Below are 54,345 nucleotides of genomic sequence, written 5' to 3'. Positions count from 1 at the left end.
AAACAATCACATAGGGCTGGTGCACACCGAGCAGGTTTTTTGGCGTTTTTACAGCCGCTTGCGGCTGCGGATACGCTTGGTCAATGTATCTCAATGGGGTGGTTCACACCACAGCGGGAGGCGTTTTGCTGAAACGCATACTCCCGGGGTGAGGCATTTTTTGGATTGCGGAGGCGTTTCTGCCTCCAATGTAAAGTATAGGAAAAACGCAAATCGCTCTGAAAAACGGCAGTTCAGAGCGGTTTTGCCGGCGTTTTTGTTACAGAAGCTGTTCAGTAACAGCTTTACTGCAACAATATATGCAATCTACTACACCAAAAACGCTTCCCAAAACCGCAAAATGCTAGGTGAAACGCTACAGAAAAATAAGAAAAAGCGTTTCAAAATCTGCTAGCATTTTGCGGATTTGCTAGCGGGTTTTGGTGTGCCCCAGGCCTCAAAGTAAAGGGGCCCATACACTCAGCCGATCAATCGAAATCGATCGCAAATCGATTGCCCGATTTGCGGCCAATTTCAATCGATCTGACATGATGGAAAATCGATTGCCCAATCGATCGATTTGCGGACGATTTCGATCGATTTTAATCGAGCTGACATGATGGAAAATCTAGGTGGATCTGTTGAGATAGCTTATCATTTTGCATTGGACCTAATGGAAATCTGATGGCAAACAAATGCCATCAGATCAATTTTCAATAGATTTCATACTGAAATCTATTGGAAATCTGTTCCTAGTAAAAAATGTTCCTAAACACATCAGATAGATCAGAGATCTATCTGATGATCTATCTGCTGCTAATCTAACGAGTGTATGGCCACCTTAAGGGCCCTTTTCCACCAGCGCGTTTGCGCTGGCTGAATCGCAAAACCGCAAACCGCTAGCGATTTTACAATCGCTACGGTTTGCTTTTTAACATAGGAATCGCGGTAGGTCATTTCCACTACCGCGATTCGCTTTTGTCGGGAACGCGAACGCGCGGCGGAGCGATAATTGCCGCGATTTTGCTATGCAGTGCATAGCATAGCAAAATCGCGGCCGCAAACGTCGGGGGAATCGCCGGTTTTGCGATTCAGCAATCGCTAGCGTTCAGCGTGAACGCTAGCGATTGCAGGTGGAAAAGGGCCCTAAAGGAGAACTGTAGTGAGAGGTATAGGAAGGCTGCCATATTTATTTCCTTTTTAGGGCCACCATATAATGAAGAAATGTTTATGGTATTTAAAATCTGTTAACCGTAGTACTTGCTTTGTCACAAACAAACAAACACAGAACATTTATTTTTCTCCTGGCGGACTCAAAGCGCCAGAGCTGCAGCCACTAGGACATGCTCAATAGGCAGTAGCAGTGTTAGGCCTCTTGCACACTGCAAGCAATTCAGATTCAGATTCCGCTTTTTAATCAGTGTTTACCTCCGATTCAGATTCAGATTTGCAGTGTGCAAGGAGCAAACTGCAAATCTGAATCTGAATCGGAAGTAAAAACAGATTAACCTCCCTGGCGGTTTATTTATTTTGCCAGGGAGGCTGAAATGGGTTTTTTTTTAAATAAAAAAAAAAAAAATTTCATGCAGCCAACTGAAAGTTGGCTGCATGAAAGCCCACTAGAGGGCGCTCCGGAAGCGTACTTTCGATCGCCTCCGGCAATCGAAAGTAACAAGATAGGCCGCAATGAGCGGCCTATCTTGTTTCGCTTTCCTCGTCGCCATGGCGACGAGCGGAGTGACGTCATGGACGTCAGTCGACGTCCTGACGTCAGAGCCGCCCGATCCAGCCCCTAGCGCCGGCCGGAACTGTTTGTTCCGGCTGCGCTGGGCTCGGGCGGCTGGGGGGACCCTCTTTCGCCGCGGCGGCGACCGGGCAGCACACGCGGCTGGCAAAGTGCCGGCTGCGTGTGCTGCTTTTTGCAGAATGCAAATCGGCCCAGCAGGGCCTGAGCGGCGACCTCCGGCGGCATACCCCGAGCTGAGCTCGGGATTACCGCCAAGGAGGTTAAAAAGCGGAATCTGAATCTGAATTGCTTGCAGTGTGCAAGAGGCCTTAGGGAGACTTGCCCAAGGTCTCCTACTGAATAAGTGCAGGCTTACTGAACAGGCAGAGCTGAGATTTGAACCCAGGTTTCCTGTGCCAGAGGCAGAACCCTTATCCATTACACCCTTATCCAGCCACCAAGTCACAGAGTTCATTTAATGCAAATTGCATGCAATTTAGAATTGTGTCAATCACAACTGTCATGAAGTGTATGTAACTGGCAGGCTGATTGCTTGCTGATGCACAAAGGAGTATCGGGGGGGGGGGGGGGGCAGATCTCTGCATACAACTTGGGGAGACTGTACACACACTTAATTCTTGGGATAACTGGCCCTGACTGGCTGCCTTGGCCAAGAACAATGCAGAGCCTGTACAAGGCGTTATAAGGCTTTATTCCTAAGCAAAGGTCTGGTTCAGCTCACGTGAATTGTGGTTTAGCTCTATAGAACACTCACTGCCTGTAGAAAAGCGGATGGGAAATGAGGAATCGCTGATGGAAGCTCAAGTTCCTCTCTCTTTCTCAATCACCCTCCCACAGAGACAAACCCTTATCTCCTGACACAGGCAAAAAGCCGGCAAGACAACCTCACTCTCATGCAAGATTGCAGGACTTCCCTAGGGCAGCCCCCACTCTCTGGAACTCGGCTCGCTCCTCCCAGCCATCAGACTTCCCCCCACCTTCAAAACGAGCCCTCAAGACTCACCTATTCATGCCAGGGGCATAACTAGAAAGCACGGGGCCCCCCTGAGAAAATTTGGATCCCCCGTTCCGGGCCCACTCAAGTCTGTTTTGGGGGGCAGGAGAGGTCGCAGCATGAGGGGAGACCATGGCCACCTACATCGCTGGGGAGGTAGCCACTCCCCGCTCTCACCACAGGCTCTCCCCTCAGCGCTCCTCCTCCTCCAGCATCAATCATTGGCAGCAGCAGCTGGCAGGAACACATACCTCCATGCATTCCCCCGCAGAGGTCCAATTTCTAAGTGCCTCACGCTACTTCCTGATAAACAAGAAGTAGCATTAGACACTAATTAGAGAGCTTAACCTCCTGCTCATGGACCACATGGAGGTATGTGTTCCTGCCCGCCGCTGCTACTCCCCACTCCCTGCCGATGTAGGTGGCCATGCTCCCCCCTCATGCTGCGACCCCTCCTGCCTCCCAAAACGGCCCTGGGCGGGTCCCAGACGGGCCCCGGCCCCCCCTGCAGGGACTGCAGCCGCTATTGTTACGCCACTGATTCATGCTCGCCTACCCCCACCATATCAGCACCATAATACGTTCTGCTGGGCACCCTCTCAACAGACGCACCTACTGTCTCCACCCCCACCCTTTAAATTGTAAACGCACTGGCAGGGCCCTCCTCCCTAGTGTTTCCGGCTTGATTTTGCAATCTCACTGTCTGATGCCCCTCTAGCAGACTAGAACAGTCTATTTTGAACAGACACTAAACTACTGTTATCAATGGCATCTGCATGATCTTGTTTTGTTGTGAGTTTCCTGTATGTCCTACCTTGTATGTTAACCCATTTATCTATTGTGCAGCGCTGCGTAATATGTTGGCGCTTTATAAATACAATAAATAATAATAATAATGAGAGAACCTGTCACGTTATTATCCTGCATTTATACCGCACTGACATTATCCACATCTCAGTACATGAACTGTTCCTATGGCTGAAGCCAGGTACTACTAGGGAGAGCAGATTGGTTCAGCTAAAAAGTAGGACAAAAATGACCAATATATTTCCCAGCTCCCCAGTTACCATACACAAGAGATTATGTTTGTTTGCATGAACACGCAGATATTTTGTCTTGGAAGACTTGCATTCTCTCTTTTAGGCTGCTTACACACAGGGACGTTACATGCACACGTTAGTGCGCCTGTAACGCTCCCCCAACGCACAGCAATGTAACACAAGTGGGCTGTTCACACAGCCCACGTTGCGTTACATGTAACGCTGCACGTTGTTCGGAAAGTGCAGCATGCTACGGCGTTAGAGCGGCTATAGCCGCGTTAGACTGTTTGCACATGCTCAGTGGGGGGCGGATAGGAGATGCCGCTACAGTAGCCGCGCACATGGCTACTTAATATGCACTGCACTGGCGGCCGCTGATTGGCCGGCGGGACCACGTGAAGTGTCTCAATCCGCATCACGTGGTCCCGCCGGCCAATCAGCGCCGCCCTGGGAGACCTTATGCAGATAGAGCCACCTAACGCGGCTCACTCTACCGTCCTCTCCCGCACCACCATACGTTGCATTAGGTGCACGTTTTGCTACCTTAACGTAGCACCTAACGCAACGTCTTAGTGTGTAAGTAGCCTTAGACTTTTCTCTTTCTTTTGAATTTGAGAATTTTGCAAAATCGTATTAGTAACCACTTTTTTCCGTCCGTCGCTCTGACGGGCGGAACTAGAAAGTAAAATAGTGTTGCCACGCTGATTACTTGATGTTATAATTACCATCATTCCCTTTCTTAATGGAACTTGCAGTTGGCTATAAAAAATCCATAAAGAATAGCTCTGTGGTGCCCCCTCCTACAGCTGTCATTCCAAGCAACTGCCTAGGTTGCCAATGCCAAAAAACGGCCCTGATTACAATGGATATTGAAAATGCAGTGGATTACACAACGTGCACTCTGCATGCTATAACGTGCACGTATTTGTTCATAGCATGAAGACTGCCGTGGTAATGTGCTTGTTCACATACGTCTTTGAGAAGCGCACTGTAGAAAGTGCATTAGGATAACTTGGTCCGTCGCAAAGCAGAGACATGAACACGCCTGTCCGATTGTATGGAAAATGATGTGTGTACATTACTTGATTTTTTGGCCCGGCCAACCTTTCATTCCGATAAAACAAGGGCTCCATCAGATGTGCAGATGATGGCGTTTGAATTCCTGACCATCGATGGACCAGCGGCTGGCTCCCTCCTAACCATCCCCCATACCCCCCCCCCCCCCCCCCCCCCCGTCTTCCCTTGCCTCCTCCTGTGTCCTGGCATCTTTTTCAATCGTCACTTGGGGCGCCTGAACCATGTGACACCGCCACAAGTACTTACATCACTACACGCTCCGGTGTCACATGGTATGAGCGCTCGGGGTGACACTGGACACAGGAGGAGACCAGGAGTCACGCCAGCAGACAGGTGAGCGTTCAATCCTCACCATGGCCACTAGGGGGAGGCACAATTCATGGCGGGCCTGGCAGGCAGAGGCGCCAAGACGATTTCCAATAGATTTCATGCTGAAATCTATGTAAAATTGCTGTACAGTGTGTGGCCAGGCAATAGATCCCTCTCTGATCTGATTCGCTCTGATGGTTGATCTGGTGGTCAGTGTCGTATGGGAATGTGGAAGTCAGCCAGATGCTAATAAATCTGACTTGTATGCAGATTACTCCAAATTGCATGGCAGGAAGTGGATTTAATTGGCCCAATTTCAAGCTGCCTGCTGTAGTGTGCATTGTATCTGCATACTCCCGACTCCCCCCTTTCATTGTTTACTTTGCAGAGCCCTGTGGATTGGGCTCCTGCTGGCATTATGCTCCTCTCCCTGTGCTGGCTTTGTGTGCCTGTGCCTATTATCTTTATGTACTCAGTAGTGCATTCCCATGGAGTGAGGAGAATAGTCAGAGCTCTGCCCCTCCCTGGGCCAGCAATGCCTCCATCCTATTGTCCTTGTTCATGGCCCTCTGAATTGTAGCTGAGCTGCCCTCAGGCCTGTGCTGCTGCTGTCGGCTTCTCTGTCTTATAATATCAATAAGAGAAACTTGACTTTCCTGAACTGATGGCAACAAACACATCCTGACGGTCTCATGTTCCCACCCCGAGGGGCTGATACTGACTCTGACATTAGACTGTGTTACTAATGTAACTACCATATCATTATTATGTATTTATATAGCGCTGACATCTTCTGCAGCACTTTGCAGAGTACATAGTCATGTCACTGACTGTCCTCAGAGAAGCTCACAGTCTAATCACTACTAGGGATGCTCAAATCTGAATCCGGGTGAAACCCGGATAGTTGCTATCCGGATATCTCCCAGTAAACCTGTGGGGGGTGTCATGCTTACCTGTCTGATGTCTTCTTCGTTCGTCCCTCGGTGCCTCCCACGATGCGGTCCATGTGCATCACGTGACTACAAACACTTCCTCCTTCAACCCGGAAGGAGGATATCCTACTGAGGTTTCCCTCCAACCAGCCCCTGCCCCCCCCCCCCACACACACACACACGGGTTTGTGGCCTCTCTCCACTTCAGGGTCGCGCAGCTCTTCTTCCTGGTGCAGAGTCACGCAGTAGCCACGTGCGCCCGCCCATGCACAGTCCTACAGGCTCCGGCTTACTGCGCACGTGCGGACGGGCTAGGTCGGCTATTGCATGGCCATGCTCGAACAGGAAGTGCTGCACGGCCTTGTTAGGATTAGCGACAATGCATTGTTGCTCATCTTCTGGGGGGCTGCGCTCAGTAATGGGGGCCAACACAGCAGGGTGGGTAGCCTCAGTAGGAACCCCTCTTTAGATAAGTATTTATTGTGTATTATTTATTGTATTTATAAAGCTCCAACATATTACGCAGCAAGCTCAGGTACTCTTTAAGAGAGAGTGTTTTAGTCACCCTTGGAGTGAGCTGGCTGCAGTTGGTTGCTGAGGATCTAAGAGGAGCAACATGTTGTTTATACATTTGTTTTGCAGTCCTCACCATGGATAGCTAGCATAGAACAAGCAGTGTTGTTGCTGTCTGTGCCCAGGGCCTCGCTTCAGGCAAAGCACAGTAAGTATATCTCAGGAGACAGACAGCAATAAGAACCTGACAGAGATTCTCACCACCACAGGGGATGTGCTGTTATTGGCTGAAGAGAAAGCTCCATATCTCCCAACTTTTTGTGATGAGAAAGAGGGACACTTAAGCCACACCCCCTGATCACGCCCCCATCACAACCCTAGTCATGCATACCATAAAGATTTCATTAGAAAAATAAGGTTTTTTTACAATTCAAACCACACTGGTCCTTTCTATCCTGGTTCATTTTCCTTCATATTAACATTTCAAAATTAGTAATATATCAATTTAAAGGAAGGGAATAAAGTTTAGAGTCCATCAAACACATTTTTAGTAGAGAAATATATATATATATATATATATATATATATATATATATATATATATATATATATATATATATATATATATATATATATATATATATATATAGAAAGAGGGACAAATGAGGACAGAGGGACAGGGCTCCCAAAGAGGGACTGTCCCTGCAAAAGAGACTGTTAGGAGCTATGCAGCTTCCCCCCGCGTGGCCCAGAGTCCCCCTTTATACAGTATATCGCGTTAGATTCCCGCTATCGCCTCTTGTATAATGTCGCCCTCTACCGGCGGCCGGCTGCACAGCCTCATTAATGATTACTGGCCGCCAGGAGAGGAGGGACGGTGGTCACGTGTTTATAGAGGTGGCCGGCGCAGGCGCGCTCCCGCCATGCTGTCAGTGTCTCGGGTGACTTCGCGGCAAGTCTCGGCACCCCTCGTCTTTCTCCTCAGGGCTCCCATCATGTCCCGCTCGCCACCCACCGCCCCGCCCCCTCCGGTGCCCCCGCGGCCTCGCACTGTGCTGGGCACCATGGAGTTCGGGCGGCGCATGGACGCGCGGCAGAGCGGGGACGCGGTGCGCGAGTTCCTGAGGCGCGGGCACGACGAGCTGGACACCGCTCACATGTACGCGGACGGCGAGACCGAACGCGTGCTGGGGGGGCTCGGCCTTGGCGCGGGAGGTAAGTGCCTTGTCCAATCAGGAGCTCTGGGCGAGTGGGCGGGAGTTTTTACAGCCAATGAGGGACTTGGTAGGAGGGGCTCTTGACCGAGAATGTTACGTAACGCCCTTGCCGAACGTCACATGGTCTTGGAAACGAAGGCTGTTGCCAATGGCAACGAACAGCGCTTTATCATTGGTGCAGATTTATCAGGGCAGTTGTTGTAAAGAAAAAAAAACAGGATCTGATGTTGACTACTTGCTAAGAATAACCAATCAGAATGCTTATTAGTAGGGAAAATTAATGAGATGCAAATAATTCTTAGTTGATGCAGGCTTATACAAAGTTATGCAGTTTGATAATTAATCGGACGAATTTCATCATGATGGGATTTGATTGTTTCAGTTTCAAGCTGCAAAACTTTAGATACATAATTTGCATAATTCTGCATTTACTACAAATTTGCGTCTAATTGACTATCTCTACCTACAAGTGAGGCCTTGTTCACATTGCGTCCGCGTTGGGCTGTTTTTGAAGCGTCTTTTTTTTCCGATTTCCGACGCTCGGGTGGGCGAATCGGTTTTGTTCTTAGCTGTTTTCTAAGCGTTTTTTTCTGAGCGGTTTTGTCATTCACTTGCTGACGCAAGTCAGGAAATGAACCATTTGAACCGGAAAATAATAAATACAATGTATTTTTTCTTAAAAGCGCAAATGCAATTGCTACACAAAGCGACTTTGTGAGCGTTTTGCGTTTCTCCTATGTTTTCCATTGAGGCGGAATGGCCTCAAAAATGTTCTACGCACCGCTTTACTGAACGGACAGCGCACGACCCGCACTGATATGAATCTTCTCATAGACATTCGTTGCACAATCGTTTGGCGGGCAATTTTAAAAATCACCCTTGTAAAAAAAAAACGAAAACGCCTACGGTGTGAACGAAGCCTGGTTGGTTGCTTTAGGCGCCTTCTCTACTTTTCCTTGCTCCTTTTTTGATAAATGAGTCCAGTTTTTCCTGTTCAGTCTGGTTGCTTTAGGTTTTTCTGCTCCATTCTTGACTGTGAATCCAGAATAAGCACTTCCAGGGTCCTATATCCAGTGTGGGACTGGGAGGTGGAAAAGCTGAGGAAATCCACCTGCTGGCCAAGCAGCAGTAACCCTGTGTTATCACTCCCAATAGAGACCTGCAGCAAGTCTTCACTGCGAGCAGCAACACCTGATTACTGCTGCTTGGCCAGCAAGTGGATTTCCTCAGATTTCCCACATCCCAGTCCGACACTGCCTATATCTATGGTCAGTGTAATGTCTCTATCTTCAGCTGTGTTTATATAACTAGGATAAACCATATTGGAGTGAGAGAAGTTATTGTGTGCTCAGAAAATTACAGTATCTGTGTATCCAGAATAAGCATTGCCAGACCTATATCAATGTGGCTGTTGCGTACTTTGCCTGCAGCTCTGTTTTATGTGTCTAGGATAATCCATGTTATTGTGTGCTCAGCTTATTATAGTATCTGTGTATGCAGTATAAGCAGCTGAGTTTCTGTATCCAATAGACTCCATATTATAGAGAGAGATGTTATTGTATGCTTAGGATTCTGTTGTTTCTGCGTATCTAGAAAAAGCATTGTCAGTGATCGCAGGGCCGCCATCATCAGGCTTGGAACCCCCCCCCTCCCTTGGCCCACCCACTGGTTGCTGTGCCCGCCCACTAGCCATCCCATGTCCATGTGCAAAGTGCACTGCGTTGAAAAATGTGCATGGCTCCAACACTGAAAAAATCGGTATGCACAGCGTGATGTGGCTAAAAAGTGGGCGTGACCATGGCATGTTGTGGGTGGCGCCAAATACTAGCAAAATACAGGTAGTCCCCGGTTGAGATAGGGACTTGTAGGTCCGTTCTTATCATTTATCCGCTCTCGTTTGTCCCCCTCTTTTCTTTTTGTGCCTCTTTTTTTCCCACTCTGTCTCACCTCAGTTTGTGCCTCTTTTGTGTCCTTCTGTGTGACCTCAAGTTCCCATTTCATCTCTTTTCTCCCTGTGCCTCTTTTGTCTGCCTCTGTTCCCCCTGTGCCTGTTTTATTCCCCTGTGTTACCTCTTGTCCCCTTCTGTCTCAGCTCGTCCCCCTGCCCTAGCCAGGTATAGGTGCATCAAGTATTAATATCCAGGCATAGGTGCCTACAGTATAGGTAGCCAGCTATAGGTGTTGCCCCAGTATAGGTAGCCTGGTGTAAATGCCCCCAGTATAGGTAGCCTGGTATAGCTGGTGCCCCAGTATAGGCCAGCAAGATACAGGTGCCCCCAGTATAGGTATTAAACTATAGGTGGTGCCCCGGTATAGGTAGCCTGGTACAGTTGCCCCAGTATAGGTAGCCTGGTATGGGTGGTGCACCAGTATAGGTTAGCCAGGTATATGTTCCCCCAGTATAGGTAGCAAGCTATAGGTGCCCCAGTATAAGTAGCCAGGTACAGGTGGTGCCCTCAGTAAAGGTAGCCAAGTATAGGTGGTGCCCCAGTATAGGTAGCCAAGTATAGGTAGTGCCCCAGTATAGGTAGCCAGGTATAGGTGGTTCCAGCCCCAGTATAGGTAGCCAGGTATAGGTGGTGGCCCAGTATAGGTAGCCTGTAGCCAAATATAGGTGGTACCCCAGTATAGAAAGTCCGCTGTAGCGGGCTCACTCATCTGCTCCCCACGTTCAAGCGCTGATCTCACTCTTCTCTCAGTGCTGGAACGCGGTGTGCTGGTTAATGAGCCACAGGCCCACAGCCAGCACATGCGGCCCTTCTAGCGCTTTGGGGGGGGGGGAGGGGCAAGGCGCCCAGAAGCCCTGGGCCCCTCACTGCAGTGTCAGTCATCGTCTTCCCATTCCCCCCCCCCCCCCTCCCGATGGCTGCCCTGCGAGGTGTATAACCGTGGCTGTAAGACAGAGGAATAATATGTATATATCTAAAGAATATTATCTATGTATCCAGAGTAAGGTCAATGTAGGTCTATGTATCCAGAATAAGAAGTGCCAGGAGGCGACAGGATAGTGTGAATGCTTCAGAATCAGAATTCAGTTTATTCTGCAAGTACAGGGGGGTTTTACATGGAGTTATTTTTTGGTACAGACAAGCTCAATAGAAGTACAGCAAAGAAAAAACAGACAACAGTCAATAGGGGTGTTTTTAATGAAGTCAATGATCAGTTCTGCGTTTTTTAGCCGTGTTTAGGACAAGTTTGTTTGCCTTACACCAGTTGCAGATATTCTCGATCTCTAGGCGATATGCTTGTTCGTCGCATTCAGTATTTGTGTATCCAGAGTAAGGCATAATATCTATGTATCCAGAAGTGGTGCCAGGGCTGTGTTCTGCAAGCCATGCGATTGCCCTGTTAGTAATGTCATTGCACACTATCCCGTCAGCAGGCAAAGGACATGACAGTTGCACCACCCATCCATGTCACACCGTTCGCTCTGCTAGGAAAAGCTTCCGCTGTGAACTCTGTACTACGAGCCTGTGACTTTGTGCTATAATTACACAGGCTGAGAGCGAAGTTTAACCCAGTTATTTATTTTCCTGGCCTTTAGCATACACTTGTGTGTGTTCGGTATAGTGCTGTCTCATTTGTTTGTTTATTGAAGTGTAAAATTAGCGTTTTAATTATAGCGCCATCATCTTCTGTGGAGTTGTACAGTGAAACACATGTAGGGAATGTATGATAAAATACAGCGGACTGGCACAGCGTGTACATTTTGCGAGATCGAACATCGGCTCTTGGTTGGATGAGCTGCTAGCAGGTGATTTTGAACAGATTCAGATCCACAGATTCAGATCCCCCTCAACACGCTACACCCAGCCCTGAATTAGCAGAGGAACTAAGCAGATTCTAGCACAGGTTTGAAAGGCAGGCTGAGCCTGGGGGGAATCCTCCACCTCCTCCCCCCCCAGCCCCCGCGCACAGCGACCCAAGTGTGGACTCACTCTCTCTGGAAGTGGGGGAGGCAGACGTTCGGCACCTCCTGTCCACACTAAATGCCAGGAAAGCCTCGGGACCCGACGGCGTGTCCCCAGCCTGCCTAAAATCCTGTTCGGAGCAACTTGCCCCCATCCTCTCCGCCATCTTCAGCAGGTCACTGACAGAGGGCAGAGTCCCTGCGTGCTTCAAGAGGTCCACCATCATTCCTGTTCCCAAGAAACAAGGCATCTCCGACCTCAACAACTACGGGCCTGTGGCCCTGACGTCCGTCATCATAAAGTCCCTAGAGAGAGTGGTCTTATCCACCCTCAAGCTATCCACCTTGCCCCTACTTGACCCACTCCAGTTTGCCTACAGGGCAAACAGGTCCACTGATGACGCTCTAAACATCTCTCTGGAATACATCCACAACCATCTAGACAGGAAGGATGCGTATGCCAGAGTACTGCTATTAGACTTCAGCTCGGCGTTTAACACTATATGCCCACGCACCCTCCAGAATGTTCTGGCCACACTTGGGGTCCACCCCACCCTACGTCTATGGATCGTTGACTTTCTCTCCAACAGATCCCAAGTTGTCAGGCTGGGGGACATCTACTCACGAGAAGTGACGACCAACACAGGGGCACCCCAGGGATGCGTCCTGTCCCCGCTGCTCTTTTCCCTTTACACAAACGATTGCAGATCCACGGTAGACTCTGTCAAAGTCATAAAATTTGCGGACGACACCACTATCGTCGGCCTCGTCACCAAAGACAACATCCAGGATTACCAGCAGCAGGTGGAAAGACTATGCCACTGGTGCAAGGAGAACAGCCTGGTGCTCAACACGGCCAAAACCGTCGAACTTATAATTGACTTTAGGAAGTCAGCTCCTTCCCCGCCTCCCATCTACATCGATGGCACAGAGGTGGCCAGAGTGCCCTGCACTCGCCTGCTGCGCACCACCATCTCTAGTGATCTCAGTTGGAGAGTCAACATCACTCAACCCAACGGAAAGCCCAGCAGAGACTCTACTTCCTCCGCCAATTGCGAAAGTTCGGCATGGCGCAGGAGATTCTAACATGCTTTTACACTGCCACCATTGAATCTATCCTCTGCTTCGCCATCTTGGTCTGGTATGCGGGAGCCACCGTCAGTGACAGGAACAAATTACAGAGGATCATTAGGTCGGCGGAGAGGATCATTGGGAGACCTCTGCCCCCACTTGACCACCTGTACAACACAAGACTGCGAGCCAGGGCACTGAGGATTGCAAGTGACCTCTCTCACCCAGGCCACTGTTTTTTCACCCCACTTCCAGTGGGTCGGAGACTCCGGGCCATCCCCACCAAGACCACCAGACACAAGACCTCTTTCTTCCCGATGGCTGTTAGCCTCCTGAACTTCCTTAAAATTCCACCACCCTCTATCAGCACCCTACCACCTGCATAGGAGCGCCCTACCACCTGCATTAGAGGGGTGAACTTCAGCAGTGTACTTTTGAAAGATGGATACTGAGCTATATGTATATCTATATCTAATGCTGATTGTATATTGTGTATGTCTTATATTTGAGTATGATGTATTACTGTCATTCTAACGTTTTTCCTGCCTTTCCTTCTATGTACCGCTCCATTGTGCCAAACCCAATTCCGGGCCTGACCCAGTCATGCTTGGCGAAATAAAATGATTCTGATTCTGATTTGCAGCCATGGGGAGGAAATCAGTGGGAGTATAGTATGGTGACTGTTTGGCTAAACACTGCCATCTGCTGGCCATTCAGCTTGTAGCTATCAGCTGTAATCCTAAACTCTCCTGTGGGTAGCCAGTGTCAGCAGTGGGCCACACATTTGCATCCTCCAAAATTCAGATCAGCCTGCAGGTGGCAGCAGAACTGGCTGACAGGTGCTGCCTTGATCTATATGAATATGGAATATGTTTTATAAGTTTTATTAATACCAGTGTAAAGTAAGTTGAAGCAAAACTGTTGCAGAACTGGAGCAGTTGCTCACACCAACCAATCAGAATGCTTCTCCATTTTTTTTTCATCCTTTTTGATTCAATTCAAGTTTCTTGGCACTGGTTTTGATAAATCTGACTTCTGGGTGGAGCATAGCACCACCCCTATTCCCTCCTCCTCTGACTGATTGCCAGTGGAAACAGAGAAGACAGAGGGGATGATCCACTCTCTAGTGTTACATCATTTGAATAGATCAGTGAGTGCAATGCATCATGGGAGGTGGTTTACTGGGGTTATCTTCTGGTAAATGGGAACTACTTGATGCATGCTTGTTTCTGGTGTGATTCAAACACTACTGCAGCCAAATAGATCAGGAGGATAACCAGGCAACTGGCATGGTCTAAAAGGAAACAAAAAATGGCAGCATCCACATTCTTCTCACTACAGTTGTCCTTTAACTACTTGCTGCATGCCGTGCAGTATATTCACGGCCCTGGAAAAAAGACAGGATGCACCAGGGCCGTGAAAACAAGTCTGCAGCGGCATGCAGCCGCCCGCTCGCTCCCGTTCGCGCGCGCGCACCGCCGTTACCGCCGCATAGAGGGGAAGTTAATGAATGGGACCGCAGGTCCCATTCATAAATCTAAGTCCCCGATTCAATGAATACCAGCGTCTACGAGACGCCGGCATTCATTGTATCTTCCTGTGTTACACAGCCACGGATTACTTCCGATTCACGTGCTTACGTACGTGAATCGGAAATGACGACTGAGGACATCTTGTGGCCAAAAAGTATATTGCACCAAAATTGCTTTTTATTTAATAAAAATCCCCACACTGACTGATATAATTAACTATTTCCCTCCCACACCCTCCCATAATACCCAAACTTTTTTTTTATTTATATAAGGGGGGGGGGGGGGAAATTACATAAAAAAAATATATAAGTAGTTACCTTAGGGACTGAACTTTTTAAAAATTTATGTCAAGGCAGTATATTACTATTAATTTTTAATTTATGGGCCTGTAATTAGTGATGGACGCAAAACTGAAAAAATGCACCTTTATTTCCAAATGAAATATTGGCGCCATACATTGTACTAGGGACATTTTTTGAACGTTGCAATAACCGGGACAAAAGGGCACATAAAATGTGTGGCTTTTATCCACAGTAGAATGTTTTATTTTAACACTATAATGGTCAAAAACTGAAAAAGAATGCATTTTATAATTTTTTTTTCTTATTATTCATGTTAAAATGCATTTAGGATAAAATTATTCTTGGCATACTGTAACTCCCAAAGAAAGCCTAATTGGTGGCAAGAAAAACAAGATATAAATCATTACGCTGTGATTAGTAGTGATTAAGTTATTGGAAAAAGAAAGGGAGGAGCGCTGACAGGTGAAAATTGCTCTGGTCCACAAGAGGAAAAATGCCTCAGGTGTCAAGTGGTTAAGAGCAGTGTTTCCCAACCGCTGTTCCGCGGCACACTAGTGTGCCGCGGAACGTTGCCTGGTGTGCCGTGCTCTTATCTCCCCTCCCGCCCGTCCCCGCGGCCGCCGCTGTTATTAGCATAGCAGCGGCCGCTCTCCCCTCTCCAGACCATGTATATGCTAGCAGCGTATCTCCGGCTGCTCTGTGTGATGCACTGATGCGGAAGGAGGCAGGGCTCGGTTACCATAGTAACGGCGATACATATCGCCGTTACAGGAAGCCGCTGCCCTCCTTTCTTCCGCATCAGTGCATCACACAGAGCAGCCGGAGATACGCTGCTTGAATATACACGCGCCGGAGAGGGGAGAGCGGCCGCTGTTAACAAGTTAATAACAGCGGCGGCCGCGGGGACGGGCGGGAGGCACTAAACTGGCTATACTGGGGTACTATTCTGGGGTACTATACTGGCTATCCTGGGGCACTAAACTGGCTATACTGGGGCACTAAACTGGCTATACTGGGGCACTATTCCTGCTATACTGGGGCACTATTCTGGCTATACTGGGGCACTATACTAGCTATACTGGGGGGCTATACTGGGGCACTATACTGGCTATACTGGGGCACTATACTGGGGCACTAAACTGGCTATACTGGGGCACTATTCTGGGGCACTATACTAGCTATACTGGGGCACAATACTGGCTATACTGGGGGGCTATACTGGGGTACTATACTGGCTATCCTGGGGCACTAAACTGGCTATACTGGGGCACTATTCTAGCTATACTGGGGCACTATTCTGGCTATACTGGGGCACTATACTAGCTATACTGGGGGGCTATACTGGGGCACTATACTGGCTATACTGGGGCACTATACTGGGGCACTAAACTGGCTATACTGGGGCACTATTCTGGGGCACTATACTAGCTATACTGGGGCACAATACTGGCTATACTGGGGGGCTATACTGGGGTACTATACTGGCTATACTGGGGCACTATACTGGCTATACTGGGGCACTATACTAGCTATACTGGGGGGCTATACTGGGGCACTATACTGGCTATACTGGGGCACTATACTGGGGCACTAAACTGGCTATACTGGGGCACTATTCTGGGGCACTATACTAGTTATACTGGGGCACAATACTGGCTATACTGGGGCACTATACTGGGGGGCTATACTGGGGTACTATACTGGCTATACTGGGGCACTATTCTGGCTATACTGGGGCACTATACTGGGGCACTATACTGGCTATACTGGGGCACTATACTGAGGCAACTAAACTCCCTACACTGGGGCAACTATGCCAGCTATGCAGCCGCACCCCAGCCCCCCCCCCCCCCCCCCCATAGCGGCACTGTCCACTAGGTCGCGCAAACAACCGGGGGCCGCATCGCCCCCACCGCGCGCGCGCGCCGTTCCCCGGAGAAAAATTTGGTCAGACAGTGTTCCCCGGGCCGGAAAAGGTTGGGAAACACTGGTTAAGAGAATATCTACCCGGAGAAAAGCTTAAAGGAGTCATCAGGGCAAATATAGTAAAATGAGTGGTACTTACCGGGGGCTTCCTCCAGCCCCAAGCTCCCAGGACCTCCCTCGCCGCAGCTCTGCCCGCAGCCGTTTGCCGAAGCTCTGACCCGGTCCCCGGCGATGACGTCAGAGCGACCTGGAGGTCGCTCTGTACTGCGCCTGCGTGATCGGCTCTTATCAATCACCGCCACGTGGGCCGTAGCGGACTGGGCAGGTGCAGTAGTTCTGCACCTGCTTAGTCCGCTCCGGGCCACGTGGCGGTGATTGACCGCGCAGGCGCAGTACAGAGCGACCTCTAGGTCACTCTGACGTCATCGCCGGAGACCGGGTCAGAGCTTCGGCAAACGGCTGCGGGCAGAGCTGCGGCGTGGGAGGTCCTGGGAGCTTTTGGCTGGAGGAAGCCCCCGGTAAGTACCACTCATTTTACTATATTTGCCCTGATGACTCCTTTAAAAGCACACCTGAAGTGAGAGGGATATGGAGGCTGCAAAGTCAAAGGAGAACTGAAGAGAGAGGTGAATGGAGGCTGCCATATTTATTTCCGTTTAAGCAATACCAGTTGCCTGGCAGCCCTGCTGATCCTCTGTCTCTAATACTTTCAGCCATTGCCCCTGAACAAGCATGCAACAGATCAGGTTTTTCTGACAATTTTGATATGTCAAGATTAGCTGCATGCTTGTTTCTGGTGTGATTCAGCCACTACTGCAGCCAAATAGACCAGCAGGGCTGCTAGGCAACTGGTATTGCTTAAAAGGAAATAAATATGGCAGCCTCCATATCCCTCTCTCTACAGTTCTCCTTTAACCCTTTGCACACTCGCATGCAAATGCTTTCATACAAGTCAGTTATCCAGGAACCACTGCTATTCCTAAAGCTAGCTAGGGTCTATTACAAAATAATACATTCTCTTGTTTGGTCACACCTTGCAGAGGTACCCCAGAATTTAGGGGTATGGAGGGTAACATATTTATTTCCTGTTTAACAATACCGGTTGCCTGGCAGCCCTGCTGATCTCTTTGGCTGCAGTAGTGTCTGAAATTTAAATCACACCTGAAACAAGCATGCAGCTAATCCAGTCAGACTTCAGTCAGAGCACCTGATCTGCATACTTGTTCAGGGTCCATTATTATTATTATTTAGTATTTATATGATACTAACCTATTTCACGTCCCTTTACAGAGTACATAGTTATGTCACTGACTGTCCTCAGAGGAGATCACAATCTATTCCCTACCATATATTCAAATTGCAGTACACAGATCTCAATGGAGTATTAACAGTACTTCTATCCTTATATACACAGTTCTTGGACTAAAAACACCATATGCCTCTGGTGCGCTCCACTGCGATATGTGTTATATTTTAATTAGTCTATGCAGCAGGAAATGACAGGGCTCTATATCAGTCCATGTAAGGAATAGTGAAGAAAACTTCAAATTTTGGTCCCCCCTCCCCCTTGTGTAAAGTGACCAGATGTTGCGGCCAACTGGGCCTGTTATCACCTCTGGGGTATATGGCCACCCCACTGCCTTCTCTGGCAACCACCGTCACCTCCATAACCTAGTTCTCGGTAAAACAAGTCTCAAAACAATCCAGTACAGCCACCAACTCCCCTCTGATCCCCAGATCTGCATTTCCTGTTGCATAGACTATTCCCTACCATAGTGCGTATTGTAGTCTAGGGCCAATTTTAAGGAGAAGCAAATCAGCTTATCTGTATGTTTTTGGGATTTGGGAGGTAACTGGACTGCCCGGAGGAAACCCACACAGAACATTAACCCCCCTGGCGGTATGAAAAATTCCGCCAGGGGGCAGAGCAGCAGTTTTTTTTTTTTTTTTTTTTTTTAAATCATGTAGCGAGCCCAGGGCTCGCTACATGATAGCCGCTGCTCAGCGGCATCCCCCCAGCCCCGCCGATCGCCTCCGGCGATAGGCGATCAGGAAATCCCGTTCAAAGAAGGAGGCCATGGCGACGGGGCGGGATGACGTCATTGGGAGTCCCGAAGAACCCCTCGGCGCTGCCTGGCACTGATTGGCCAGGCAGCGCACGGGGTCTGGGGGGGGGGCGCGCCGCATCAGATAGCGGCGATCGGGCGGGGGCCGGCGGCGATCAGAGTGCTGGCGCAGTTAGCAAAGCTGCGTCCAGCAAAAAAAAATTATGAAAATCGGCCCAGCAGGGCCTGAGCGGCACCCTCCGGCGGCTTACCCTGTGTCCAGCATGGGGTTACCGCTAAGGAGGTTAAAAACTCCTTTGCAGATAGTGGCCTGGCTGGGATTTGAACCAGGGAACAAGTGCTGCGAGGCAAAAGCGCTCTAACCACTACACCATCTGATACCCAGAACTGTCTGTGGCTAAAAGTAGAGGCAGAGGATCAGCAGGGCAGCCAGGTAATTTGCATTGTTTAAAAGGAAATGCTTTAGTCAGCCTCCATATCACTCTCACGTCAGGTGTCCTATAAGTTACCTGTATGTTGTGTGCAATCTTCATCTAGACTAATTCATCCTTTGCAGTGAAACTCGCCACCAAAGCCAACCCCTGGGAGGGCAAGACGCTGAGAGCGGACAGCGTGCGGAAACAGCTGGAGACCTCCCTGCAACGCCTGAAGACCTCCAGCGTCCATCTCTTCTACCTGCATTGTCCTGACCACCAGACCCCCGTGGAGGAGACCCTGGCAGCCTGCCAGCAGCTGTACCTGGAGGTGAGATTTCCACATGAGGATACCCTGTTCACTGCCACACCTCCCCAGCCCCCCGATCCCTCCAGCCCTCTCATTCTGCCTTAGTGCCAGTGCACTCCAAATAGCACTAGCATAAAAACACTCAGCGCTTGTAGAAGTGATTTTCAGAGCAATTCAAGGCATGTGCAGAGCGATTTTTCTAATCACGCCTCGCGATTTTTGGTGTACCACTTTTTATTTTTTGTTACAGTAAAGCTGTAACTGAAAAGCTTCTGTAACAAACATGCTTTTCAGAGCGATTTTCCACTTTCCTATACTTAACATTGAAGCTGAATCGTCTCAGAAATCAGCAAAAATGCTGCAGGACCCGCGGTTGCGTTTGGGAAAAAATCACATTGCTCTGGTGTGCTCCATCCCGTTCAAATACATTAGCCAAGTGCTTTTCAAAGCACTGGCAACTTTAAAAGCGCTCAGAAGTGCTCTCGGTGTGCACCAGCCCTTACTCTGGGGTACACAGGCAATCTTCACTTACTCACCTATGTGATCTCTATGTCCCGTCATCTGTGCCCATAAATAGGTGGGAGGGTGGTGGGTTGGGAGAAGGATGGAATGTCTTATTTGACGTTGTTGTTCTTGATTATGATCAATGTTGTATTATTTCAATGTTATTTTATAAAAAATCTTTATTTATACCTTTATTTATACACTCAAAGGTTTTTCCCAGATGTGGCAAACCAATCGATCACTCTATGATCAGATTTTGATTAAATTGTTTTCCACTCCGCTATTCAATTTTAGCAGGCAATCTATTGAAAATCAATCAAACCGTAGTGTTGCGCTGATGGATGCAGTGCAGTGCTATGACCCATGGACTGACCACCTGCCCCACCGCCAATCAACAGAAAGTTTCCGTCTTGTCTGATCGATAATTCTGATTGTTTTTCGTATTATCTATCAAAATTTGATCGACATGTTGGGCTAATAGATTTCTGGCAGATTCGGAACTGTAGTGAAAATAATGTAATGAATAAAAGTGCCTATTTTTTACAATGTTCATTTATAAATTATTCTGTTTGGGCCTTTTTTCACTTGTCGGTTTTTATGTGCGTCAGTTTTCTTCATGAGTTGCCTGACAGTTTTGCATTGCTGTCAGTTGTTTTTCTGCTTATAAAAAATGCATTCAAGTTTGAACTAGCCCATTGATTAACATTGGTTTCAGTTTTCCTGTGTAGAAAATGCACAGAAAAACTGATGAGTGGAGACAGGCCCTTAGTGTTTATTTCATTTTAAACAATACCAGTTGCCTGGCAGTCCTGCTGATCTCTTTGCCTTCAGCAAACAAGCATGCAGCAAATCGAGTCACACTTCAGTCAGAGCACTTGATCTGCATGCTTGTTCAGGATCTATGGCTAAAAGTATTAGAGGCAGAGGATCAGCAGGACAGCCAGGCAATCTGCATTGTTTAAAAAGGAAATAAATATGACAGCCTCCATATCACACTCACTTCAGGTTCCCTTTAAGGATACCAGAGCCGAAACTATTAGGAGAATCGGGGAGTGCAGGCATGTATGGGAACCTGCTACAATTCTCAACAGAAGAACAAAGAAGCGTGCACCTTCCGTCCTATGATTTATTTCCACATTGTGACATATTGTGATGTATTGACACTGAGGTGCACAAAAAGTATTTTACAGAAACAAAGCCTGCTAGTGGCAGAGTGCAAGGGTATCTTACATGTCCTGGAACAAGTGGGTCACATCATTGGAGGTGGGTGGTGGGCATTAGGGTGGCTTGGCGACGGCCGTTTCGCGTCTCCTGACGCTTGGTCACGCTGCGTACCACGCGGCGTGACCAAGCGTCAGGAGACGCGAAACGGCCGTCGCCAAGCCACCCTAATGCCCACCACCCACCTCCAATGATGTGACCCACTTGTTCCAGGACATGTAAGATACCCTTGCACTCTGCCACTAGCAGGCTTTGTTTCTGTAAAATACTTTTTGTGCACCTCAGTGTCAATACATCACAATATGTCACAATGTGGAAATAAATCATAGGACGGAAGGTGCACGCTTCTTTGTTCTTCTGTTGAAAATTGTAGTACTTTCTTCTCGTTTGGTTATGCGGAGCACACGTCCAGTGACATAGAGGTGTAGAGTGCAAGCAGTGGGTCCACCTTTATTAGCCTGCAACAGCCATCAAGGACAGCCTGTGCAGTTGTGAGATGTGCCACACATATTCTTCTTTCTTTGAATGAAATCATGTATGGGAACCTGTCCTGATGGCCACCGCTCTCCCCGTTCTCCTCTCCCCCCCCCCCCCCCCCCCTTCTTCTTACCTAAAGGCAGCCTCTTTCGGTCGCCGGAGTCTGGTCTTACTGCGCAGGTGCAAGCCTGGCTTGCACGCGTCCCTCAGTGCGCAACCGCAGCCAGGAGCGCTCTGTGCATGTTGTAATCGTGATATAGGTAAGGAGGGGTGCAGAGGAGAAAGGGGTGGCCATCAGGACAGGTCCCCCTACATGCCTGCTCCACCCCATTTCCCCTAATAGTTTCATCCCTGGTATCCTTTAGGGAGTAAACCTGCTAATGTTTGACTTTCTACTAACCAGCTGTTTTGTCTTCCAGGGCAAGTTCAAAGAGTTGGGTCTCTCTAACTTCGCTTCCTGGGAGGTGATGGAGGTCTACTGCATCTGCAAACAGAATAACTGGGTGTTGCCCACTGTCTACCAGGTACCCCTGCATGCTAACCTGTGTGCTGCCCACTGTGTACCAGGTACCCTCATGCTAGCCTGTGTGCTGCCCACTATACCAGGTACCCCCCCATGCTAACCTGTATGCTGTCCACTATGTACCAGGTACCCCCCCATGCTAACCTGTGTGCAGCCTACTGTGTACCAGGTACCCCCATGCTAGCCTGTGTGCTGCCCACTACACCAGGTACCCCCCATGCTAACCTGTATGCTGTCCACTGTGTACCAGGTACCCCCTCATGCTAACCTGTGTGCTGCCCACTGTGTACCAGGTAACCCCCCCCCCCCCCCATGCTAACCTGTGTGCAGCCTACTGTGTACCAGGTACCCCACCCCCCCATGCTAACCAGTGTGCTGCCCACTGTATACCAGGTACCCCCCATGCTAACTTGTGTGCTGTGCTGCCCACTGTGTACCAGGTACCCCCTTCCATTCTGCCCACTGAGTACCAAGCATCCCTCCTCCATGCTGCCCATTAAAGGAGATCTGTAGTGAGAGGTATATGGAGGCTGCCATATTTATTTCCTTTTAAGCAATACCAGTTGCCTGGCAGCCCTGCTGATCTATTTGGCTGAAGTAGTGGCTGAATCACACCAGAAACAAGCATGCAGCTAATCTTGACATACCTGTCAAAATTGTCAGAAAAACCTGATCTGCTGCATGCTTGTTCAGGGGCTATGGCTGAAGGTATTAGAGGCAGAGGATCAGCAGGATAGACAGGCAACTGGTATTGCTTACATGGAAATAAATATGGCAGCCTCCATACACCTCTCTCTACAGTTCTCCTTTAAGTACCTTCCCCCCCCCCCTTCCTCATTTGATGTATGGGCCACTTCAGTTCCTCAAACAGTATAAGAAAATCCTGAGATCTTTGTCTGACCAGCCAGGTCTCTGATGCTTCCTGTCAGGTGACACGTCATGTGATCCTTGGTGGTGGCCTTTGTGTGTCACTAATGGTAATTGTTGTGTTCCCAGGGCATGTACAACGCCACCACGCGACAGGTAGAGACAGAGCTGCTCCCCTGCCTGCGACAGCTCGGGATCCGCTTCTACGCATACAACCCGCTGGCAGGTGAGAGGATCACTGGAGAACTGTGTATTGTCCAGGGACACCAACACTGCTGAGGCTTCTATACATGATAGACTATTATCAGAGGGAAGTGTATCTCAGTGATTGTGTCATCCAGCAGAATGCTGGCAGGCAGTGACAGTTCATGTATGCTCTCAGTCAAGCTGCATGTACTGTGCTGTGGTAAGGAGAGGAGAGGCTGCATGTACTGTCCTATGGAGAGGGGAGGAGATGCAGGAGGCTGCATGTACTGTACTATGGAGAGGGGAGGAGATGCAGGAGGCAGCATGTGTTGTCCTATGGAGAGGGGAGGAGAGGCAGGAGGCTGCATGTACTGCCCTATGGAGAAGGGAGGGTGAGGCAGGAGGCTGCATGTACTATCCTACGGAGAGGGGAGGAGATGCAGGAGGCTGCATGTACTGTCCTATGGAGAGGGTTAGGAGATGCAGGAGGCTGCATGTACTGTCCTATGGAGAGAGGAGGAGAGGCAGGAGGCTGCATGTACTGTCCTATGGAGAGGGGAGGAGAGGCAGGAGGCTGCATGTACTGTCCTATGGAGAGGGGAGGAGAGGCAGGAGGCTGCATGTACTGTCCTATGGAGAGGGGAGGAGAGGCAGGGAGCATGTACTGTACTATGGAGAGGGGAGGCAGCAGGCTGCATGTACTGTACTATGGAGAGGGGAGGAGATGCAGGAGGCTGCATGTACTGTCCTATGGAGAGAGGAGGAGAGGCAGGAGGCTGCATGTACTGTCCTATGGAGAGGGGAGGAGAGGCAGGAGGTTGCATGTACTGTCCTATGGAGAGGGGAGGAGAGGCAGGGAGCATGTACTGTACTATGGAGAGGGGAGGCAGCAGGCTGCATGTACTGTACTATGGAGAGGGGAGGAGATGCAGGAGGCTGCATGTACTGTCCTATGGAGAGGGGAGGAGAGGCAGGGGGCTGCACGTACTGTGCTATGGAGAGGGGAGGAGAAGAGAGGGGTGGCAGGAGGCTGCATGTGTTGTCGTATGGAGAGGGAAGGAGAGGCAGGAGGCTGCATGTGTTGTCCTATGGAGAGGGGAGAGGAGGCAGGAGGCTGCATGTACTGTCCTGTGGAGAGGGGAGGAGATGCAGGAGGCTGCATGTACTGTCCTATGGAGAGGGGAGGCAGGAGGCTGCATGTACTATCCTATGGAGAGGGGAGGAGATGCAGGAGGCTGCATGTACTGTCCTATGGAGAGGGGAGGAGATGCAGGAGGCTGCATGTACTGTCCCATGGAGAGAGGAGGAGAGGCAGTAGGCTGCATGTACTGTCATATGGAGAGGGGAGGAGAGGCAGGAGGCTGCATGTACTACGTCCTGTGGAGAGGGGAGGAGATGCAGGAGGCTGCATGTACTGTACTATGGAGAGGGGAGGAGAGGCAGGAGGCTGCATGTACTGTCCTATGGAGAGGGGAGGAGAGGCAGGAGGCTGCATGTACTAAGCTATGGAGAGGAGAGGAGAGGCCGGAGGCTGCATGTACTGTGCAATGGAGTAGGGAGGAGAGGCAGGAGGCTGCATGTACTACGTCCTGTGGAGAGGGGAGGAGAGGCAGGAGGCTGCATGTACTGTACTATGGAGAGGGGAGGATAGGCAGGAGGCTGCATGTACTGTCCTATGGAGAGGGGAGGAGAGGCAGGAGGCTGCATGTACTGTCCTATGGAGAGGGGAGGGGAGGCAGGAGGCTGCATGTACTGAACGATGGAGAGCGGAGGAGAGGCAGGAGGCTGCATGTACTGTCCTATGGAGAGGGGAGGAGAGGCAGCAGGCTGCATGTACTGTCCTATGGAGAGGGGAGGAGGGGCAGCAGGCTGCATGTACTGTCCTATGGAGAGGGGAGGAGAGGCAGCAGGCTGCATGTACTGTGCTATGGAGAGGGGAGGAGAGGCAGCAGGCTGCATGTACTGTCCTATGGAGAGGGGAGGGAGGAGGCTGCATGTACTGTCCTATGGAGAGGGGAGGAGAGGCAGCATGTGTTGTCCTATGGAGAGGGGAGGAGAGGCAGGAGGCTGTCCTATGGAGAGGGGAGGAGAGGCAGGAGGCTGCATGTACTGTCCTATGGAGAGGGGAGGAGAGGCAGGAGGCAGCATGTGTTGTCCTATTGGGAGCGGAGGAGAGGCGAGGCAACAGGCTGCATGTACTATCCTATGGAGAGGGGAGGAGAGGCAGGAGGCTGCATGTACTGTCCTATTGAGAGGGGAGGAGAGGCAGGAGGCTGTCCTATAGAGAGGGGAGGAGAGGCAGGAGGCTGCATGTACTGTCCTGTGGAGAGAGGAGGAGAGGTAGGAGGCTGCATGTACTGTCCTATGGAGAGGGGGGGGGGATGCAGGAGGCTGCATGTACTGTCCTATGGAGAGAGGAGGAGAGGTAGGAGGCTGCATGTACTGTCCTATGGAGAGGGGAGGAGAGGCAGGAGGCTGCATGTACTGTGCGATGGGGAGGAGAGGCAGGGAGCATGTACTATCCTATGTAGAGGGAAGGAGAGGCTGCATGTACTGCGCTATGGAGAGGGGAGGCAGGAGGCTGCATGTACTGAACTATGGAGAGGGGAGGAGAGGCAGGATGCTGCATGTACTGTCCTATGGAAAGGGGAGGAGAGGTAGGAGGCTGCATGTACTGTCCTATGGAGAGAGGAGGGGAGGCAGGAGGCTGCATGTACTGTCCTATGGAGAGAGGAGGAGAGGTAGGAGGCTGCATGTACTGTCCTATGGAGATGGGAGGAGAGGCAGGAGGCTGCATGTACTGTCCTATGGAGAGAGGAGGAGAGGTAGGAGGCTGCATGTACTGTCCTATGGAGAGAGGAGGGGAGGCAGGAGGCTGCATGTACTGTCCTATGGAGAGAGGAGGGGAGGCAGGAGGCTGCATGTACTGTCCTATGGAGAGAGGAGGAGAGGTAGGAGGCTGCATGTACTGTCCTATGGAGAGAGGAGGAGAGGTAGGAGGCTGCATGTACTGTCCTATGGAGAGAGGAGGAGAGGTAGGAGGCTGCATGTACTGTCCTATGGAGAGGGGAGGAGAGGCAGGAGGCTGCATGTACTGTGCGATGGGGAGGAGAGGCAGGGAGCATGTACTGTCCTATGTAGAGGGAAGGAGAGGCTGCATGTACTGCGCTATGGAGAGGGGAGGAGAGGCTGCATGTAATGCGCTAGGGAGAGGGGAGGAGAGGCCGGAGGCTGCATGTACTGTGCTATGGAGAGGGGAGGAGATGCTGCATGTACTGCCCTATGGAGAGGAGAGGGGAGGAGAGGCAGGGAGCATGTACTATCCTATGGAGAGGGGAGGCAGGAGGCTGCATGTACTGAACTATGGAGAGGGGAGGAGAGGCAGGATGCTGCATGTACTGTCCTATGGAAAGGGGAGGAGAGGCAGGATGCTGCATGTACTGTCCTATGGAGAGGGCAGGAGAGGCAGGAGGCTGCATGTACTGTGCTATGGAGAGGGGAGGGAGAGGCAAGCGGTCCCTTGCAAGCATAGAACTCAGCCGCTGTTAATTGCTTGCCGACTGTGTTTTGATGGGCCCGAAAGATGCGGGATGGCTTTGGGTCTGCATTGAATTTATGAACAGTCTTTCTGCTTGTTTCCAGGGGGTCTTCTGACAGGGAAATACCATTATGAGGACAAGGAGAAGGATCAGGCACCAAGCAGATTCTTTGGGAACAGCTGGGCTGAAGCCTACAGGAACAGGTGATCCGCATCTCCTCTCTGGACTCTCCCCTTGCACAACAGCTTAGAACTTTGTTTTATAGCCAGGAACAATGCTAACAGTTCTCCTCTGTCTGAGCCAATCCTCAACCTCAGAGTTACCCCAGCAAGCAGCAAAGCTGCAGTAATAGTCCCGTCATAGAGGATCTTGTCCCAGTTAAAGTGGCCCTGAACTGAAACAAACAAAAAAAAAGGAACCAGCGCCCTGCAGCTGCCCTGTGCTCGCGCTGTCACTAAGTGTTTCTCCAGTCCCCCACAGCGACCCTCTTCTGGCCAGCCGACTGGCAAGTCAACGGGCCACTGTGCATGTGCTACTCTGGCCATGTGCATCCTCGATCACTCTGTGCTTGCGCAGTAGACCTTTTTCGCACTGCGTATGCGCAGAGTGCTCCCATGCACAGGAGCGTGATCAGGTGGCGCGTGGACCCTGGCCATGCATCAAATCTAAACTACGGAGCTGTGGGGAACCAGAGGACCATTCAGTGACCCCCCCGGGCACAGGACGGCTGCGGGGGGCTAGTAGAAGCAAGGTAAGTGAAACTTGCTTATTTTTTATTGTTTTAGTTTAGGTTCACTTTAAAGCAGACCTAAAATATAAGCAACAGCATAACAACCTTTAAAGAAGAACAGTTCTTTGTTACAGCTAACATAACTCCTACAATAAATTTGCAGTGTGTCTACTTCCTGCTTTCATGGAAGCAAACAAAGGGTTAACATCCTGTGTTTAGATATCAGCTGCTATGCCAAGGACTGTCGAGATTCCGGAGCTGGCACAGCTGAGAGATCGAATTACAGCTTGTGATTAGCCACAGATGGGGAATTAGACAGGGTAAACTCTCTAAATACATACAGGGTGCATTTTTCTCTGTTTTCCTTCTGTCCTGTGCAAGAGTTTAGGTCCACGTTAAGGCTTCTTTCCCACCAGGACGTTGCGTTTAGGGGAAGTTATGGTCGCATAACGTGCCCCTAACGCAATGCCTGGTGGTGTTGGAGCAGGACGCTACCAAGAGCCGCGTTAGAAGCAGCTCTTGGTGCGCCTGTGGGATGCGCTGCGGAGACCACGTGAGCGGAGCTCTCCGCATCACGTGGTCCCGCCAGCCAATCAGCGGCCGCTCCTGGATGTAAACACTGCAAGTGCAGTGAATAATAAGTACCCATTTGCCTGGCTACGTAGCAGCCTCTCCCCGCCTCCTCTCCGCCTTCAAAATAAAAAAAGAAACACCCATACTGAGCATGTGCAAACAGTCTAACGCGGCTTAAGCCGCTAGAACGCACAGCATGCTGCACTTCAAACGAACGTGCAGCGTTACTGTGTAACGCAACGTGGGCACTGTGAACAGCCCATTGATTTTTCATTGCTGTGAGTTGGGCTGCGTTACAGGCTGCTCTAACCTGCGCCTGTATCCTCCCACTGTGAAAGCAGCCTAAAGGCAGGAGGGTGACTCTGTGTTCCTGACGAAGCTGCAGGTCACGCAAAATTCCCTGCACTTAAAGTGAACGCAAGCTGAAGCTTCAGTCAAAAGGGAAATGCCTAAGAAGAGGCAGGCCTCTGGATCCTAGTATAGAGGCTTCCCGAGTCCTCCTCGCTCCTGTCGCCGCTTCCTGGGACTCTCCAGAAGATCTGGGCAGCGTCCGTCTTTAAGTATGAGCGTGGTTGTGCTGCACCTGCTGTGTTCTCCCCAGGCTCTTTTAGCCAGGTGCTCCACCCTGCTAGTTTTGGTGAGCACCCGGCTGTTATCAGCTCACCTCCTCCTCTGCTGTAGGCATAGTTGCTCACAGAAGCACCGGCCCTGCATTCTCTCATCTCGCTCCACCCGGGTACTTTTTCACGTCACCCGGCTGGAAATAATTTTTGGGGAGAACTCTGACCTGTGCGAGTATGGCTCCTGCTTCCTGCATTTTCATGCAGGCGCAATACAGCTGTGCTTATATGTGAATAGGAGTGCTACCCCAGGGCAGGAAGTAAGTCACTGGGATTCCCGTCAGTCTGCACATGCACGCCCCGTCGCACCGCGCTCCCGTCATTCACACTTCCTGCAGCGCCCATTGACTTGCCTTGCTGCATAATCTGTGCGGTAGGCATGGATCATGTGGTAATGCGTTGCAGATTTTGCATTGGGTATTGTAGAAGAAGAATAGCAAGGCACTGGGGTTGCAAAATGAAATGCTTTTAATCCATGGTGTTAGGACACATCAGGCTCTACAGTGGGGGTGAGGGAGGCCTGACAGCTGTTTCACTTTGAAAAAAGCTTCCCCAGAGGCCAATGGATAGATTTTGCATTGGGAATGCAGCAATTTGGATACTTCCGGCGCACAGCGTTCCATCGTGTGCAGTGTGCAAGTCTCTATAGACTTGCATGGCCCATGCAGTGGGGAAGCATAACACGTGGCAACACAGCATACTAGTTTAAAAATGGGCCTCCTTGGAAAGATTGTGTATCTTTCAAAACAAACGAACACAGATTATTTTCTGAACCAATCGCCATGATGGATCAATCTACATAGACGATAATCGTTGTCTTTTACCATTGTTGGAACACTGTATTATGTAAGTGAAGTTCAGCTCAGTTTTTTTTCAAATCCATTATTTTCCATAGCTACTTCTCTCACATATATTGCTTAATTTTATCTAGTACTGATATAACCCTGATTCACCATAGTGCCCCTTTAAGGATTTTAGGCCGTCCCGTTGTTCCTCGTTTGTGTTCGGGCGACTGCGGACAAGTGGGTGTATGGACGGAGTGGGCACACTGACACTGTGCTGCTTTCAGCAGTGCATATCCATGTGCGCTACCCAGGAACATCAGGCAGCCCTGGGTAGTGTTGGTGTTTGATTTCAACATATCCATTTGTGAAAGCCAGAAAACTCCCGACTGCCGCTGTTCAGCACTGAACAAGCGGACAGGGTCAGGAGGACCTATACGGTAGTATATAGGGATTTCCTGCAGGGTATAGGCAGGGATATGAAGCTGTGATCTCACCAAACACTAACGGAGGCAGCATTGCTGTGTCTTTTGTCTTGTGGAACAGATATTGGAAGAAGTATCACTTCGAGGCCATAGACTTGGTACGGCGGTCCCTGGAGGAGATGTACAGCGATGATGTACGGCCTAGCCTGACCTCCGCCGCACTGCGCTGGATGTACCACCACTCCCAGCTGCAGGTGGGTCCCTCCAATAAGATTTCTGTTGTGCGTTTGATCGCGTGCACAAAGTTTTTGTCTATACTACAAGTGCGCTAGCATGGCTACATCATCTATTACAGCGCTATTGACAGACTTTAGTCTCCTTTCACACTATGCAGATTACGTTGCAATGCAATAATGCAGACCTCAATCCAACAAACGATGATTCCCGTAATACCTTTGATGACTAACTGTACACGGTTTACTGCAAGGTTTCGAAATGTTAACTTTCTTCTTCATGCATTCTACAGAATTACAGGTACGGTTCTCATCCAGTTCTGTATACGTTTCTCGACGAAGAAACTTCAAGGACAACTATCGATAAAAACAACTTTTTATTTTAATATTCTGTATTAGGGTTCACATTACCACTAGTGCTCTGGGCACTTTTTTATTCCCACAATTCTGTCTGCTTTAAAATCATCCTTCACTCCTCACACAGCTTACAAATACTTCTACTCTGGCTTCTCTGTGCCGTTATTGGTCGACTCGCGTCAAACGCATGTACACGGCTTTACCACAACCAGAATAAGATTCTTTTAGCTAGGTGATTACTAGACTATACACTGAGGAGTTGATGGCAACCCCCCTGTGCAGAAACACTGTCTGTCCTGCAGAGCTGACACTTTTTGTATCTGTAGACTGTAGGTGTCTGAAGGATGATTTTACAACACAGAGACAGAGCTGTGTGAAGAAAGAAATTGCTCCTACCGGTAGTACTTGTGGTAATGTGTGCCATAAAATACAGCATTAAAAAAAAATAGCTTTATTCAATAGTCATCAAAGGTATTTCTGGAATCGACGTTTGTTGATTTGATGTCTGCATTTCTGCTCCACGTCTAAGGTCCAGTGCACACTAAAAACCGCTAGCCGATCCGCAAATGCTAGCGGTTTTTGAAGCTCTTTTTCAGAGCGATTCTAGGCATGTTTAGAGAGACTTTCTAAGCATGCCTAGCGTTTTTGAGGGTTTTTGTGTAGCAGATTTTATATTTGGTTACAGGAAAGCTGTTACTGAACAGCTTCTGCAGCAAAAAATGCTTGGAATACCGCTCTGATCTAGCATTTTTCAGAGCGGTTTTCCACTTTCCTATACTTTAACATTGAGGCAGAAACGCCTCAGAAATCTACAAAATGCTGCAGTCCCCGAGTTTGCGTTTGGGGAAAAAAACAAACTGCTCTGGTGTGCACCAGCCCATTGCAATACATTAGCCAAGCGCTTTTCAGCTTGCAAGCGTTTTATAAAATGCTCTGAGCCGCTCTTGGTGTGCACCAGCCCTAACAATGGACCATATTTTCACGTTGCAATCCAAAAATTTGCATTAATGGTGCAGTGCGACAATACGGTAAGGCATAAACGCGCACATTGTCCTGTAAACACACTGCATTCCGCTTTTTTATCCCTACTGAACCCGCCACACCGCATTGCAATCAATGTGATAGCCACATAGGAATATCATTGCATCTGCATTTGATGATATTGGGCTCGATTCACAAAGCGGTGAAAACCCAGTTAAAGACTTTAGGCGTGATAACCATTTTTATCATGCCTAAACTCAGTTTAGGCATGATAAGTTTAGGCATGATAAGTTTAGATCGCACGCAAAGTCCCGCACGCAAAGCAGCGCCATTAAACTCTATGCAAAGTGCACCAGACTTTGCTAGCGCAAAACTTTTGATCAGCTGTGCACTGCGGTGCTAGCCCACTTGGTACTTAAACTTATCACGCCTAAACTTATCACGCCTAAACTTATCACGCCTAAACTTATCACACCTAAACTTATCACGCCTAAACTTATCACACCTAAACTTATCATGCCTAAACAGAGTTTAGGCGTGATAAAGGGCTTTTCACCACGGTGCTAGCACCGCTTTGTGAATCAGGCCCATTGTCTGTTGCAATGAACACAGTGTGACCCTTAGTTCTGCATTATACCATTACTGACAGTCTGTTGTTGTGTTAGGGGAGTCGGGGAGACGCCGTGATCCTGGGGATGTCCAGCATGGAGCAGCTTTCAGAGAACATGTCCGGAGCAGAGGCTGGTCCCCTCCTCCCACCCGTGGTCACAGCCTTCAACAATGCCTGGAATCTGGTCGCCCACGACTGCCCCAACTACTTCCGCTAGAACATCCCTCCGTCATTAAGGGGTGGGTCTTTGAGATGGTAATGATTTCAAGATGATGCTAATTTTATGCAGATTGGAAATGGACCAATCAAATTTGCCGGATTAGCATCTCAGTGGCCATCCCTAGATGTAATCTATCAGCCAATGATTATGGTGATCCCTCAGTGACTCTCTGCCTCAGATACCAACGTACAGCCCCAAAACACTGACACTGCCAGTATGTCTTGTCTAGCACATTTCACACTAATCAACTGTTATAAATGATGCTGGCCACACACGCAGCAATCCAATGAGCAATATCACTGACGTGGACTCGTGCAGCATGAGTGCACCCCCTTAAAGGGAACCTAAAGTGTTTTTTGTTTTGCTTTTTTTTAAAAAGGTAAGTTTAACTTACCTGGGGCTTCTGCCGGCCCCCTGCAGCCGTCCTGTGCCCACACAATGCGTGCAAGCTGCATTTATTAGGATGCTATTGACCCTCTCTATGAGCTATGTGGTTAAAGTGGACCCAAATGAAAAATACAAGATTTCAGAAATAAAATCTATTTTATAAATAATAATAAATAAATGTCCTTTTTTTCAGCTGCATGATGACAAATATAAAATATTTTACATTTATTGGTGGAACCCCTCCCTTCCTTTCATATTGCCGGGACAGAATGCGGCAAACTGGTGAAGTAGATGGTGTCCGGCAAAGGAGGAATTGCTAATGGCTGCCCCCTGTATAACCCTAGTTATGGAAAGAGAAGGGTGAAAAGCATGCACTGAAATGCTCATAGGCTTGAAGGAGTGTTAATTTATCTTTGTATGTGTCAGAGAGGTGCAACTAAATATTTAGAATTTAAAAAATGTTTGGTTTGGGTCCGCTTTAAAGGTTGATGCTATATATATTGCGTCAGCAGGGTTTTCGCCACATGTGGACGAGGTAACATTACATCAGCGAGTTGCTGCGTCTTTGGCCGCTATGGGATCGAAAAAAAATTATTCTGACTGGGCAATTTTGACCCAGATTAAAATTGTGATACAATGAAGGAAAAAAGCTGTAATTGCTAAGCAAGCCACTTTATAATTTAATGTTAATAAAAATTTACTTTTAATTAGAATTTACTGCCAATTGTGATTTTTGTAGTATATACTCAAGTATAAGTCTAGAAATTTAGGTCTGATTCGCTTCATAAAAGTATAGGGGTCGACTTATACACGAGTCACTGACGACACTAATCACAGACTAATGTGTGTACTAATAGTGACATTCCCATTTTCAGCAATTTACCCTGTGGTAAGTGATACTTTGAGGAAAGGAAATGCCAAGAAAACACAGGTCTGAAAGTCCTGGCCACAACAATTACCAAGAAAGGGGCAGGGGGGAAATACTGGGCTGCATAAAAGGGAGTGAATAATTTCAGCAGTTGGGGCCCTGGAGGGAGGTATTGGCTGCACTTAAAGGACAGGTGGGGTTAATGGCTGCAATACTGTATGCAGTGCAGTGATTAACCCCAAGTGCAGCCATTAACTTTGCTGGGTAGACTTATACTTGAGTCAATAAAAAATTCCAGCTTAAGAGGATTGAATATTGGAGTCGACTTATATGCGAGGTCGACTTGTATTCGAGTATATACGGTACTACTACTAGTAATTATTTTCTGGCATGCTTGTCTGTAGTGCAGCATGTCCTGCTGGTAGGAGCATGGGTGATACACAGGAGGCTTGTAAGTGCCCTCATGGCTTAAAGCAGTGGTGCTCAACCTTTTTTGGCCCGAGGGCCGAACTTCAAATCAAGAAAAATCTCGAGGGCCGGAACACATGCATACAAAATTTCGATGTAAAACTTTTAACGTTTTTCTAGTAACAGTTAACATGGTGTTGGAAATGGAAAGAAAACGACAATATAAGAAATGTTGTACTCACCATTTGATGTACATTTTCTTAATGAGAAGTTTGCGGCTGTTCAGAAAGCTGTCGGCTCTGTGTGGGCCTGAGGGGGCTGTCGGCTCTGTGTGGGCCTGAGGGGGCTGTCGGCTCTGTGCTGGCTGAGGGGGCTGTCGGCTCTGTGCTGGCTGAGGGGGCTGTCGGCTCTGTGTGGGCCTGAGGGGGCTGTCGGCTCTGTGCTGGCTGAGGGGGCTGTCGGCTCTGTGTGGGCCTGAGGGGGCTGTCGGCTCTGTGCTGGCTGAGGGGGCTGTCGGCTCTGTGTGGGCCTGAGGGGGCTGTCAGCTCTGTGCTGGCTGAGGGGGCTGTCGGCTCTGTGCTGGCTGAGGGGGCTGTCGGCTCTGTGTGGGCCTGAGGGCTCTGTGTGGGCCTGAGGGGGCTGTCAGCTCTGTGCTGGCTGAGGGGGCTGTCGCTTCTGTGCTGGCTGAGGGGGCTGTCGGCTCTGTGCTGGCTGAGGGGGCTGTCAGCTCTGTGCTGGCTGAGGGGGCTGTCGCTTCTGTGCTGGCTGAGGGGGCTGTCGCTTCTGTGCTGGCTGAGGGGGCTGTCGCTTCTGTGCTGGCTGAGGGGGCTGTCGGCTCTGTGTGGGCCTGAGGGGGCTGTCGGCTCTGTGTGGGCCTGAGGGGGCTGTCGGCTCTGTGTGGGCCTGAGGGGGCTGTCAGCTCTGTGCTGGCTGAGGGGGCTGTCGGCTCTGCGTGGGCCTGTAATTATGCTGAGGACGAGGCTGCCCGCGGAGGGAGAGGATCGGGTGGATATAGGCTGAGGACGGAGGGAGAGGATCGGGTGGTATTGGTACAGAGTCTGTACTACAGACCGTTATCCTTGCATCGGCATTCGGCAACTAAGTAGTTGCGCGCATACACCCGAGTGTGCTGCGTATTCAGCCCCGGGTAGCACTGGGATAGTTACAAAGCCTTCCTCATTGGTTATTGCAGGAACCTTCCTCCAATAGGAATCAGCCTGATTCCTATTACCGAATGCCGATGCAAGGATAACGGTCTGTAGTACAGACTCTGTACCAATACCACCCGATCCTCTCCCTCCGTCCTCAGCCTATATCCACCCGATCCTCTCCCTCCGCGGGCAGCCTCATATAACCCCCCGATCCTCTCCCTCCGCGTGCAGCCTCTGTCCTCACCCGATCCTCTCCCTCTGCAGGACACCTCCGCGGGCCACATAAACAGGCCTCGCGGGCCACAAATGGCCCGCGGGCCGTAGGTTGGGCACACCTGGCTTAAAGTGAACTTCCAGACAAAAAAATCTACTCAGCAGCACTGAAAAGGCCTGGTGTTTCACAGCATCAAAACCTTTTCTTACAAATGCCTCATTTTTAGCTGCACAGAAGAAAACTGCCCGGTCATTTTTCCCCTGCTGCTGTACAAAGCATGATGGGATTTCTGATGTTGTTGTTCTCCTTCTGCTGTTTTGGTGCAAAGATGTTTTTTTTTTTAAATGTTGAATTTGAGATTTGAAGCCTACTGCGTGCAGCCGGGAGGGGTGATCAGGACACAGGACAGCCTACTGCGTGCAGCCGGGAGGCGTGATCAGGACACAGGACAGCCTACTGCGTGCAGCCGGGGAGGGGTGATCAGGACACAGGACAGCCTACTGCGTGCAGCCGGGAGGCGTGATCAGGACACAGGACAGCCTACTGCGTGCAGCCGGGGAGGGGTGATCAGGACACAGGACAGCCTACTGCGTGCAGCCGGGAGGCGTGATCAGGACACAGGACAGCCTACTGCGTGCAGCCGGGAGGGGTGATCAGGACACAGGACAGCCTACTGCGTGCAGCCGGGAGGCGTGATCAGGACACAGGACAGCCTACTGCGTGCAGCCGGGGAGGGGTGATCAGGACACAGGACAGCCTACTGCGTGCAGCCGGGGAGGGGTGATCAGGACACAGGACAGTTGGAACTGTGTCTCATGCTCCCTGTCACCTCCTTTCAACCAAAAAGATGGCTGCCCTCATGAAATCACAAACCTTTGCCTGTTCTTTTAAAACAGGGTGGGTAAGAAATATTACCTATTTTAAATATAATAACTAATGTAACTTAATGACAGTATGTTGTTTAGGCTGAAGTTCCTCTTTAAAGAGCACCTGGGCTTTTATGCAATTCACTTTTTCTCCTAAGTTTTCTCCTAGGTGATAATTTTTAACCTCCTCTAAAATAACGTTTTAGCATTTTACAGTAGAAAAAGTACTCTTAACCTCCTGAGCGATAATCCCGAGCTGAGCTCGGGGTATGTCGCGCAGGAGGATTTCTCAGGCCCCGCTGGGCCGATTTGCATAATTTTTTTTTTGTTACACGCAGCTAGCACTTTGCTAGCTGCGTGTAACTTCCGATCGCCGCCGCTCGCCGCCGATCCGCCGCTACCCGCCGTTCCGCGCAGCCCCCCCCCTCCCCAACCCCTTGCGCAGCCTGGCCAATCAGTGCCAGGCAGCGCTGAGGGGTGGATCGGAACTCCCTATGACGTCACGACGTCCATGACGTCGGTGACGTCATCCCGCCCCGTCGCCATGGCGACCAGGGAAGCCCAGCAGGAAATCCCGTTCTGAACGGGATTTCCTGCTTACTCTGATCGCCGAAGGCGATCGGAGTGGGTGGGGGGATGCCGCTGCGCTGCGGCTATCATGTAGCGAGCCCTGGGTTCGCTACATGATTTAAAAAATAAAAAAAATTAAAAAATAGTGCTGCGCCACCTCTTGGGCGATATAATTGTATCGCCCAGAGGGTTAAATCCATTTTGTGCAGTTTGCTTTCTGGGGGTGTGAAAATATGAACTTGAAGAAAACGAAGGAGAAAAAGTGAATTACATACGGGCCCTGGACTCAGAACTTCCTCTGTGCTCTAAAAGATAAGCAACAGCATAATAACATTTAGGCTGCTTTCACATTGGGAAATTACAGGCACACGTTAGAGCAGCCAGTAACGCAGCCCAACTCACAGCAATGACAAATCAATGGGCTGTTCACAGTGCCCACGTTGCGTTACATTGTAACGCTGCATGTTCTGGGAAAGTGCAGCATGCTGTGCTATACTGGCTTTAGCTGCGTTAGACTGCTTGCACATGCTCAGTGACTGGCCACATGGCTAATTAATATTCACTGCACTGTGGTGATGTAACCTGGACTCAGTGTTGTCCGGATCATGAATGAATCGTTCATTTGACCCGGATCTTTTTTGTGAGTCGAATCATCCGGATCATCACAATGAACAATTTGGTTCACAGTGGATGTCAGTCTGGAAGAAACAGGAACATACAGAATGTACAGTGCAGGGAAAGTCCTGTCCTGCTAATCATTTCACCCCCAGTCTGCTTCCCTAGGAAAATGATTCGGTGAAAAGATCCGGATCTTTTCAATGATCCGATTCGAATGATCCGAATCCTTGAAAACATCCGGACTTCACCCATCACTATCCTGGAGCGGCTGTTCTATCAGTATAGATAGAAGGAAAACAGCGGCTCAATCTAACGTCCAACTTCAACACCATGATGCGTTGCGTTAGGGGCACGTTATGCGATCTTAAAGAGAATCTGTATTGTTAAAATCGCACAAAAGTAAACATACCAGTGCGTTAGGGGACATCTCCTATTACCCTCTGTCACAATTTTGCAGCTCCCCGCCGCATTAAGAGTGGTTAAAAACAGTTTTAAAAAGTTTGTTTATAAACAAACAAAATGGCCACCAAAACAGGAAGTAGGTTGATGTACAGTATGTCCACACATAGAAAATACATCCATACACAAGCAGGCTGAATACACCCTTCCTTTTGTATCTCAAGAGATCATTGTGTGTTTCTTTCCCCCTTCTGCTCTCATGCACTGAAGTTTCAGGCTGCTCTTTTCTTCTTGCAAACAGCTTTGCCCTTGTCTGTAATCCTCAGTATGTGAAAGCCCAGCCAGCTCAGAGGACGATTTATCCAGCTTGTAAAAGATAAGAGAGAAGAGAGAAGCTGCTCTAATCTAAATAATACACAGGCAGTGTGCATAGAGGGGCTTGGAAGGGGGAAGCAGAAGCAGAACCACAACACTGAAGAACTTGGCAGCCTTCCAGACACAGGCCGACAAGTCTGACAAGGGAAAGATACATTGATTTATTACAGAGACTGTTATAGTAGAAAATGCTGCAGTAAGCTAGAACACATTAGAATAGCTTTTGGAACTTGTAGGATGATAAAAAAACAGGATGCAATTTTTGTTACGGAGTCTCTTTAACATCCCCTAAAACGCAACGTCTTGGTGTGAAAGAGGCCTTAAAGAAAAAGTTATTTGTTACATCGCATACAAATCCTGCAGTATATCTGCAGTGTCTACTCCAGCTAATGGGCAGCCAGCTGACAGATAAAATTACAATTGTGATTAGTCACAGATGAGGGGGAATTAGATAGTCTAAACTCTCTAAATACATACAGTGTGCATTTTCCTTCTGTCCTGTGCAAGAGTTCAGGTCCACTTAAAGGACAACTGAAGTGAGAGGGATATGGAGGCTGACATATTTGTTTGCTTTTAGACAACACCAGTTGCCTGGCTATCCTGCTGATCCTGTGCCTCTAATACTTTCAGCCATTGGGGAAAGGGGACCTTAAGGGACAACTGTAGGACGCTCTCTGCTTTGTGAAGAGGAGCGAGGACGCGCGCGGTGGCTGGCGACGCTAAAGTTGCCGAATATGGAAGCGAGCCGAGGCGGGGGAGCGGAGGTTTGGTATGACCGGACGTGTACACTGGACAACTGCAGGGGGCCGGTAGAAGCCCCAGGTAGAGCGGCATCTTCTGCGCGAGGCCGTACTTATCCGGAGCTTCCTCCAGCCCCCGGCAGCCAATATGGCCCTCGCCACAGCTCGGTTCCCAGCCGGTGTACCGGGGTCCCCTACGATGCAGACGCCGACTAGCATCTACTGCGCATGTCCTTTTAAGGGGGGATTAGACAGGCTAAACTCTCTAAATACATACAGAGTGGATTTCTCGGTTTCCCTTCTGTCCTGTGCAAGATTTTAGGTCCACTTGAAGGTAACCCACACACCATAATTACCTTAAAGTGCTGATCTGCAGCACCATTACCTCGAATGGACCCTCTAATTTGCTTTAGGCCACCAGATGCAAATTGCAACCTTGTCGCAGCTGCAAATCAGAGGTTCATCCCTTGCAAGCTGTAAAAATTAATCAGCCACAATTGTTTCCCAGCCGTCCTAAAGTGCAGGAACTGCAGATGGCAATAGGGATGCAAGGAATCGGTTTTAAAGTGACTATCCGCTGCAAAATTAACAGTTGTTTTTTTCTCCCCAAATGCCCTATTCAGCTGATCACTGATGAGCACTTAAAGGACACCCGAAGCGAAAATAAACTAATAAAATAAACGATTGTATATATCTTCCTTCTCCTAAAAATGACTTAAGATATTCCATAGTTTTGTTATGTTTAAATCTACTTTTTAAGTTTTGACTTATTGTTTTTGCTCAATGACACATACATTGAAGTATGCCAGAGCTAAAATCTGAACCATTGACCCTTTTTATCTCTTTCCTGCTCTCAGAAGCCATTTTCTGCTAGGAAAGTGTTTTATAGTTGGAATTTCTTATCAGTGAGTGTTACACTGTAGTCACTTCCTGTCTGAGTCAGCCACTTACATACCTGATATTTAACTCTTTCAGGCAGAGAAAGAAAAAAAAAAGGACCACAGCATAGTTATTAGTGTGCTAGGCCAGTGTTTCTCAACATTTTATTGGTATGTACCCCTTTTAAAATCATATACTCACGAAGTACCCCCTAGCATAGTAAACATTATCACAAGTACCCCTTGACAAATATATATTTAATTGTAGTACATTATAATTGGTTTTAATCTAGCCTTCCTTCCACAATGTATGTGGGACACATTCCTTAAAGAGACTCTGTACTGTAAAAAAAAAAACCCTCTGGGGGATACCTACCTCGGGAAGGGGAAGCCTCAGGGTCCCAATGAGGATTTCCCGAACTTTGTACGATCAGGTTCGGCTATTTCTGCCTTAACCCGAATGAAGAGCAGCAAGTGCGCCTGCGCAGGATCGCGGTAGGTAAATTCATTAGTACCCACAGGCTTCCCCCTCCCGAGGTAAGTATCCCCCAGAGGGTTTTTTCTCCATTACAGGTTTTCTTTAACTAGGGTAGCATAGTTTATCTAGCTATGTGTGTGGCCTGCAGCTTTGAGATTGTATAAAGACATTTCATCTGTTATTTACTCACATGTCCCATCTCGTTCCATTCGAGAAAATATACAATATTGCCCTCAGAATCGCTCAAATACGGTCGATTCTTTGAAGTAATATCGAATATCATTTCTCAATCGAAATTAACTACCTGCGGACCACCGCAGTATAAATCTACGGCGGGCAGGGGGCGCTGCGGTTCTGACCGGAGGTAAACTCTACGTCCCATTCACCGCGCACCCCCGCCCGTTCCCGTCGCCGCTCTGTCCCCGCCGCAATGTGCTGCCCTGCCGGCTCTATAACGGCAGAGCGCTGTGAGCCGGGCAGGAGCCGTTTTCATTGGCTTACATTGAGTGACAGGGTCAGGAGCCAATGAAAGCGTCATAGCGACGGCAGAGAGAGCAGCCTGCGGCAGGGACAGAGCGACGTGACTGGCGGGAGCGGTGGATTTTAGCGGCGATTCGTTGGGAAGCGGCGGTTTACTGGACCAGCACCCTCTGGTCCTTAAAGAGAATCTGTATTGTTAAAATCGCACAAAAGTAAACATACCAGTGCGTTAGGGGACATCTCCTATTACCCTCTGTCACAATTTCGCCGCTTCTCGCCGCAATAAAAGTGGTTAATACAGTATTAAAAAGTTTGTTTATAAACAAACAAAATGGCCACCAAAACAGGAAGTAGGTTGATGTACAGTATGTCCACACATAGAAAATACATCCATACACAAGCAGGCTGTATACACCCTTCCTTTTGAATCTCAAGAGATCATTTGTGTGTTTCTTTCCCCCTGCAGTTCTCATGCACTGAAGTTTCAGGCTGCTCGTTTCTTCCTGCAAACAGCTTTGCCCTTGTCTGTAATTCCTTAGTATGTGAAAGCCCAGCCAGCTCAGAGGACGATTTATCCAGCTTGTAAAAGATAAGAGAGAAGAGAGAAGCTGCCCTAATCTAAATAACACACAGGCAGTGTGCATAGAGGGGCCTGGAAGGGGGAGTTCATAGCAGAACCACAACACTGAAGAACTTGGCAGCCTTCCAGACACAGGCCGACAAGTCTGACAGGGGAAACATACATTGATTTATTACAGAGACTGTGATAGCAGAAAGTGCTGCAGTAAACCAGAACACATTAGAATAGCTTTTGGAACTTGTAGGATGATAAAAAACAGGATGCAATTTTTGTTACGGAGTCTCTTTAAGGGGGCAGAGGGTGCTGGTCCCGAAGTGGTTAAAATCGACCCTAAAATTGTATAGTGTATTCCCAGCATTAAAGACAAGTATATTGTTATCTGTAAAAATGGCTTTTGATTACTTCACTGCAGCTTTTATTCTGTGCAATCTTTTGTCCATCAGGAAGGAACAGTGGCACAGGATGTGGCTGCAGCTGCACTGGGGCCCCTAGACCAGAGGGTCCCTCCTTCAGCTGCTCTATTAGTTCTTGTGTATGTGCTTTGCTGTTTATGATCACCTATATATGTGCAGTGAATAGTGGTAATCATAAAAAAACTGTTTCCCTCCCTCGATTTACACCTGTCTGGCAGTGACTGGCACTGCAGCTGTCCTCTGAAGCTTTGGTGCACACTGTAAGGGCTCGTTTCTACTATGGGGAATTCTGTACAATTTTGCGCACACAAATACAGAGTGGGCTGCATCCAAAATCACATGCGGGAGAAAAAACCTAAAGCACTGCTTCAGAACTTCATCTGAATTCCCATAGCCATGTAGCCGTAGCTAGAGAGATTTGGAGGCATTATTGCGCAGCTCAAGTGCCTTACTGATGCCCATATCGCCTTAGCTATGCCAGTGGAAAATAATAAATCTTGCTTTGTGTAACAGCAAAGCAACAGATTACATTAGACACTCCACTTTTACAGGTGGCCGCTTCTAAACGTTTTGCCATATATTGCGATGATGTGCTAGCCGCCCCCCTACACACACACACAGACACACACGCACAGACACACACACACACACACACACACACAGACACACACACACACACACACAGACACACACACACACACACACACACATACCTACACACACACACACACATACCTACACACACACACATACCTACACACACACACACATACCTACACACACACACATACCTACACACACACACACAGACACACACACACAGACACACACACACACACACGACACATTGGGCTGCGCATTGCAGCCACTGGCACTATGCTTACCTCCCTCTGCTTCCCCCAAGCCAGCATCTCCTCCCTGCTGGCCCGCAGCATCCTGGGTCTTATCTCTTGGACGCCGGGTATGTGCTGCACTGGCGCCACATCACCAAGGCCGGTTCTAGACTTTTTGCCGCTTGAGGCACACTTGTGAGGAATGCTGCCGTCCCCCCTCTCCCCAATAGGTAGCCCAGCTGGAGGGGGTAGCAGCCAGGAAGGGGGAGCAGTGGGCACAGCGGTGGGGGGGGGGGGTCAGACCCCTCCTCCTTCACCTGGGTCCCCCTGTCCGCTCTCCCCCTCTAGCAGAGAGAGGGGAAGCAATTACTCACTTACTTCCTTGTGTTCCACTGTACTTTAGAGGGCGGCATTGCAGGAAGTGACATGGCGAGCGGTGGAACGCAAGGAAGTAAGTGAGTTTTGCTTCCCTGCTCGCTGCCAGTTCAGCTCTGAATTTAACGAAAATAGCTGGAGGGGAAGTGTGGACGGGGGAGCCCCAGGTGAGGGGGGGGGGGGGGGGGGTCTGACTCTCCCCACCGCTCTGCCCACTGCTCCCCATCCTGGCTGCTACCCCCGCCAGCTCGTTGCCCCCCCACCCATGGCCAGGTGGGTGCCCCCCCACTTCTGCCGCCTGAGGAACCCACCTCACCCTGCCTCATTGCCGGCCCAGGGCTGCACATCACTCACCCACTCTCAGCAGATTAGCAATAGGATCACCAGCCACACTTGAAGTCCTGCTTCCTCTCTTACCACATGTGACCGGGCACCATGTAACAGGTCACATGAGGCACCGCTGTAGCCATGGATACAGGACGCTGGACAGGCAGATGGAGATCCCATCGCTGGAACGCGCATTTAGGGAGGGGGAGACGGAGTGCGAGGAGGAAGACCTCCTCTTGCGGCCCTGTAACTGTTGCCACCCTGAAGAACGTGATCCAGGTTGCTTCATGGAAAAACTGCCCCTGCACTATCATGTTCTCAGCACCACATGATGCACAGCAGTAACAAAGGTCATGAGACTGGAGTACCAAGGAAGAATATCAGAGAGCAGCCAGAGAGACACAGACCAGCTGCTAAATGCAGCTCATGGCCCACTGAACTGTCGTCTGCTATAATATCACAGCAACATCCACCGCAGCAAAAAATTAAAGCGGAACTGAAGATAAAAAAACCGAAAGAGTTTCACTTACCTGGGACTTCTGCCAGCCCCTTGCAGCTGTCCTGTCCCACGCCGGTCCTTCATGATCCTCCATTCCTCTGCCGCCAGCTAGTTTCGGTTTTGCCGACGGGCCTTCTGGCCACGCATAGCTTTGTTCACGTTCCCATCTGCAATAGCGTCCTGTGCAGACGCAAGACGCTATTGTGTACGGTGAAGCGAACAAGGCTATGCCTGGCAGGGCTGCGCAGGCACAGAGGCCGATCGACTTACAAGTTGGCCAAACCCAAACTAGCTGGCGGCGGGAGAACAGAGGGCCGTGGAGGACCGGTGCAGGACAGGACGGCTGCAAGGGGCTGGCAGAAGCCCCACGTAAGTGAAAATCTTCTTTTTTCTTTTCAGTAACCTAATTGTCAGCAGGAATGCAGTGAGAATGGACATCAGGCAGCAGTCCTTCAATGAACAAAAACCACATAAATTGCACAGAAGATTAAATGATTTATACAAATGATGTTTGTCAAAGTAACATAGATTACAACATAGATTAATAACATTTTTAGGTTAAAAGTAGGTGTGTCTATGGTTCAGGAGCCAGTGAAGAGAGCAGTGCAGCTGTAAGGGTGCGTACACACATTCAACCATGACTGCCCAATGGTTTTACCACTTTCAAGAAAGATGAAATATGAGTGATATATTAAGTAATACATCACTTTTTTCACCAACATTACATAGTTAGTTGGGTTGAAAAAAGACATGCGTCCATTGAGTTCATTCAGAAAACATGGTACAACACTGTCCTGCACCCTCACATATCCCTGTTGACACAGAGGCAGGCCAAAAACCCTTACAAGGCTTGGCCCTCAAAGTGAAAAACTTCCTTCACATGCAGGGACTAACTATAGCTGACTGGGCCCCCCTGCAAAGATCTGGGTGGGAGGGTGCCATGGGCCAGGAGCTAGAGGGTCCCGGTATTGTGCCCAATGTAATAATGCAGAAGCCGGCAGCCTTGTACATGACCTATTCCTCCACTTCCTGGTTAGTTAGCAAGTGCAGTACAGCCAGTCAATAACCATGAGGGGACTGAAGCCACGTGGGCCTCGATTCACTAACTGGCGCTAAGCCGGTTAGGAGGCCTTAACCGTTTGTGGGCCCAAACCACAGCGTTAGGTGGTTAGCGCCCACAGGACCACCCACATCGCGCGCACAGGACCACCCACATCGCACTCGCTGCCCTATAAACGTCGCACCCAGTTTCGGCGCATCGGGTGGCCCCTCAAGCGTTTCGGGGGCAGCGGGTGCGACGTTATCGTCGCACCGCACAATATTACCGGCCAGCCACACTGTGCGCGATGTGGGTGGTCCTGTGCGCAATGTAGCTTTGCGCTGCTGTTAATGCGCGCAAAGCTACATTTCGGGCATTAAGTGGCTTTTCACTCCGGCGCCAACACTTAGCGCCGGTTAGTGAATCAAGCCCATGGTGATTGGTTGGCTGCACAGCACTTGCTAACTGACCAGGAAGTGGAGGAGATGAGCACGCTGGAGCAGGTTCTGCATTATTATATTAGGTACAAGACCAAAGCCGGCACCACCCCCGAGCCCCCCACCACTGCAGTGGTGGTAGGGGCTATTGTTACTCCACTGCCCACATGGCAATAAGATAAAATCCCTGGATGAACACAGCAAGGAATTAACAAGTAATTATAGCCATGGATGTCCTTCAGTGCAAGTAAACAATCCAAGCCCCCTTTAAATGCAGACATAAATATGTTACTTGCTGTGAGTGTAAAGAACCAGAGGCATTACATGCATGTATTCCTAGTGCAGATAGTTTAAAAGGTGACATTTGTCATTTGGAAAGCAGGGGTGCTAAGTGGTTAGCACTCTTGCCTCGCAGCACTACAGTCTGTGGCTGTGACAGATTTAAGGGAACACTATGGCAAAATATATGACATCCAATCAATATTAAAATTACTCACTGATTTAAAATCTTTCTTAATACATTAATACAACAATAATAAACAAAGGGCAATACAAAAGCTAGGCAAATGAGCTTTTTGTCCCTAGGCTTGTACAAAGAACAAGAGGACATTATCTGCGTATGGAGGAAAAAAAGGTTTTTCCATATATTTAGGAAGGGGTTCTTTCAGTAAGAGTTGTTAAAATGTGGAATATTTTACCACAAGATGTAGGTATGGCAAATTCTATATCTGCATTTAAAGGAGGGCTTGGATGCTTTCCTTGCATTGAAGGGCATCCGTGGCTATAATTACTAGTTCATTTCCAGCAGAGTTGTTCCAGGGACTACCACCTGTAGTCAAAAAGGAATTGTTTTTCCCTACAAGAAAACCTGTAATTAAGAAAAAGTCCCCTGGGGGGTACTTACCTTGTGAGGGGGAAGCCTCTGGATCCTGAAGAGGCTTCCCTCGCTCTTCTCTGTCCCTCCGTTGTCCAGCTGCAGCCCCCCAAAGTGCAGCAATGTAAATATTTACCTACCAGGATCCAGCACAGGTGCTCTACTGCGCAGGCGCCAGTCCTTTTGCACCTGCGCTGTAAAGCAGATACGTTCGGGTTCGGCTATTTCCGCCTTACCCAAAGGAAGAGTCGCTGCTGCGCCTGTGCTGGATCCCGGCAAGGTAAATAAATCAGCGCTTGTCAGGCTTGTCAGGGGAGGATTGCGGGATGCTTCGGGGGAGCCAGCGCTAGACTGCCTGCAGCTACAGGGATGGGGGAAGCCTCATTGGGACCCTAAGGCTTCCCCCTCCCAAGGTGAGTACCTCCCAGGGGATGTTTTTTTTAGTACAGGTTTTCTTGTAAACCTGAGATGACAATAAAGAAAGATTTGGTTGCAGAAACCTGTGAGAGGGATAATTCCCTAATAGAGTGCCCTGGGGTTCATGGAGAAAGGTCTCTGGAAAGCGTACATCAAAAAAGGGCGTCGGGAAAAAAGGGCGCGTGGTGTAAACGATAAACAGTATTATCGTTTATAGAAATATTGTGTAGAATTTCGTTTACAAATAGTGTTTTAAGAATTTATAAATCACTAAATAATGTGTATGAGATCGGCAATTCGTAAAACGTTAATCTTCCCTGTTTGTAACGTGAAACTTATATTTACGTTTATTAAAAACCCTCCCTGTACCTATCCCTAACCCCTAGACCCCCTGTTGGTGCCTAAACCTAAGACCCCCCAGTTGGTGCCTAAACCTAAGACCCCCCAGTTGGTGCCTAAACCTAAGACCCCCCAGTTGGTGCCTAAACCTAAGACCCCCCTGGTGGAGCCTAAACCTAAGACCCCCTATGGATAATAATTAATAAATAAATAACATTAAATAACATAAATAACATTAATAAATAAAAAATGTAAATAAAAAAATGTAAATAATTTTTTTGGGTGGATAGTAATGTTTTAGAAATGTTTTAGAAATAGTTTAGTATCTTTATAAGGCCCGGTTCACACTTGCGGTGGCCCTCCGGAATCGCCGTGCCGGAGCCGCACCGCCTGCAGAACGGACGGAACGGACGCACGGCATAGCAATTAAAGCCTATGCGTCCGTTCACATGGGTCCGTTCTGCAGAACCAGAGCCGGACCGGATCCGGGCCGGATCCGGACTCCGGCCTCCGTTCCAACATGCGCTATTTTTTCATCCGGCCCCTCCGGCAGCCGTATCCGGGGCGGAGCCGGACTGCACCATCCGGCCAATACAAACAAATGGGAACCGGAGGCCGCACAACACACTGGCTGAGAAATCCGGATCTTCTACCCCACTTCCTATGCGGATTTTTGCGGCGATATTGGCTGGGGACACATGGGCAAGCATTTTGGAGTGGAGCAGCACGAGCTGGAGGTGTTGGCAGGATGTTGGCAGCATGTCGGAGGTGGAGGTGAGTGCTAAACAGCAGAGGGCCTGATTCCACAGGTCCCCCTTCTGCTGACCTCCCAGACCCCAACATTTTTTTTTTTTTTTTACGTATATTTTGCCAAACGGATCCGGATCGCATCCTGATTGCCACCTGATACAACCTGACCGGATCCGGATCGGATCCGGATTAGAACCGTACGGTTCCGATCCGGATCCGGTCCGGATCCGGTCAGGTCATCCGGTCCGTTTGGCAAACAACCGCTAATGTGAACCGGGCCTAAACGTTATTCGTCACGGGCTCATTTTGTAAATTTAAATCATCACAAACATAGTTATAAAACCTTAAAAATCTCCGGGCGCCGTTTGTAAAACGTTAATAATCTCCGGAGCCCTTTTTTCCCTGTTCGGCGCCCATTAAACGATATTTATAATGGGAGTGAATGGGGCGCCCTTTTTGTCCACTTGTCTCATGCGCCCAAATCTACTGCTTCCCTCTGGAAAAACAAAAATGAACACAAGTAAGTTTGGGCAATAGGACAAAACCACCAAACGTAGATCACAGAGCCCAATTTTTTGAGAAGTTACAGAAGATTGTTACAAGCTGTAAAAAATGTAAAATTAAATTAGCACCATTAGAAGAAGAGAGGCAGGGAATCCATGGCATTTTCTGGAGAGTAGAGGAAAGGAAGGCGTGGTTATTGTGCAGCAGTCACATTGGCAGAGTCATTAGCAGAATCACCTCCCGCATACAGGAACTAAATTGAGGTTCCATAAAGGGGTTAACTGGAAAGCTATCAGTGGAAGGTTCAGTGACTTGTATGCCTGGTTATATATATACACGCAACACTCTCATCTCAGAAAACTAGGCTGTGAGAAAGAAGGGCTTGTCATGTGGACCCTCAAAGTCTTTAAAGTCTTTTTAACTACTTCATGTTGTTCCCCTGGGGACTGAAGGCTCTAGAAGACCCTCAGGATTCCATACAATCGCTGTCAGAAGGCTCTAGGCTCACTTCTGAGGTATTATTCAGGTGATAGGAGGACTGCTGCAGGAGAGGACAGGGGGATCTGCTGGACAGATCTGAGATCAGCACCACAGACAGCGACCACTCATAGACCACAACTGCTGGGCACCTGAGCTCTTCCCTCGTCCTCATGCTGGATAACAGGAGCAGGATGGAGGCCAACCTGATGCAGAAGGTAAAGCTGCAGGAGACCTCCCTCACTTTATCATATTAGTATTATTATTATTTAGTAGTCGTACAGTGCTGACGTCTTCCACAGTACTTTACTCTGTATAGCCAGGCACCAGGCAGCACGGTGGCGTAGTGCTTAACACTCTCACCTTCTAGTGTTGGGTCTCCTGGTTCAATCCCAGCCACGGCAGTATCTGCGTGGAATTTGTATGTTCTCCTCGTGTCTGTGTGGGTTTCCTCTGGGCACTCTGGTTTCCTCCCACATCCCAAAAACATACAGACATTAATAGGCTTCCCCTTAAATTGGCCATAGACTACGATACATACACTACATGATACATACATAGACATAGGACTATGGTAGGGATTAGATTGTGAGCCCCTCTGAGGGATAGTTTAGTGACAAGACAAGATGTCAGTGCTATATAAATACTAAATAACAATATATAGTCTTATCACTGGCCGTCCCTCGGAGGGGAACACAGTCTAATGCTAGGTACACAGGATGCAATTTACCATCAGACCAACGGGTCGAACCGATAATTTATGACATGTCCAATCTGCTTCTGATTGATAACTCGATCAATTTGGTGTAGTAGTGATCTGAAAATCGATCCCGTTAACAATCATGAGCAGATGGGGCATGTTGGAGATTATTGGTTCGAGCCGTTGATCTGACCGGAAATTGCATTGTGTGTAGCTAGCATAATCCCTACCATCGTCATATGCCTATGGCTAATTTAGGAGGATGCCAATTTACTTAACATAGTCTTCACTTTTCTTTTATCATCTGCATGTTTTTCTGCAAGGGACATCCAATCCTTTATTCTGATGTTCTGATGATAGTTATCAGCAAAACTGGCCGCATACGTTGTTATATTTTAGCCAGATCCGGGTAAGCAATTGCATCCATCTGAAAATGGCGCCTGTGAATAATGGCGCACAGTGTTGCCGCTAATCCGTTTGCCGCTTATCGCTATTTAACGTTAAAGCCTTATTGTTATTTAGCATTAAAGTCTTATTGTTAATTAGTGTTAAAGTCTTATTGTTATTTAGCGTTAACACACAGAACCCTCTCTGTACCTATCCCTAACCCCTAAACCCCCCGGTAGTGCCTAACCCTAACCACCCCCCTGGTGGTGCCTAACCCTAACCACCCCCTGGTGGTGCCTAACCCTAATCACCCCCCTGGTGGTGCCTAACCCTAAGAACCACCCCCAGTGGTGCCTAACCCTAAGCACCCCCCTGGTGGTGCCTAACTCTAAGACCCCCCTGGTGGTGCCTAACCCTAACCTTGACAGTGCTACATTAAATCCATTCATCGTTTTGCAGTTAAATAACTTCTGCAGTTTGGCTTATGTAGGGCGCTATTGATAAATAACGTTAGTGTGTGCCATTATTGATAAATAACGTTAGTGTGTGCCACTATTGATAAATAACGTTAGTGTGTGCCACTATTGATAAATAACGTTAGTGTGTGCCGTTTTTCTTCTTTTTTTCCCTGTGCGCCATTATTATGCAGTACTAACGATAAATAGCGATAAGCGTATCTTTTTAATGCGGCGCCATTTCTATGCATAGGCACTGTGCGCCATTATTCACTGATCCCAAGCAATTGCTATCTCCCTGATGTTGTTTATCTGGATTACTGTTCTGCACTGCTCAATAGCAATACGATTTCAGCATAAATCTGATTAAATATTTATTGGAACACTGCCAATGCTCGCTTTATTCTGACTGATGCAATATTGTGTGGCTCACCAGTGAATTCTAATTAAAAAATGGTCAAAAGGGCCCAAGGTTTTAATAGACCATCTGATTCAATAAAATATCAGGGACAATAAAAAAAAAATTAAAAATCCATATCCACTTACCTGGGGCTTCCTCCAGCCCGTGGCAGGCAGGAGGTGCCCTCGGCGCCGCTCCGCAGGCTCCCGGTGGCCGACCCAACCTGGCCAGGTCGGGCCTCTTCTGCGCTTCAATATGCGTTTCACGCCGGCGCGCTGACGTCATCGGACATCCTCCGGGCTCAGCGGGCTGTACTGCGCAGGCTCAATTTGATGGCTTAAAAGGCATTTTATTTATGATGTAAAACTTAGGAGACAAAGTGAATTGGATCATGCCTAATGCCTTTTAAGACACCAGCAAGCAAGAAAATACAAAATTTGACAGTACTTTTTACCTACTTTTTGGTACTTTTTGAATTGCAGAGTGCTAAAGTTATTTTAAACAGGAGAAAACCTAGGAGACAAAGTGAATTGGATTGGGCCCTATGGGGTTGATTCACTAGGCTTACTTTTTATTCACTTTAACTGTAAAGAGAGCTAATGCATGAAATAATCAAAGAGATAAATAATGAGTTATGTCAAATAAAGAGAGATAAACCATGAGTTAAGTTAAATAAGGAGAGAAAATTCATGAGTTAAGGCTTGGTTCCCATCTGCAGCTCAGGGGCGTAACTAGAAATCACTGGCCCCCCCTGCAAAAATTTGGATGCCCCCCCCCCCCGCACAGGTCCATTTTGGGTGGCAGTAGGGGTCGCAGCATGAGGGGAGAACATGGCCGCCTACATCGGAAGGGAGGGGGCCACCCCCCCCCTCACCTCAGGCACTCCCCCCAGCATAATAGGTGGCAGGAACACAGGCATACCTCTATGTGTTCCATCGCGGAGGTCCAATCTCTAAGTGCCTCATGCTACGTCCTGGTAAACAGGAAGTAGCGTCAGATGCTTAGAGAGCAGAACCTCCAGCAGTGGAAAGCATGGAGGTATGTCTGTGTTCCTGCCTGCCGCTGCTGTCACCTAATAATGCTGGAGGGGGAGCGCTAAGGGGAGAGCCGGAGGTTGGTGGGGAGGAGTGGCCCCCCTCAGGTGGCCATGCTCTCCCCTCATGCTGTGACCCCTCCTGCCCCACAAAACGGCCCTGGGCGGGCCTCAGAGGTTCTTTATTTATTTATTTTTTTATAGATATACATATGCATAGAGTGAGATAAGTGTTGCTTGGCAGTTGGAAACAGGCTTTATTTCCCACAATGCAACAAGACTCACAGACAGGAAACTGTCAGGACCTAGGTCCTGACATTACACTGTGGGAAGGGTTTCACTACAATATCAGTCGTACAGCTGTCCCTGATGATCTATTCGAGAAAAGGTAAAGATTTCTCATGGGAAAGGGGGTATCATCTTATGGGCTTGATCAGGGGCATAGGAATCACTATAGCAGGGATAGCAATTGCTATGGGGCCCTCTGCCACTAGGGGGCCCCTCCCAGCAGCAGAGCACTTTTAAAAAAAATTAAATTATAAAATATAAAAGCACAACATCCGTGCACAGACCCCCCAAGCCACTTATTATTTTCACATAGTAGCAGCTCTCTGTTGATGTACACAACCTCTGTACCTCTGCAGTATAGTGCAGTGCAGGCACAGGGCGGTGTGATAACGTGAGCTGCAACAAGGAAAGTATCGCTGTCCTGCTCTGCTGTGATGGCCCAGACAGCAGTTATCTGTATCAGGAAAAAGTGACATGTTTATGGGGGACTGTGTGCACTGTCCTCATAAAGGTAAAAAATAAGCTCTTTTGTGTTTGATCTAGGCAATGTAATGATTACTGTTAACTCTCTGTGACCCATGCTCCATAGCTCTCTCTATGCCATATACTGTAGCTGTATAAGCATGCTAGATAAAACTTGGGCAATAATGACTGTCTGTGCCCAAAATCCAGCATGTATACAGCAGCCCCCAAAGGCCGTCAGCCATCAAGCCATCAGCTTTATAGAACAACTCAGCTCAGCCTCAGTGCACTATTCTCCCTACTCACCTTGCCCTCCCCTGTGTAATGGCACTTGTGTGCTGATTAGTGTTGGGCGAACAGTGTTCGCCACTGTTCGGGTTCTGCAGAACATCACCCTGTTCGGGTGATGTTCGAGTTCGGCCGAACACCTGACGGTGCTCGGCCAAACCGTTCGGCCATATGGCCGAACTAAGAGCGCATGGCCGAACGTTCCCCGAACGTTCGGCTAGCGCTGTGATTGGCCGAACGGGTCACGTGGTTCGGACCCGAACGCGCTCTGATTGGCCGAACTGTCACGTGGTTCGGGTAAATAAATACCCGAACCACGTCATATCTCCGCCATTTGTCTGTGGGTTTAGCTTTGGGTAGGCAGGCAGGGTAGTTCGCGCTCCAGCCACGCTAGCCAGGGTCCCCCCCAGTCATTGTGTGTCGCTGCTGGGAATAGTAGTACACCGCTCGCTCAGCATTCTGTTTACTGCCACTCTGTGTACCTCGCTCAGCCACACTATATAGCATTCTGTTTACTGCCACTCTGTGTCTGCTGGGAATAGTGGTACACCGCTCGCTCAGCCACACTATATAGCATTCTGTTCACTGTTCTGTGTCTGCTTGGAATAGTGGTACACCGCTCGCTCAGCCACACTATATAGCATTCTGTTTACTGTTCTGTGTCTGCTGGGAATAGTGGTACACCGCTCGCTCAGCCACACTATATAGCATTCTGTTCACTGTTCTGTGTCTGCTGGGAATAGTGGTACACCGCTCGCTCAGCCACACTATATAGCATTCTGTTTACTGTTCTGTGTCTGCTGGGAACAGTAGTACACCGCTCGCTCAGCCAGAGTATATAGCATTGTGTTTACTGCCACTCTGTGTACACCGCTCAGCCAGACTATATACCATTGTTTACTGACACTCTGTGTACACCACTCAGCCACACTATATACCATTGTTTACTGACACTCTGTGTACACCGCTCAGCCAGACTATATACCATTGTTTACTGCCACTCTGATTCTGCTGGGAACAGTAGTACACCGCTCGCTCAGCCAGACTATATACCATTGTTTACTGACACTCTATGTACACCGCTCAGCCAGACTATATACCATTGTTTACTGCCACTCTGATTCTGCTGGGAACAGTAGTACACCGCTCGCTCAGCCAGACTATATACCATTGTTTACTGACACTCTATGTACACCGCTCAGCCAGACTATATACCATTGTTTACTGCCACTCTGATTCTGCTGGGAACAGTAGTACACCGCTCGCTCAGCCAGACTATATAGCATTGTGTTTACTGCCACTCTGTGTACACCGCTCAGCCACACTATATAGCATTGCGTACTCTGCCAGTCAGTGTGTATATTGCTGGGATCAGTAATACTCCACTCACCGTCAACCACTATATGAGCTCAACATGAGTTCCCCAGAGACCTCCGCTGTGAGCAGCACTCCCAACAACAGCAACAGCCAACGCCCCACGCAAGCTATAACATCCACCCCAGCAGCCAGTGGTCAGCAGCAGCCCTCCCCGGAGGAGAACGTTGTGTCCATCAGTCCGTCGCCAGAGCGATTAATGAGGGCTGCCATTGAGGAGATGATGGGGCCTGATGTGGAGGAGGAGGTCTGGCTCAGGCCAGCATCCCAAGTTAATGTTGAGGACGATGAGGGGTCTGTGTCTGGGGATGTTGGGGTGGCAGAGGTGGTGGGTGGGTCAGACTCAGGAGAAGAGTTGTATGATGAGGATGATGATCGGGACCATCTGTATGTGCCTCAGAGTCCGACCCCGGAAAACATGTTGTATCGTGTGTTTAGGTACTAAAATCTGCGTTCCCTCCCAGTAGTGTTGGGCG

The 54,345-nt window shown here is 49.0% G+C and overlaps 1 protein-coding gene across 1 annotated transcript; it reads left to right on the top strand.

Moving 5' to 3' along the window:
• Positions 1-7,477: 7,477 nt before the first annotated feature.
• Positions 7,478-33,286, top strand: AKR7A2 (aldo-keto reductase family 7 member A2). Its single transcript, XM_068241742.1, has 7 exons — positions 7,478-7,806; positions 19,172-19,359; positions 21,960-22,064; positions 23,060-23,156; positions 26,759-26,858; positions 29,907-30,039; positions 32,022-33,286. The coding sequence occupies exons 1-7, from the start codon at positions 7,515-7,517 to the stop codon at positions 32,181-32,183; spliced, it is 1,077 nt and encodes a 358-aa protein (XP_068097843.1). The 5' UTR covers positions 7,478-7,514; the 3' UTR covers positions 32,184-33,286.
• The last annotated feature ends 21,059 nt before the right edge of the window (positions 33,287-54,345 follow it).

The sequence above is a fragment of the Hyperolius riggenbachi genome, chromosome 6 (genome assembly GCF_040937935.1).
Source record: "Hyperolius riggenbachi isolate aHypRig1 chromosome 6, aHypRig1.pri, whole genome shotgun sequence".
Lineage (NCBI taxonomy): Eukaryota > Metazoa > Chordata > Amphibia > Anura > Hyperoliidae > Hyperolius > Hyperolius riggenbachi.
This window is presented reverse-complemented; position numbering and strand designations above follow the sequence as displayed.

Excerpts from the sequence above, each read along its gene's own strand:
- AKR7A2 (XM_068241742.1), top strand. The coding sequence starts at position 7,515 with ATGCTGTCAGTGTCTCGGGTGACTTCGCGGCAAGTCTCGGCACCCCTC. Across the intron at positions 22,065-23,059 it reads TGTTGCCCACTGTCTACCAG|GGCATGTACAACGCCACCAC; the intron begins GTACCCCTGCAT and ends TTGTGTTCCCAG. Across the intron at positions 23,157-26,758 it reads CGCATACAACCCGCTGGCAG|GGGGTCTTCTGACAGGGAAA; the intron begins GTGAGAGGATCA and ends GCTTGTTTCCAG.